The sequence below is a fragment of the Nicotiana sylvestris genome, chromosome 12 (assembly GCF_000393655.2).
Source record: "Nicotiana sylvestris chromosome 12, ASM39365v2, whole genome shotgun sequence".
Taxonomy (NCBI): Eukaryota; Viridiplantae; Streptophyta; class Magnoliopsida; order Solanales; family Solanaceae; genus Nicotiana; species Nicotiana sylvestris.
The window spans coordinates 83,956,307-84,028,395 of NC_091068.1; the positions used below are offsets into that span (position 1 = coordinate 83,956,307).

The 72,089-nt window shown below is 39.3% G+C and overlaps 2 protein-coding genes across 3 annotated transcripts; one reads left to right on the plus strand and one right to left on the minus strand.

Annotated features, from left to right (window-relative positions):
* Nucleotides 1-23,883: 23,883 nt before the first annotated feature.
* LOC104220676 (squalene synthase-like) lies at nt 23,884-28,044 on the plus strand (the record flags this gene model as incomplete). Its single annotated transcript, XM_009771583.2, has 13 exons — nt 23,884-23,974; nt 24,116-24,205; nt 24,822-24,897; nt 25,162-25,231; nt 25,730-25,873; nt 25,949-26,053; nt 26,185-26,331; nt 26,598-26,673; nt 26,780-26,868; nt 27,068-27,159; nt 27,234-27,282; nt 27,380-27,446; nt 27,845-28,044. Coding segments are annotated over 12 exons (1,086 nt in total), but the record flags the coding sequence as incomplete, so codon positions are not given.
* Nucleotides 28,045-30,198: 2,154 nt separating this feature from the next.
* LOC104220659 (transcription factor bHLH130-like) lies at nt 30,199-33,123 on the minus strand. 2 transcript variants are annotated; one of them, XM_009771555.2, is made up of 6 exons: nt 32,468-33,123; nt 31,256-31,572; nt 31,001-31,171; nt 30,754-30,819; nt 30,603-30,671; nt 30,199-30,516 (listed from the first exon to the last, which is right to left on the minus strand). In XM_009771555.2, exons 1-6 carry the CDS (start codon nt 32,829-32,831, stop codon nt 30,457-30,459), a joined length of 1,047 nt encoding a protein of 348 aa, XP_009769857.1. In that variant the 5' UTR covers nt 32,832-33,123; the 3' UTR covers nt 30,199-30,456. The 2 variants fall into 2 exon arrangements, with proteins under 2 accessions (XP_009769857.1, XP_009769873.1); XM_009771571.2 differs by having other exon boundaries at nt 31,700-32,542.
* Between the last annotated feature and the right edge of the window lie 38,966 nt (nt 33,124-72,089).

A 72,089-nucleotide genomic window follows, 5' to 3' on the forward strand; every position in this document is an offset into this window, starting at 1 on the left:
CACAATGTTTTTCATTTCTCTGATTTTGAACTCACCCCGACTTTGGAAGAAATGGCCGGATACATCGGGAATACTGAGTTTCCCTTGAGGGAAAAATACTTGGTCGCCCCAAGAGTCGTCACGGTACATCGATTCCTAGATTCATTGAAGATACCTAGAACAGTCCACAACCCGGATCTGGCAGCCGGATTTTGTACTCCATGCTTCATATATGATAGGTACGGTCATGAGGGGGGATTCAATAATCCAATCAACAAACTGTGAAGCAAAGGAGTTCGTCAGAAGTGGGACGAGCACAGACAGGTAGCGTTCATGATAATGTTCCTGGGTCTTCTGGTATTTCCGAGGAAAGATGGAAACATCGATTTGAAGATATCTGGGGTCGTCAGCACTTTACTCACGCAAAGTGACAGTACTCTCGCGCCAATGGTGGTATCTGACATCTTTCGAGCTCTCACAGCTTGTAAAGCTGGGGGAAATTTCTTCGAAGGTTGTAATTTGCTCCTACAGATATGGATGACCGAGCACCTCTGCCATCATTCCGAGATTTTGAGCCATGGTTCCCCGGAAAAGACCCGCATAGAAGAATCTTACACGAGAACCAGAGAGATCATTTGGCCCAAAGGAGTCCTGGCATGGACCTCGTTCTTGCAAGCTCTTACTGCCAGCCAAATACAATGGACGTTGGGATGGTTGCCTGTTGATGAGATCTTATATATGTCGGCGGCTAAAACTCATTTCTTACTGATGGGGCTTAAGAGCATTCAACCTTACGCACCCGGCCGAGTTTTGAGACAGTTCGGAAGATGCCAGACAGTACCTCATGAGGAAGATCTTAGCGCTCAAACAGTTGAGATAAGTCCTAACGGACAGTTCCCAGAAGCGAAGATTCGCCAAATCTGGAATGAGGGTCAATATTTGAAATCAGATACTTGCGTGCGGGATCGAGCCAAAGGAGAAACGGCGCCAGGTTACCTTGCATGGTATAGAAGGGAACTCGAGCATGAAAGGCCAGCTAAGAGACCCCACATCCGGGATTTCACCGAGTCATCGCAAAGGCATTGGGATTGGTTAGCAAAGGAAAGAGGTTATTGTGCCGAAATCAGCAGATTAAAGCAACAAGTAGAAGGCATGAAATACGAGCACAGCGTGCAAATTGCTACCGATCTGGGAGAGCGGAACAGGTTTAATTCAAGAAAATGAAATGCTCAGAGCCCAGATCAAACAGATAAGGTTGGATGCAGATAGACAACCAAGGCGTCGATCGGACGAGCAGCTGATAAAAGGGCTAAAAGGTGAAATCAGGGAATGGCGAGATGGCTTGGAGAAATCTGAAAACATCATAGCAGAGTTCAAGGCACAGTGGGATACAAGAGCAGATAAGCATCGCAGATACCTGAATCAATTGGAAGGCGACCACGAGAAGACTGTTGCTAAAATAAAGAGAGAGATGGCAGCACTTGAGATCAAAGCAGCTAGTCAGGCCAAGGATTTCCAAATTGAGAGCAGATACTGGTATGACTCAATAGCCCAGATGAAGTTGGAAGTACGGCGATTGAAGCATCAACACGTACAAGATGTTCAAGTCTTCAAGATATGCAGCGATCAGATAAAGCACCTGCTTGTAGAGAAGAAGCAAACCAGAGATAGGATCAAAGCCGTTGCCCACGCCATCACCAGACGATGTCTACGATGTGAGAACATGTCTAGTGTTACCTTCCTCTCGGCAGTAATGGTTTATGTCAAGCAGACTATGCACGAGCTAGAGCAACTTGAGAGGGATATCACGCCTAGGACCGCGGCGAGGCCGAACGATGCCCCGCGGAAACCAATTTTTAAAACCATAATGCATTCATAGGTCAAATCTGTATCTTAGCATCTTATGCCTGTTTTTCCATCAGGGTGATTTTCAGTCTATTTTGAGTCTAGGTTTATTTTCAAAGTTTGCTCTTTCTTTTGCAAAATGTAGCTTGTAATAAAACGTTTCAACAATAAAGAGGTTGTTTCTTTTACGCTCATTCGTGTTTTTCGAACTACGCAATGATCTGATTCACGCAGGCATCGTGATACGTAGGCAATCCTCATCGGATCCGGTCGCATTTCTTTTACTGCGAAACAAATAAAATAAATAAAAGAAAAAAAAAAAGAAAAAAAAAACTAACAAAAAACGCCGGAATGACGCATGCTCTCGTAGCAAACATATAGTAATCCACTTAACTGTATAGATGCATCATGCCCAACGTGAGATTAACTATCTGTTATTTGCTACAAATTAACCGTGCGTTTGTCATTGAGCATTTCCCAGGGTTTTTGAAAAGACGGTTGGTTTGGTGAAAGTCTGGCCTCGCACTCATATTTCACGAGGTCAAGGAAAAGTGTTCAACCACCTGTTGTTAGGGCCAGAAGCAGTACTCACACTTACTTCACCAGGTCGAAAGGAAGTGTGGAAATGTCTTCAGAAATTCCATTGCAAACGATCCCTGTTTCTGAGGAGAGCTCAATCTCAGCCGTCCTCACACCTGAATCCACAGCTGCAGAGGAAAATAGAATCCTACGGCTCCGCATGTTGGAAATTCTGGACGACTGGAACAATGGGAAAGAGCCGCCAAGTGTCGTCCCCGGATTCCCTGAATTATTCTCCAGGTCAAGTGGGACTTATAATGTCCCCATAAATTATCCTGCTACCCCATTCGGGTACCCAGCCACCTCAGCCTTCTCCGCTGGATCACCTTCTGAACCTCATCCCCGAATGTCGGCCACTGATGCAAGCATGAACATCTTTACTGCATCGCCTTGCCCGGTTACGGCACAACCTACCACATACAAGCCAAGCCTTGACTCATCATCTTTTACATTCCAAGCCCCATCGTTCTCAATGGAACCAACTAGGTTCGCTACCAATACTAATCCTCTACCGCCTCAGTGTGAGCTTGCACCCGGGCAGGATCAGAACCCCAGATTTGCAGAACAAAATGAGATTGCCAAAAGGATGAGAAGCCTTGAACAAAGTCTGAAGAATATGCAAGGATTGAGTGGGCAAAAGAGCATCTCTTACGCCGACCAGTGCATGTTTCCTCACGTGCACCTGTCAACGGGTTTCAAGACCCCCAAGTTTGAGAAATACGATGGGCACGGTGACCCCATTGCACATCTTAAGAAATACTGCAACCAATTGCGGGAGCCGGCGGAAAAGAAGAACTGCTAATGGCATACTTCGGGGAAAGTCTAGTAGGGATAGCTTCAGAATGGTATATGGATCAGGAAATGTCCCGATGGCATATATGGGATGATCTCGCCAGAGATTTTGTAAAACAATTCCAGTACAACATCGACATTGCGCCAGACCGAAACTCCCTGTCGAATTTGAAGAAGAAGCCTTCAGAAAGCTTTAGAGAGTATGCTATTAAGTGGCGTGAACAGGCGTCGAGAGTGAAGCCTCCCATGGATGAAGTGGAAATGGTCACTACCTTTCTCCAGGCTCAAGAGTCAGACTATTTCCAAAACATGATGTCGGCTATGGGTAAGCCATTCGCGGAAGCGATCAAGATTGGAGAGATGGTGGAAAATGGGTTGAAAACGGGAAGGATTTTGAGTCAAGCAGCCATAAGGGCAACCTCTCAGGCCGTCCAAAGCGGATCTGGAGGAACGACAAGGGGGAAGAAGAAGGAAGAAGCGACTATGGAAGCCTTTGAAACAAGGGAGTATCGTCATCCCAGGCCCCATTTTCCGGAAAGAGCCCCACAACACTATTACCCCCACTCAAATTTGGCATATGCTCATCAGCCTTATATGGTCATGAATGCCCAACCTTATAACCATCCACCACAACAAGCCAACCGAGGCCCAGCTCCACCTCCCAGAAATCAGCCTCCTTACCGCAACCACTATAACCCACAACCCCCGCAGAATAATTACCGCCCCCAGGAGCCACCCCGACGGCGGACTTTCACGCCCATCGGTGAACAATACTCTACTTTGTTCCCTAAGCTAGTCCAGTTGGGTTTCTTGCAACCAATTCCCCAAACGAGGCAAAACCCAACATCGCCTTCTTACAAAGCCGGAGTCAGATGCGCCTATCATTCAGGAGCCGAGGGACATGATACAAACGACTGCTGGTCATTGAAAAGAGTGGTCGAAAATTTGATAGAGCAGGGGAAAATAGTGCTAAGGGACGAAGAGATCCCAAATGTGACTAACAATCCATTGCCCGCTCACAATAATGGGCCGCTGATCGGCATGATTTGTGAAGACAAAGAGTTCGACCCTGCTTTGAAAGCCATAATTGCCATTGTCGACACGGGGAAGAGGCCTGAAATAGACCAGAAATCAGAAAAGGGGGAGGAGGCCAAGGCTGCAGAGAGCAAGCCTGAAAAGAAGGTGGAGAAGAAAGTGGTACCAGCAAAGGGTGGAGTTCTTTACATACCGCGAGGTCAAGCCAAGAAGACGCAGAACTTCGGGATCAAAAAGACAAAACCTATGTACGTGCCAAAAGGGGCCTATGTGGTCCGGGGGACGATTCAACCACCTCGGCTGAATGAGCCAGTGGTTATCGGACGCGTGCCACAAAAGCCAATGACCAACCCGTCCACAGTGCCGTGGAATTATCAAAAGACTTTGGTGATGTACAAAGGTAAAGAGGTCATGGGAGAACTCCCAGAAAATACTTTCGTTGGAAGGTATTCAAATACCCAAGAACTGAGCAACGCCACACAAAGGCGCTTCCCGCCAAAGAAGCCCGTAAGTGTTGAGGAAGCGGAATTGTTCTTCCAACAAATGGAAATGCCGGATTACGAAGTGATAGATCAGCTGCGCAAGTACCCTGAGCAAGTATCCATGCTGTCATTATTGATGAGGTCAACCGAGCATCAAAAGATCCTGCTGAAAACCCTGAATGAAGCATATGTACCAGTTGAAACCTCGGTGGAGCAACTAGAGCGGATGACAGAAAGATTCTTCGCCGTCAACCAAATCTCTTTCAGCAAGAATGATTTACCCCCGGAAGGAGCAGCACACAACAAGGCTTTGCATCTAACAGTTAAATGCGAAGACTATTATGTCAAGCGGGTAATGTTGGATGGAGGCTCAGGCGTTGACATTTGCCCGCTCTCCACGCTACAAAGAATGGAAATTGGGACCGGAAGAATCCGACCCAACAATGTCTGCGTAAGAGCTTTCGACGGCATCAAGAGAGATACCATGGGAGAAATAGACCTGTTGTTGGTCATAGGACCAGTCGAATTTCGAGTAACCTTCCAGGTGATCGACATGGACACATCCTACAATTTCCTCCTTGGCAGACCTTGGATCCATGCGGCAGGAGCCGTGCCTTCCACTCTTCACCAGATGGTGAAGTTCGAGTACGAAGACCGAGAGATCGTGGTCCATGGGGAAGATGAGCATGCCATTTATCGGGACCCATCCATCCCGTACCTTGAACCAAGAGAAGGAAGCGAACATACGGTCTATCAAGCTTTCGAGGTTGTACTGACAGAGCAGCACGAAGAAGGAATACCCTGCCCCCAGCCTTTCTTGTCTAACGCCTCGTTTATGGTGGCCAAAGAAATGATCCGGCACGGATTTAGGCCAGGGAAGGGACTTGGACGAACCCTTCAGGGAATAACAGAACCCGTTACTTTGCCAGTCATCAAGAAACCTTTTGGACTAGGTTTTAAACCTACTCCAGCAGACGAAGAATGGGCAAAGAAAAGGAAAAATGAGGGTTGGAAATTACCTCAACCACTGCCGGATTTATATGCAACTTTCATCAGGCCGAAGTATGTTGAAGAAGATGATGAGGTCTTCACAGCTGAGGAAATCGAGGAGATATGTGGGGCAATGAGGGAAATGCTCTACGAGATCCACATGGTTCAGCCAGGTGAAGGAACGAGCACTGCTGAGATGCTGTACATGGGGCCGAGCGCCCAACTCCAAAACTGGGAGGCTACGCCATTCCCGACTAGACGGAAGTCCGGGTAGACCTGTCCTGCCACCTTTCCTGTGTCACAAGTTATCTCCAGGACATAACTTGAACGTTTTCTTCTTTTCAATTGTTGCTTTGAATTCCTAGTTGTAAACATTGTTGTCTTCCAACTTTCCAAAGAAAATATATTAAAAAAAAATCATCATTGCTTTCCTATTCTTTCTTTTGTTCTGATTTTTATCATTTTTCCTTTTATTTTCCTTTTCAGTCCTAATAATGCGGCTTTAAATATGACATGCTTGCGGACTTCACGCCCGGATCACAATGAGTTATTTAACTGCGAATTAATGAACCCAGAACCAGAATATGATGCGGAAGAGGCTTTTAGGGAGATAAACCGAGAGTTGGAATATTTCGAGAATAAACCTAAGCCAAATCTGAATGACACTGAACCGGTAAACTTAGGAACCCCGGAAGAAGTCCGGGAGACCAAGATAAGCATTCACACGGACAAGAAAACGCGAGAGGCGATAATTCAACTTCTTTCTTGAATTCAAAGACGTGTTTGCTTGGTCATATGATGACATGCCGGGACTAGGTGTTGATCTAGTGGTTCACAAATTGCCGATTCATCCTGATTGTCCTCCAGTTCAACAAAAGCAACGAAAGTTCAAAACTGAGGTCAGTGACAAGATTAAGGAGGAGATCACCAAACAGTTGAAAACGGGAGTGATTCGGGTAGTCCAATATACGACATGGTTGGCGAATGTGGTTCCAGTACCGAAGAAGGACGGGAAAACTCGAGTATGTGTAGACTACCGAGATTTGAACAGAGCAAGTCCTAAAGATAATTTCCCGCTGCCCAACATCCACATCCTCGTTGATAATTGCGCCAAACACGAGATACAGTCTTTCGTAGATTGTTACGCTGGGTATCATCAGGTATTGATGGATGAAGAGGACGCCGAGAAAACTGCCTTCACCACGCCTTGGGGCACCTACTGTTACCGGGTCATGCCATTTGGTTTGAAGAATGCTGGGGCTACTTACATGAGGGCCATGACTGCCATTTTCCATGACATGATGCATCAGGAAATAGAGGTGTACGTGGACGACGTGATAGTCAAGTCCAGGACGCAAGACAATCACATCCAAGACTTGAGGAAGTTCTTCGAGAGATTAAGGAAGTATGACTTGAAGCTAAACCCAGCCAAATGCGCTTTCGGAGTTCCGTCGGGCAAACTTTTGGGCTTCATCGTAAGCAGGAGAGGAATCGAGCTAGATCCAACTAAGATAAAATCCATCAGAGATTTACCTCCCCCAAGAACAAAGAAGGACGTGATGAGTTTGTTGGGCAGGTTGAATTACATCAGTCGGTTCATTGCCCAGCTGACGAGCACGTGCAAGCCCATCTTCAAGCTGTTAAGGAAAGACGCGGCGATCAAATGGACAGTCGAATGTCAAGAAGCCTTTGATAAAGTCAAAGAGTACCTTTCGAATCCCCCGGTCTTGGTCCCTCCAGAACCGGGAAGGCCACTTTTCTTGTATCTAACAGTCTTGGAGAACTCTTTCGGCTGTGTCCTCGGGCAACACGACGTAACCGGAAAGAAGGAGCAAGAAATCTACTACTTGAGCAAGAAATTCACCAGCTACGAGGCCAAATACACTCTGCTGGAAAGGACATGCTGCGCTCTCACATGGGTTGCTCAAAAGCTAAGACATTATCTCCAAGCCCACACTACATTCCTCATAAGCAGGTTGGATCCTTTGAAGTATATATTTCAGAAACCAATGCCTACTGGGAGACTGGCTAAATGGCAAATCTTGCTTACGGAATTCGACATAGTTTATGTCACCCGCACGGCGATGAAAGCCCAGGCGTTAGCAGATCATTTGGCCGAAAATCCGGTTGATGAGGAATACCAGCCATTGGATACCTACTTTCCAGATGAAGAGGTAAACACCGTAGAAGTGATCTCGGAGGAAGCTCATGTTTGGAAGATGTTCTTTGACGGAGCCGTGAACGCCAAGGGTATAGGGATTGGGGCAATTTTGATCTCGCCTTCCGGTCAGCATTATCCTGCCACAGCTAGACTGCGTTTCTTTTGCACAAACAATACAGCTGAGTATGAAGCCTGCATTATGGGCATGCATATGGCAATCGATCAGGATGTCGAAAACTTACTGATTATGGGAGATTCTGAACCTGATCATCCGGCAAGTTCAAGGCGAGTGGGAAACTCGGGATGTCAAACTTATCCCATACCGACAACATGTGGAGGACCTCAGCAAGCGCTTTACCTCAATAGAGTTCAGGTATATTCCGAGGTGTCACAATGAACTGGCAGATGCACTTGCTACTTTGGCTTCAATGTTACCCTACCCGGGCAACGCCCACGTCGATCCTTTGGAAATCCAAATCAAGGAAAGACACGGTTACTGCAGTGTAATCGAGGCAGGATCAAATACGCAGCCTTGGTACCATGACATCAAGAAATTCCTGAAGACACAAGAATACCCCGAGCACGCTACAGGAGATCAAAAAAGGACCATTAGGCGACATGCAAGTGGTTTCTTTCTGAGCGGCGAATTGTTGTATAAGAGGACCCCGGACCTCAATCTCCTAAGATGTGTCGATATCGAGGAAGCGAGAAAGATCATGCACGAAGTACACGCAGGTGTGTGCGGACCTCACATGAACGGGTATGTCTTAGCGAAGAAAATCCTTAGAGCAGGTTATTACTGGATGACCATGGAAAAGGATTGCTTCAGCTTCGTTCGGAAATGTCATCAGTGTCAGGTGCACGGTGATTTGATTCATGCACCTCCCACGGAACTGCATCCCATGTCTGCGCCTTGGCCATTTGTCGCCTAGGGCATGGACGTCATTGGACCAATTAAACCAAAGGCCTCGAATGGACACAGGTTTATACTGGTTGCCATCGATTACTTCACAAAATGGGTAGAGGCTGTCACTCTCAAGTCGGTCACCAAGAAAGCTGTAGTGGATTTTGTACACTCAAATCTTATCTGTCGCTTCGGTATTCCTGCGACTATCATTACAGATAATGCAGCAAACTTGAACAGTCACTTGATGGGAGATGTGTGCGAGCAATTCAAGATAACACACAGGAATTCCACTCCTTATCGGCCAAAAGCCAATGGTGCTGTGGAAGCTGCAAATAAAAACATCAAGAAGATTTTGAGGAAGACAATACAAAGTTCCCGACAGTGGCATGAGCAGTTACCTTTTGCATTATTGGGGTACCGCACTACGGTACGCACATCGGTGGGAGCGACTCCTTATCTTTTGGTTTATGGGACCGAGGCCGTAATACCGGCAGAGGTAGAGATTCCTTCACTTCGAATCATTGTCGAAGCAGAAATCGAGGACAGCGAGTGGGTTAAGACTCGGTTAGAGCAATTGACGTTGATTGATGAAAAGCGGATGGCTGCAGTTTGTCACGGACAGTTATACCAACGAAGGATGGCCCGTGCTTACAACAAGAAAGTCCGACCCCGGAATTTCGAAGTAGGTCAGCTGGTACTGAGGCGTATTCTGCCGCATCATGAAGAAGCAAAAGGAAAGTTTGCCCCAAATTGGAAAGGCCCATACATCGTAAGGAAAATATTGCCAAGAGGAGCATTGTATTTAGGTGATATCGAAGGAAATGACCCCGACACAGCAGTAAATGCAGATGCAGTTAAGAGGTATTACGTCTAAATCATACTCCAGTGGTCCTGACACGTTGAAAATGGCGAAGGCGTTTGTTCCCCACTACTTCCCAAACACTACCCAATCCTCTCCACCAACTTTTGAGCCGCTTACAAAACAAAAAAAAAAACAAAAAAAAAGAAAAAAAAAATTTGATTGAGGCCTGAACTACGTTTGACTTGATTCCGAAAGGATACGTAGGCAGCCTCTCCCTGAGGTTCAGTCACACCAACAATAAAATCCCATTCACCCTGAAATTGAAAACCGGGGCACGTCGAGCAGTTGAGAAGTTAGTATCACTACCTCTCTTTACCAAGCACAAGCCTTCAAATCAATTACCAAATATGGTGGGGAATCAATAAGCGTCACAAACGAAGACCATCACACTCTGAATTGAGAGAGATAAAATGAGAGAGTCTCGGCGGTGAAAACCTTCGGGCACCACGAGGCGACGGGAGAAGAGAAACCAAAATGAGAGAGCTTGTTTAGTAAAAACTCGCAAAGAGTGCTATCAAGCGATGACAGGAAGAGAAATGAGAGAGGTCAGCCAGCGAAAACCCGCAAAGGGCGCTGTTGACCGAAAAAGAATGACGTCATCCCAAGAAAGTTTCGGCAGAGTGCCACCAGTTTGGAATCACAGATCCGTTCTGGTTCAGGAAAACGCAAGCTCTTAGAAGGTCAGACATCCAGTCCAAAAAGCATGTCATTTAAAGCCAGCGTTATCTTCCTCAGATAAGTCTTTCTTATCCCGAAAAGGGTATCCCTTTTCTGATTTGTTTTCCCCTTTCTTTGTTTCTTTTCGAATCCCTTTTGCATTTTAACCCCGAGTTCAGGACACACCGGAAAGGACAGGTGGCAGGTTTGTTTGCACGGAATCCCGTCTCATGAAGGAAAGCACCTCATCTCGTTGATATGATTACCCAAGCATGATGAATCATGACGTTTGATGGTGTTCCGGAGTAAAGAAGAAAGAGAGAAATCTTGAAATCTTCCCCAGCAAGTCCACCTTCGGACAAATCCCCACAGAGTCTCCCCCTGTACAAAACCCCACAGAGTTTCTCTTTTTGTACAATCTCCCACAAAGTCTCCCCAGTAAAAAAAAAAAAAATCCCCGTTGGAATTTCATCAGCACATCCCTAGCGAGTCCTTTTGTAAATATTCCCCAACAAGCTTACCCCAACAAACCCTGGGAAACCCGTTTTGAAACAAAAACCCAGCATACCCCATTGTACAGAATCCGCAAAAAGAATCCACTTTGTAAATATTCCCCCCACATAGCTTCCTTTTGTACAAGTTCCCACAGAACACCTCCAATAAAATCCCTGTTGAGAACCTTCAATCAAAACGGGACAAAAAGAAAAAAAGAGGCCTTACGAGGCAAATCATCACAGAATCCGGAAATACAAGCCTGAGCAGTCTAAAGGTTTCGCCATTCGAATCAAATCAATGGCGGGACTTCGCAACAGAAATAGAGACGCAACAAAGCAATTGGGAACGATCAAGGTCACCGAACCAACCGTCGTTTCCGAACTAACAATTGTTCTTTGTCTGAAAAGTTGAATGATCCAAGACAACCATGCAAGAAGCGGGTGTCGCCCAAAGAAGAAGGTACACGGGTACAAGAAACATTTTGGCAATAAAGAATTCACTCAAAAGGTAAGTTCCCGCAAAACTCCCTTTTATCTTCTATTAAAACAAGAAAACTCAAAAATAGATCATGTAGTATTCTCGAACTTTATCCCCAGCCGATCAGCATTAGGGTTTTAAACCCTAAACTGAACTTTTTCCTTTCAGCCAGCATTAGAAATTTAAACTCTAAACTGAGCTTTTTCATGCAATCAGCATTAGGGTTTTAAACCCTAAACTGAATTCTCTTTTTGGTCAGCATTAGGGTTTTAAACCCTAAACTGAACTTTTTCCTTTTAGCCAGCATTAGAGTTTTAAACTCTAAACTGAGCTTTTTCATGCAATCAGCATTAGGGTTTTAAACCCTAAACTGAATTTTCCTTTTAGTCAGCATTAGGGTTTTAAACCCTAAACTGAACTTTTTCCTTTCAGCCAGCATTAGAGTTTTAAACTCTAAACTGAGCTTTTTCATGCAATCAGCATTAGGGTTTTAAACCCTAAACTGAATTTTCCTTTTAGTCAGCATTAGGGTTTTAAACCCTAAACTGAACTTTTTCCTTTCAGCCAGCATTAGAGTTTTAAACTCTAAACTGAGCTTTTTCATGCAATCAGCATTAGGGTTTTAAACCCTAAACTGAATTTTCCTTTTAGTCAGCATTAGGGTTTTAAACCCTAAACTGAACCTTTTCCTTTCAGCCAGCATTAGAGTTTTAAACTCTAAACTGAGCTTTTTCATGCAATCAGCATTAGGGTTTTAAACCCTAAACTGAATTTTCCTTTTAGTCAGCATTAGGGTTTTAAACCCTAAACTGAACCTTTTCCTTTCAGCCAGCATTAGAGTTTTAAACTCTAAACTGAGCTTTTTCATGCAATCAGCATTAGGGTTTTAAACCCTAAACTGAATTTTCCTTTTAGTCAGCATTAGGGTTTTAAACCCTAAACTGAACTTTTCCCTTTCAGCCAGCATTAGAGTTTTAAACTCTAAACTGAGCTTTTCCATGCAATCAGCATTAGGGTTTTAAACCCTAAACTGAATTTTCCTTTTAGTCAGCATTAGGGTTTTAAACCCTAAACTGAACTTTTCCCTTTCAGCCAGCATTAGAGTTTTAAACTCTAAACTGAGCTTTTCCATGCAATCAGCATTAGGGTTTTAAACCCTAAACTGAATTTTCCTTTAGTCAGCATTAGGGTTTTAAACCCTAAACTGAACTTTTCCCTTTCAGCCAGCATTAGAGTTTTAAACTCTAAACTGAGCTTTTCCATGCAATCAGCATTAGGGTTTTAAACCCTAAACTGAATTTTCCTTTAGTCAGCATTAGGGTTTTAAACCCTAAACTGAACTTTTCCCTTTCAGCCAGCATTAGAGTTTTAAACTCTAAACTGAGCTTTTCCATGCAATCAGCATTAGGGTTTTAAACCCTAAACTGAACGTTTTCCTTTCAGCCAGCATTAGAGTTTTAAACTCTAAACTGAGCTTTTCCATGCAATCAGCATTAGGGTTTTAAACCCTAAACTGAATTCTCCTTTTAGTCAGCATTAGGGTTTTAAACCCTAAACTGAACTTTTTCCTTTTAGCCAGCATTAGAGTTTTAAACTCTAAACTGAGCTTTTTCATGCAATCAGCATTAGGGTTTTAAACCCTAAACTGAATTCTCCTTTTAGTCAGCATTAGGGTTTTAAACCTTAAACTGAACTTCTCCTTTCAGCCAGCATTAGGGTTTTAAACCCTAAACTGATCTTTTCACGCAATCAGCGTTAGGGTTTTAAACCCTAAACTGAATTTTCCCTTTAGTCAGCATTAGGGTTTTAAACCCTAAACTGAATTCTTCCTTTGTTCGGCATTAAGGTTTTAAACCCTGAACTGAACCTTTCCCAACTAGTCGGTATTAGGGCTCCAACCCTGAACTGAGCATGCATATCCTCTTTCATTAATTTTACGAACTTCCTGGTGAATAATTAACGAAATTTTCCTAGTGAAACTGGGGCAGAAAATTTCGTTCGTTTGTTTTCTCCCGCAGGTCTGACCTCGAGCCACATGGATTGAAATGACCCACGAGATGAATCCCAGTTCGGAATCAAAAAAGAAAAAAGAAAAAAAGAGAGGATGTCTCGAGATATCGGAGTAAATGCAAGAAGGATTGACTCCAACGTTTAATTAAGGGCCTGAACCTTGCCAATCGCGTCTCACTCAGTATCCCAGAGGTTAAACAAGTCGCCGCAACTCGCAAGCATCAAGATTCAGATCGGAGTCTACAAGCAGAATCAGCTAAGACCCAAGATCAAGTCGTAAAAGAATCATAGATAGGAATCTTGTAACTAGCAGTTGACGTGCATATAAGTAGTTAGTTCAGTTTCCAATTTTCGTTTGGTTGTAATAAGGCGGTCAGTGACGTAGCAGTGACAACAGCAGCAGCAGTAGCAGCAAGCATTGCAGTCCCATGGTAGTCCCAGCTACCAAAACTTCTCGAACTACATTGACCTGATTCCTGTTTAGCCCAGGATATGTAGGAAATCTTTGAAGCAAGATTCGGTCAGATCTTTCAAAAAAACATGCTTCATACGGAGTGGTCCATAGGCAAAAATCGCTCATACACGCTCACTTTATCTTTGCACGAAAACTCTTCGTGTTTCCGAACAAAGAGGGGCAGCTGTGAGCACGTGATTTTTGTTTCGCACGACAATCGCTCCAAAAAAGAAATAAAAAATAATAATTGGCCCTGCTGTACAATTTTTGGATTTCTGTGCGGCACCTTGTTGATTTATTTGTTGACTTCGGCCCATTTTTATTTATTTACTTTATTAAAACAAAATTCAAAAAAATATATGTGTCCTGCATAATTCGAACCGTAATCCGGTCGTTAAATAGAAAATCATGAACAGGCATCTTCGTCCGTGATTTTATTTTGTTTAACTTTACCTGTTTTGAAATATTTTAGTGTGTGTGCAAATAATTGTATTGAGTGTGTATTTAATTTTAATTTGATTTTTTGGCTTAGTTTTGTTTTAAAATAAAAAGGAAATAAAAAAAAATAAAGAAAGGACCCCTTCCCTTCCGGACTTAAAATTGGCCCAAACAAACAGCCCAAAACCCAGGCCTGCCCGGTCCAAGTCCAGCTGATGCCTAGAGAGTCCAAACGACGTCGTTTCAATCCAGTGTGATCTGGGCCGTTGATCTCAGATTGATCAACGGCCAAGATCACTTTCCCATACCCACGAACAGAACCCGACCCGTTTACACCCAGACCAAACCCAAACCCTCAACACTTGAAACGACATCGTCCCACTTAACCATCAGATCCAGACCGTAGATCTAAATTGATCTAACGGTCGAGATCCGTCCACCCACTAACTATATAAGCCCATAATCCTACCCTGCCCCCCTATCCGAACCCCAGCCTTCGTCTTCAACCTCATCCCCTTCAAACCCTAGAGCCGCCCCTGTATCCCCCACCATGAAAACCGGCGGCATGAACGCCAGTGACCTTCCCCTTAACACCCTAGAACCCCCTTGCCATCCTGAACTTGGATCTGTTAACCATGTAGTTCGAATCATCCCCTAGGTCCTCGAATCTTCAATTGAAGATTCGAGTCAAAACTCGGTTTACACCAACCAACCCCAGCTTCACACCAGACACTCCCCAGACCCTCCTCGTGACCAAACCATACTTGGTTTGGTCCGAATCTGACCAGGGAAACATGAATCCCGGATCTGAGTTTTGGAACTTTGTAGCTCTTCATCACTGGCCCATGTCCGTCCGAGCCTAAGAGATTAAGGTCTAATGGACCTTAATCGAAGTGTTTCTCATCTGAGAAACACTTCGATTAAAGTCCATTCAGCCTTAAGAGAGGTCCGTCCAAATCCGGGTTCAAACTTTTAACTTTTCAAGTTTAAGGTGAGTCTGCTTTCTTTCCTTTATTTGTTTTAGTCCGTGTGATTTGTTTTAAGAGTCTATTCATATTTGTTTTAAAATTTTATCGACTTCTGTTTGTCCACTTTGCCTGAACTTCTGTTTGTCTGAATGAGTCTTTCCATTTGTTCTGATAATGTGTATGTAAATGTTGTGCAAGTAGCTGATTTTCAAATGTTGACTGACTAGTTGACTCCTCGAGTGTATTTCTGCTTAGTCAGTATAATTCGAACCATGTATCGATACTGTTCAAATGTCTGATTTTTGGCTACGATTGTGTATGTTAATGCTAATATAGTCGAGTCGACATGTGTCGTCAATTAGTTTCAACTATCTGAACAAAGTAAATCGATTTGCTTCTGATGAACATTTGCCTGGATCAATTAAGAATCAGTTTTGTTTACTTATAGCTGTTGAATTGGATCAGTAGTGCTTAAATTCTGAATCAGAGGGCATGTGCACTTGTGCACAGCATGTGCATTGGTGCACCTCATGTGTTTTGTGCACAGCCTGTTTTCCTGCATAAAAGGGCTTTTAATTTTAAAATGGTTTGACAGCATATGTTGTCAGACATATTCTACTGCCCATACTTGCTTTTAGTTAATAAAATAGAAAAGTTAAATCTGCCAGGGAAGGATGGGGTTTTTAATACCTAATTAGCTAAAGTGGAACTGAAAATGGAAGGCACATGGGAAGGTACTGTGATATTCTAAAACAGGCTGTTAAAAGGGGTGGTGTTGAGGCTTATAAAAGGAGAAGCACATTGAAGGGAATCAGAGGAGATAGAGAGGATTAGAGGGGAAAAAGAAAAAAAAAAGATAGACTGTGAGGAATTCTTTGAAAGAGAGAGCTGGAATACACACTGATAGAGACACACAGACAGAGCACACAGAGATAGGGAGAGATACTAAGAGGGAACATCTGAGAGTTCAAATTTTTTGGAAACAGAAAACTGGAAAAGAATTTTTTGTCTGATAACTCAGACAGACAAAACCAGAAGTTGCTTCCTTTCCTTTTGTTTCTGACTTCACTAAATCTGGACCTGTTCTGTGCAACACTGATTTCTCACAACTGAGTCTGCTTGTTTGTTGTTTGTTCTACTCGAAAGTTTGGTTTAGTTGGGGTTGATCTCACTCCAATTGTTTTGTGAGTTGTGGTTGCTACTCTTCTGTTTCTTGGTGTTGTTGCTATACTGCCCTGCTGCTACTGTTAGTGCTGTTACTGCTGCTGCATTTGTTCATTGTTACTCTACTGATTGCCCTCTTCTTCAATTGCAAATATTCCCAGGTACACAACCTTTGAACCATGTATTGTTGAAAGTTTGAAGTTGAAGCAGAAATAAAGAAATGAACATCAGTTTATGTTATAGCATTGGTGTAAAAAGATAGTTCGAATGTTAGTTGGGCCTGTATTTTTACTGCAAACTGCAAATATTCTGTATAAACTAGCATACATTCTGTTTAAGATGAACGTTAGATAGCATGGCTCAACAGTAATGACAGTATGACATAGACAGCATGTTTGATTTAGTATACATTCAGTTCAGTATAACACTTGTTTGGTTTAGTTATGACTCTATAACATAGAGTCATGGTAAGCACTTGTATGTATTTTGCCTAGACCACTGAATTGACAAATCTGTGGTACTAGGTCCGGGATAAATGTATCCCAAACAAACTCTCATGCGGTCGCATTAAGAGTTTGGCTATGAAGGCCAGCTTTCCTGTCAGATTATGTGCTCCAATATAAGTTCGATGTCGGGTCTCGGTATAGATTCCTTGTTTCGAAATAATGTGATGAATGTCGAGGGAAGCTAGTAGTCGTTTTGAGGTCAATTAGTCGTAATTTTCCTAATAAAACAGCCAATTTCGTTTATCAACTTCAAATAGGTTAGAGTTAAAAAACAGAACTTGGAGGTCGTTAAATATAACTCAGTATATGTTGTTAGTTTGCTTGCAATCTCACTTAGAAAATTGATAAGCGCGTTCACTCGATGAAGACAAAGCATGAGGTGACTCTCACCTCATAAATATTCAATCGGGTAATCAAACAAACTTAGATTCGGCAAGCATAATAAAGATTCAGTCTGTATTTGTTCAAATAAGTAAGTTCGGTATCATCTTTCTTTTAAAGATAAACGCAGTAGAAATGTAGCCACTGTAGGGTACCCTTCTAAAATAATGAGACGAGCCTCGCCGAATAAAAATGCAAATTGCGGGGCCCTCAACAATTGATCATGATAAATACTTAGAATTTGGGACGGACTGTTTAGTGAACTCCACTGCCTTCCCCAAAGATAATAACGCGTTTAGGCGCGACTTTAAGTAAATTATATTCTTAAAATCGGGTGCACATTGATGTGACCCGAATCCAAGTCTCAACGGAGCCAAAATGTATTAACAACTACGGGTGCATTGATTGTGACGTGGTTCGAGATGCATTTTCACGACGTTGCAATTCTATAAAATAAATGATAATAATAAAAGCGGTTTAAACTTAATAAAAGCACATAAGTCACAACCTGTATTTAAATCAGATACTTAGCCATTATAACAATTTAAGCGACCGTGCTAGAACCACGGGATTCGAGGGTGCCTAACACCTTCCCTCGGGTCAACAGAATTCCTTACTTAGAATTTCTGGTTCGCAGACTTCATTTGGAAAAGTCGAAAATTTCCTCGATTTGGGATTCAAGATAAACCGGTGACTTGGGACACCAAAAACCAAACCTTTCCCAAGTGGCGACTCTGAATTAAATAAATAATCCCACTTCGAATATTGTCACTTAAATTGGAAAAACTCCACCCGCACATTTAACCCTCCGGGGCCGGGCGCGCAAAAAGGAGGTGTGACATACGGTATTACCTAGTACACTTATACTTAATGCATAATATAGCGTAAGTATATATATTGTGTATATATAAGCTGTATTCGATACGGTATTACCTCATACACTTATAGTTAGTGCATAGTATAGCGTAAGTACATATTATATATATATATATATATATATATATAAGCTCTATTCGATACGGTATTACCTAGTACACTTATACTTAGTGCATAATATAGCGTAAGTATATTATATATATATATATATATATATAAGCTGTATTCGATACGGTATTACCTAGTACACTTATACTTAGTGCATAATATAGCGTAAGTATATATATTGTATATATATAAGCTGTATTCGATACGGTATTACCTCATACACTTATACTTAGTGCATAGTATAGCGTAAGTACATATATTATATATATATAAGCTGTATTCGATACGGTATTACCTCATACACTTATACTTAGTGCATAGTATAGCGTAAGTACATATATTATATATATAAGCTGTATTCGATATGGTATTACCTCATACACTTATACTTAGTGCATATTATAGCGTAAGTACATATTATATATATATATATATATATATAAGCTGTATTCGATACGGTATTACCTAATACACTTATAGTTAGTGCATAGTATAGCGTAAGTACATATTATATATATATATATATATATATATAAGACTGTATTCGATACGATATTACCTCATACACTTATACTTAGTGCATAGTATAGCGTAAGTGTATATATTATATATATATAAGTTGTATTCGATACGGTATTACCTAATACACTTATAGTTAGTGCATAGTATAGCGTAAGTATATATATTATATATATAAGCTATATTCGATACGGTATTACCTCATACACTTATACTTAGTGCATAGTATAGCGTAAGGACATATATTGTATATATAGACACACACGCCCGCTTCGTAGTACTATTCATCCCTTGTATTACAAAATTATTAACAACTTACATTTATATTGTTTACATAGTAAACACAAAAGTGATTTTTAAATTTGACCATATAGAGACCAACTTTGGTCGCTAACTTTAAATGAATTTAATTTAGCGACCAAAGTTGGTCACTAAATGTACATGAATTTAAATTAGAGACCAAATTTGGTCACTAAAATTTAATCAGATTTATTTATATTTTATATAATATTTAAATTAATAATAAAAATTGTTAAACGTTAGAACTGGGTCCCACATTGGCGACCAACTTTGGTCGCTAAATTTTGAATTATATTTATTTATATTTTATAAAATTTTTACATAAATATATAATTTATTAAAATATTATAACTGGGTCCCACTTTAGCGACCAAAGTTGGTCGCTATCTTCTTATCCTTCAGTTAGCGACCAACTTTGGTCGCAAGTTTTAAATTATATATATTTATATTTTATAAGTTTTATAAAATAATAATAAAATTATTAAAAAAAATTGTGTGGGTCCCACTTTTGCGACCAACATTGGTCGCTAAACTCAGTGTATCTTTGACCAAGCAAGTCTGACCAGTCCAGTCAACAGTTTGACTAAATTTGCGTCCAAATAGCGACCAACTATGGTCGCTAAATTATTTCAAATATTTTTTTATTATTTTCGATAGTTTGGCGACCAACTTTGGTCGCTTTTCTTAACAGACCAAATTTGGTCGCCAATATTTGGTCGCTTTTTGGCCGAATTCTAGTAGTGCGAGCCTAGCATTCGACACATTGTGGATGATATTATATAGAGAGAGAGGGAGAAAGAGAGAAAATATCATTATAGAGCAACAGTAAAATTCAACATTAACTCGCCAGAATGTATATTTTATTATTTTATATTCAATTTAATTTTATACGTGGTGTTTGAAAAGAAAGAAAAACTTTTAACACATACTAATAAATAATACTGTTAGAGCTCGTGTCTCTATATATAAGATCTAGCATGTGATTGTTTAAAAACATATTAATAGAAAGAAAAGAATGATGTATAAAATGGAACAAATGCATGAAATGTGTTTTTCACTTGATACTCAACTCCCAAAGAACAATCTGACTACGAGAAAAGCAAGTTGGAAAGAACCTCTGGCTCAACTCATAAAGTCTCAGTTTTTCTCATACTTATATATACTGTCATTGACACTTGTCATTATCACACTTCTTTTTCTGAAACAGTACTAATGTTGTCCAATATTTGGCTGAAGAAAAAGGTAGAAGAATGGCGGAGATTGTGAGGCATCCGGATGAAGTATAGCCATTGATGAAGCTCATGGTAGCTGCAAAACTCATCGAGAAGCGGACACCATTGCAGCCACACTGGGCCTTCTGCTATACTACTCTCCGCAACGTCTCTGCTCTCCTCATTCAACAGCTCCCTACCGACCTTCGAACGTCGTAAGTGAAATGCCTTTTTTCCTTTTTTTAATGTAAAAGAAACTTTAGTCAGTTACCTTAGCAGTGTCTACAAGTAATTATTTAAAAAATAAGGTAAATTACCTAGCCTTTCCAACATACTACTACAACAGCAGCAGCAGCCCAGTATAATCCCACAGGTAGCTTTTCCAACATATTAACATAAATATATACTATGATCATTTTTATCCGAATTAAATATGGGTCGGATCGGATAATTTATCTGTGTTTGCATGACCCATTTTGACCCGACCCGCCCATTTGTCACCCCTAGATGGTCACTTAATTTTTATTTTATTATATTAAAGTTATTACACTATTTTTTGTAATAAAAATGTTATTCAACTTTATGTAAGTATCACAAAAAGTCACTTGAAAAAAAAAGAGACATTTTCTATGAAACTTAAAAAAAGTTTGAGTGACATTTCTGCTTAAATTAGTACTAGTATAATTTAGTGACTTTAATTTCATGATAATAAGGTAAAGGTAGTTATTTTTATTATAAAAATAGACCTATAAGTCACATGTTCGAGCCATGAAATCAAACATTATATTGATGCGTGCATTAGGGCTAAATTACCAACTTCAAGAGGAGGACTCCTACATCACACCCCTTTGGGGCGGCCTTTCTCCGGGTGGAGCCTGGATTTCAAGCTTATGGAATTGGAATCCTAATCCTTTTAAGTTAATGGGTTCCAAGTTAATAATTGTTACTACATATTTAATGAAAATTTTAAGACAAATACATGATTGAACCAAAGCTACTAGGTTCGGTCAAACCCGTAGCCGATAATGTGGCTCCGCTTCTGCCCGGACCCTGTGTGAACGCGGAATGCTTCGTAAACTGGTTTGCCCTTCTTTTAATATAACTTTTTGGAATGTTTTCGTTCTTATGCAATATTTGAAACTTATTTATCAAAATTATCCTAATTTTGTATATTACCCGCCATAAACAAGGATTGCTTACAATTTATATACAATCCGTTATTAGTGCTTTAAATTAGAAGATTCAGTTACATCCTTTTGCTTTTTCCTCTCTTTTCCTCTTTCCCTATTCTCTGCCGCCTCTCGTCATATGTAATCCATTATTAGTGCCTTAAATTATGGGATGTAATTACACTCTTTTCTTTTTTTCTTAGGAACTTGTTCTGTAGTGCTTCATCGGATCGATTGCACGTAATAGTAATTTGTATCGGTGAAGTGGAGATTAAAATCAATAAATGGAGTATAGTTGATTCGTTTGACAATTCGGATAATTTTTTGGTGCTTGATCCACTTAATTGGCCTAATCAAAAATATTCTTCTTCCTTAAATGACAAAATTTATGATATTCCAAATGTCAAGATGTATTACAATCTTATATTATAGGCATGACATCAAATTTGATACTACAACAATACATAAACTAAAACTAAATTTTATACAACTAATTATATTGTATACAATTTATTTATAATTTATCTACAACTTTCATACATTATTTTTACCCAGTTAAAAATAACTACAACATCATAACTTAAATATAATTTTTATACAAATATGTCTTTTGTATGTATTTTGCATGCGGTACATTCTTTTTCTTCTCTGAAATTCCAATCAAACTTTCTCTCTTGATATAATTTTGATATATATCAATAATTTTATGTAAAAAGAAAGTATTATAATTTAAATACAAATTTCATACAATGATTCATATATTATGTAACTATTTTTCAACTTTCATACAACATTCAAATTAAAAAAATTAACTACTACAGAACAAAACTTAAATAAAATTTACATGTAATTATAATGCAACTTTAATGCATCTTCGAGTTTCAATCTAAAAATTCATCCAAAATCAATTATAATCTTCACCAAAAACTCTCAAAATTGATATATAAACTCGAAAGAATATTCCCGATCGTTTGTAACAACACCCAATCAAAATAAATAATAATTTTACAAAAATCAAATTCAAATCAAAGTTTCGAAGCTTTTGAAGGCTCAATGGTTGGCGGGGCAATGAACAACGACGGGTAAATTATATATCAACTTGTAATTAAGTTAAAACCTAAGCGAAAGTAAATAAGTTTCTAACGTAGTACACAGGTAAAAATCTCTATTTGGTTTAGTGCAATAAAGTAAAAGTGAATGGATTGATCATGCATAAAAATTAGGGGGAAGTGCACGGTTAGCCACTAATAACACATGTATTTACTTTTAAGCCACCGTTTAAAATGTTTTTAGTCTTTAGCCACTGCTTTAATAAACTTTAACTGCCCGGACGAAAATACCCTTCTGCTCATGTCCTTAACTTTTGTACTTAACTTCAGGACTACATGTCCTTAACTTTTGAACTTGGAACTAACTCTAAGTTCAGGACTTTAGGACCACATGTCCTTAACTTTTGAACTTGTAACTCTAAGTTCAGGACTTCAGGGCTACATGTCCTTAACTTTTGAACTTGGAACTCAAACTTCAGGACCAAGCGTCCTTAAATTTTGAACTTGGAACTCAAACTTCAGGACCAAGCGTCCTTAACTTTTGAACTTGTAAGTCAAAGTTAAGAACCTATTATCCTTAACTTTTGAACTTGTAACTGTAAGTTAAGGACTATTTGTCCTTAACTTTTGAACGTGTAACTGTAAGTTAAGGACTGTTTGTCCTTAACTTTTGAACTTGGAAATCAAAGTTAAAGACCTATTGTCCTTAACTTTTGGACTTGTAACTGTAAGTTAAGGTCTGTCTGTCCTTAACTTTTGAACTTGTAACTATAAGTTAAGGACTGCTTGTCCTTAACTTTAGAACTTGTAACTGTAAGTTAAGGACTGTCTGTCCTTAACTTTTGAACTAGTGTCCTTAACTATTGAACTTAACTTTTGAACTTGAACTAGTGTCATTATTTGCCTAATTGCTTTTGATATCATTGATACTAATGAATGTTGCATGAAGATCTCGTCTAAAGTTTCTTCTCCTCTCTCTCCCTCTTTATTTTTTACTGTTTCTTTTACTTGGTGCCATGGACTTTTAATTACATAGGCACTGGAGTTGGAAAATCGAAAAATGTGGAAGATAACGATGATGAAGAGCTTCAAGCATCATTAGAGAAATGGAAGTCTAAGACATATGCTTTGATTGTCCCTCTAAGAGTTGTTTCTCTTAGTAACTCATTTCCTCCGGTGTGGCTCAAGGTCTACTAACTCTGCTCCATATCTCACTTTCTTACTTTAAGAATACGATCAATTCAGACCTTATATGGTGTAAAAGTTGTCTTAATAAGTTGCAAGTAGATATTTGTATACGCAGGATCAGAGAGAAAAGAGATAGAAGAAAGAGTAACACAGTCTTTTCATATTAATTTTAATAGACTAGTGGCTACTATTGCTAAGCATTAAAAATATTGGATAAAAAGTAAATACCACCTTAAACAGTGGCTGCCCATGCCATTTCTACTAAAAATTACCCCTGTTATTTTCTCTTTGGAAGGTTGAGTCTTGTAAACTTCCGTCCAACTCTGCAGGTTTGCGTTTACTATTTGGTTCGTCGAGCACTTGACACTGTTGGTGAGTTCAATTCCATAATCTCTCATCAGTTTAATTTCATGAATATACTGTAGGAATTCTAATCCATTATTCTATTGGTTGATTTCTATAAGCATTGGAATGTTGCTTTCACTAATTTTTTTGTTTCCTTCTAATTGACAGAGGATGATACCAGCTTAGCTATTGAGGTTAGAGTACCGATCTTGAGAAACTTTTACTGCCATTTCTATGATCGTGAATGGCATTTTTCATGTGAGTGTTAATTGCTCTAACTTGTGTTCTTCACTCAACTTTATTCTTGCTTTTGTAATTAAAGAGGCTCCATTTAGACAAGCTTTGACAAACAGGCGTTTTGGTTCTTGGTTTTCTTCTTCATAAAATCTTTTACACTATTAATTATAAGGTTTCCAATTAATTCTTATCAAAACAATAATTTGTTATTGCTTTATGAGGGATTTGATTGCTTAAATACTTTAATTTTTACCCTGGGGCGGATCGGAGCTAAAGTGTCGGCTACGGGTTTAATCAAACCCAGTAATTTTAGTTCAAACCTTGTATTTATCTTATAAAATTCATTTGTGATATATATGTTAATTTAGAACTCAGTTACTTAAAAGGATTAGGATCTCGAGCTCATAAGCTTCAAGTTCTAGTTACGACTCTACGGCAAAGCGTAAATTCAATGCATAATACTATCAGTTGTTTTCCAAAAGAAATAATTAGCATTATACTTTTATTTTAGAGGATATTATCTCACTTTAATTTCGTTTCAAGATATAGTTTTTCCCACTTCATTATTTTTTCTTATTTTATGATATTTATGTGAAGTTTACTAGACTAGTTGCCTTATACCCGTTGTTATTTATAGGTGGTACAAACGCCTTCAAGGTTCTCATGGACCAATTCCATCATGTTTCCACTGCTTTCCTGGAGTTTGATAAAAAGTTAGTTTTTGCAAAGATTTTTTGCTTTTCTAGTATTAATATATTGTTGCATATTAAGAATTGATCCGGCAGATTTATACGAATTAAAAAGGTGTGCTTCGTAGATATATTTGCTCAATGTCCTGTGGTGATACTGAACAGTCCAATTACATACTTACTGATACGTGAACTCCAGAATCATATATAGTTTGAAGTTAAAATCAGAACAATGCTTTTATGATTGGATGCGAGTATTTGTGAATGAACGTTCTACGTATTTTGCAGTTATCAGGAGGTGATTAAGGATATCACCAAGAGGATGGGTGAAGGAATGGCAAAATTTCTATGCAAGGAGGTGATTCAGGATATATATTAACACATTAATTATGATGATGAACATGTCTAATGTGCATTTGTCTTCTCAGTGCTGTACCAGCAAATTTGACTTTGACATCTGCAGCTTTACTCTCAATAGTTTCAGTCAATGAATTTGTTATTAGTATTTCTGCTAGTAATAATTCATATACCTGCATATCGTCTACATGTTTTGAGGAACAATATAAAGAAAACCATGAATTGCACATTTTGTCATTTTGGAGTCATCTTCTATGTATCTGGAGAAAAAAGAAACAATACTAAATAGTATCGAGAGATGAGAAATACTTGATATTTGGTTATCTTCATTTTAGTCTTGTTCTTTTGATTGGTAATTTCAATGGCTAGTCATCATTCTAATTTAGAATTTATAAAGCATATATGCCTTATGAAAGCGCCACTTTTATGATGTCTAAGGGTGTCCCTGCATACTTTAACCCTCGTGCATTTCACTTACAAGCCATCTGGTCTCATGCAGGTAGAAACACTAGATGATTACAATGAATATTGTCATTATGCAGCTGGACTTTGTGGATTAGGCTTGTCAAATCTTTTTTATGCTTCTCGAAGAGAAGATTTAGCACCAGAATCCCTCTCCATTTCTATGGGTTTATTTCTTCAGGTATTGTATATATTGACCCTAACATGCATGTTTAGCAGTCCTCAAAAAACTTTGATATTTGGAAATATATTTCAGAAAATAAGCATCATTAGAGATTATCTAGAGGACATAAATGAAGTACCCAAGTGTCGTATGTTCTGGCCCCGTCAAATTTGGAGTAAATATGTTAACAAACTTGAGGTTAGTTCTGTTTGAAATGAGGTTTGTCGTCTTTTCCTTAAAGATGTTGTAGAATTCATTTGATTTCATCATAACAAGTGCTATTCCTTGTTTGAAGTTCATATGTTGGTTCACTTCCTTATGTGCCTCAGGACTTTAAGTATGAGGAAAACTCAGTCAAGGCAGGGCAATGTCTGAATGAAATGGTCACTAATGCTTTATCACATGCAGAAGATTGTCTGACTTACATGTCTAATTTACGAGATCCTGTTATCTTTCACTTCTGTGCAATTCCCCAGGTATAAACTTTCCTTGAACAGTTCATATTGGTGTGTGTATGAGAATGGAATGCGTTATGGAAAGTGTAACAAACTCACTATAAGCTTACACTTTAGTAAATCATTCAATTTGCACTGTAATTGTCTTGTTGCCATGAAACATATGCATCCCATATATGGTGTATTACAATAACTTTCATACTTACAGAAATATTACTTTTGTTCATGTTAAGTAATCCTTCTTGAAGCATTCATTGCCTTCACGATGTGCTTTCTTATACTACCAGATCATAAATATGGGGAACTTGACGATGTACTACAACAACATTGAAGTTTTCAAAGGTGTTGTAGAAATGAGACGAGGTAAAGATACACATCTTCTCGATATTTAATTTTAATTGGACAAAGTATTATACATGATTCTCAGTACAACATTAAGTCTTTTTTTTTTTTGGTTTCTTCTTTCTAGGCCTCTGTGCTAAGGTTATTGGTCAGACAAGAACAATGACTGATGTCTATAGAGCTTTCTTTGACTTTTGTCGTATATTGGAATCCAAGGTATATATTGCTCACCATTCTCAGGACAAGTTTAACTCTGCATGCAGTTGTGACTTACTCATTCTAGAGTTGCCCCGTGAAAAGCTAGTTTGTAAAATTCTAAATTTGTCAAATCTGATCTATGAAGCCAATGATGTTCAAAGCTTGACTATGGTTCTTCTTTATGTTAAAAAATTGATTCTTTAATCGGTTTTTTCAGGTTGACCATAATGATCCAAATGCAACGATTACTTTGAAGAGGCTTGAAGCAATCTCGAAAACCTGCAGAGACTCTGGAACCTTGAATCAAAGGTTTGTTATGTTTCCTTGTTTATCTTTTCTGGAATTTTTTGTCAAAATCAATTGATGACTTTATCTACCACCAGGAAATCTTGCATATTCAGCCGTCAGCGTAATTACTATATTCAAGTTCTGGTGAGTTTTTATGCTGATATTTAGTTCATGCGTTACATTACACTTATAGCTTTTCTACAATAAATAATTTTTTCCTCATTTCTCGATTTGTTTGCAGATTACTTTCCTTTTCATCATACTGGCTATTCCTTATACATCAACAAAAATACCTTAAGAGACCATAGGTAAGCATTCAGATGACTCTACTCTTACGCGAGTAAAATGCAAAGAATGTGAAAATGTAAGAATCATTAGAGAATCTTGATTAGATTAGTAACAATACCCTAACAGGAAAAGAAGAAACAAAGTTGTTGGACTCACATTTGTCATATCAAAATCATATGTAGACAGAATTTTTTGTTGCTAAATCATAAACAAAGAAAAACAAACTTGTGTTCTATATTCAGCATTCCAAGTGTTGTATCAAAGAACAATCATACTTAGTTTTCACTGATTTGCTCGCGAACATATTAGATTATCATTCAATCTTTAATACAAGCAAAGAAACATGGTGGTTAATACTGCTAGCTTTTCATATTGTGGAAATATTACCCGATTCATTTTTCTTCATTTTGTATTATAGGTTTGATGTAGAAGAAAAGAGAAGTCTAGTCAAACAAGTGGAACCAAGTTGTAAATCTTTTAAAGATGATTGCTCATATATTCAATCTCCTGAATTCTCAATGTAGGTAATGGCTGTTGAATCCTTATTAGTCTTGTTCCTAGTAGATGTATTCACTCGTCTATATTATCCCTTGAACATCACAAAAATAATATATATAAGTGAGAGAAATGTATCCCATTTTCTGGAAATTGAAGGAAATGAAGGATCCTTTCCTTTACATCATTGCTACAGTATTGTCTACGAGAATGAGTTGAAACAACAACTACACCGAATACCCAAGAAATTGGGATCGGCTATTTTAATTCTCACTATCCATGTTGCTACATTTAAGCCTGTTTCAGTCCCACGGAACTATGGTGATGATGAGCTGATGTATGTATGAGCGTTATTGGTCAGTTGTTTCCATCTAATGCCCATTTAATACTTTCTTGCATTGGTTGTTTAGATTCATTCTTGACAAATTTCTGTAATATATCCTTGTGATTTTCACCATAAGAACGGGTTATAAAAATACTTAGTAGGGTGCGGTTTGTGTTTAGTTTTACGTGTGGGTGGGAGACGGGGGAGAGAATATTAAAAATGTCATCCATGTCCCCTTCCCAAACCCCTAAGAAAAAGGAGAAAAAAATGTAAATGACTTCACTCTTTGAATGTGGATGTATTATCCACATGAACAACCCAGAATACTGACTTAGTTTAATCCTACTTCGAGGGAATAATGATAAGCAAAAAAATCCTTTACTCGAAAGTCATTGCTGATTTGATCTTTTTTTCTTGGGCATGGGCGAGACAAAGTCTTCTTACTCTCAAGGAAAATAAATCCTGACTTCAAAAGGGAGTTTCTTTTGATAAATAAATGAAAATTTTACCTTATCAATTTTTTACAATGTCATTTTTCTATGTACTTTCACATAGGAAGATCCAATAGAAGGCCTAGTTCTACTCTGCTATAGTTTGCTGCTCTGGCAAATCCGCTTTTCTTTTTTGCCCACAGAATTCTGTATCCTCTCCCAGTACAATTTCTTGTTTATGCTTTTTAATTAAAACCATATATATGGATCCCAACTTGAATATGAAAAGGAGCTAGAGCTAATATCAATTTGTTCTGTACAAGACACGTGGTCGTCGTTCCAATAGAGACAAAAATACTAGGTAATTTCTTTCCATCTATCTAAGCTTTGATGGATAAAGTTACCTGATAATTGTTTATAGTAGAAAGTAGCAAGTATCCTGTAAAATTAATCGGGATGCACGCAAGCTGACCCAGACAGCTCAATTATTTAAAAAAAATACATAGTTAGTCGTTAATTAAGTATTTCCATGTCTTATTCCTAAGTTTCATCAGGTCATATTAATTCTCTTAGGCAACCAGCACTACATGGTCTGAATGAGGTTCACTTGAATTTCCTGTGTCGAAAACCATATTGTACAAATAGGGTATAAAGGAAGCTTAGTGCGGTGGCTCAAGATTACTCGAGGCCACAAGTTCGAATTTTTGCTTTTTTTTCCTCTCAAGTGCTGTAATTGTTAGAATACATTCACGTGTCAGTCATTCATTACAGCACCTCACACACTAGTCAGTGCTGTGGGGCTGTCATGGGGCCAATGCTGTCCTGTATATTTGCACTTTTGTCGTCACATTTCCACCTCAGTACTGTCACTGATATGGGTATAAGCATTCCCAAGGCAATCCCAACTAACCAATTCAATGCAATGAAATAATATCAGCCCCTTTTTTCTAATTGGACAAGAAAAAGGCATAGCAGTAAGCAGAGATGCTTCTTGAAATTTTGTGTTCCTTCAAATAATAGAATAGGAATCAGATAAGGTTCCTCTAGTCTAGAGAAAAAGGTCATCCAGGCAGTTAAAGATTTAAGTCATATATAGGCTTTAATATATAGATACGTTTGACTTCCACCAATAACAACCTCACCCATCCACATCTTGGTTGGTCTATAAATGGAAAGGAGGGATCTAACAGCTCATATATGAGATCAAGTGGGAAAAAAGAAGCATTGACTTTTATGCTAATCCACACTTCTTTATTAAGCAAAAGAAAAGGAGTATGTGCTATGTATAGAGTGACATTTAAAAAAAAATTGCACTAGACCAATAACAACATATTACTTTCAATATTGATACGATAACATGAAAACTAGAGTAATAACTCGTTGTTACGTGTTAAATTGCTAATAATATAAAAGTTCTTTATATTGTCAGTATGCATTACTTAAACTCCAAGAGAAAAGGGAATGCATATACCAAGGAATACATAATCTTATTCTTGCATGTCCTATGCAACCAATGTACACTTTTCCACTAATTATGTTGTTTGAACTTTGAAACATTGTTAGTTTATAGCATCTACCATCTGCAAAAACGACAACCAAAGATCCTTGTGGTCTGGCACTTATCCGGACTTCGCGCATAGCCGGAGCTTAGCGCACCGGGCTGTCCTTTTATGTGTTATTTCTTGTTCTTTTTCTAAACTTCCTAACCTATACCCTTTTGAAAAGAAACTCCATTTATGTATACTCCTCTTGTACTCTTCTCCATTGTGCATAAGCAAATCAGACCCTTTGGTTCTGCATTGCTGAGCATTTGCAGTTCGCCCGATGATCAGTGAGTGTCTGAAAATCATGACATAAATGTGTGAGAAGTTTCAAGGGATAGAATTGATTAAAGCAAATTTTGGATTTATGCTTCCAAATTGTACCTTGTACTGTTTTTGGAGGTCTTTAATGTACTCAACAGCCAAATCTAACATGTCTGCTGTGTTTGTTTGCTGCCAACATGAATTATACCTTAATAAGACTCCACCAAAAGAACAAAAGAAAAAGTGCTGAAAATAGGTATGGAAAATCTACCTTGTCCATGTTGGGGACAAGCTCCTGTAGCTTCCTCATTCTTTCACTTATTCGGGTTCTTCTCACCTGAAATACCATCATATATTTTTATCTCGCGAGTTCCACCAAAGTACTTCTTGATTCAAAATTGAACTTTAAACATAGACTGACTTGTTGGGAAATTCAAGAGATTGTGACAATAATGAACATAAGAATTAGATAGGGCATAAACATATATGTACAACTATGTATGTTGTTTATGTCCTACCCTTTCTGCAATGCTCCTAGGATGAGTAGCACAGCCACGTTTGGCGCGGATCTTACAGGGAATAGTGTCTTGGAAATGCAATAACTTCTCAATAGCTGCAATTTCAGCTGGTGTCTTTGGTAAACTTAGGTGGTGTGACAAAATTGGAGGCCTATTTCCAACTTCTTCAATCTGGTTACAATCAAGATTGCCAATTCAAATTCCACATAACATAACAAATGATTTCAAATTATACCCCACATTATATTTTCATACCTGATCAGCATTAGCAAATAGCTTCCCTTCATTATCTAGTTGAGGGGAATCATTCCAAGAGGTAAAAGGGAATCCCATATTGTAGAATTGAGCTTCTGAGTTGCCATCTCTACGCTTGTCATCATCAGGGACAGTTGTTATGCTGCTCTCGTTATCGACCTCTGAGATTCGAGACAACATTCCTAATGATGAAGGTGTCCCTGATGGGAAACTACTAAAATGACCTTTCAACCTACTTGAAGATGGACTTGAATCTCCACTGGCAACATTTGCCATTCTGTAACCTCCACCACCACCGCCTTTCAACGTGCCATAGCCTGTAATTTACCATTAAACATTAAGTAGCTAACAACTGAAACTTCTTATTAGTGAACACTATAAGAGTGTCAACTGTGAAGAATGCAGAAGCCAACACAATTAGGGAAAGAAGGTGGCGAAAAGCACCTGAAACTCCCATTTCTACTAGAAGTGGATGTAGGGCAGGCTCTGTGGATTCAACTGAACATACTGTTTTTAGCTCGATCTATGTATATATAAAAAAAGGCAGCCCAGTGCACTAAGCTCCCGCTATGCGGGGGTCCGGGGAAGGGCCGGACCGCAAAGGTCTATGTACGCAGTCTTACCCTACATTTTGCAATAGGCTGTTTCCACGGCTCGAACCCGTGATCTCTTGGTCACACAGCTCGATCTATGTATTTATATATATATGTGTGTGTGTGCAAAAAAAAATTAAAATGTGTACATATAATATGATCACACTCATTGAACCCACGACTCCACATCCTGGTTTCGCCTTGATTTAAACTTACCCACGACTCTACATCCTGCCATCATCTACTCCAATTTGGAACAGAAACTAAATCAGGGCAAACCAGAGACATCAACATAAATATAATCTTCTGACATAGTATCATCTGCTTAATCTTTTAGCAACTGCTAGAAACTCTAAATCCATCAATACTTTGTTAAAAACATTAACTGAAAATATATATAACAGTACAACAACTGCGCCTCAATCCCAAACAAGTTGGGGTTGGCTGGCTATACGAATCCTCACTTGTTCATTTGTATATAAACTTAGAACTATTATTGAATGCACCCCTTTACCTACTTTAAGAAAATAAAATATTGCCCACAAATTTAGAGTACTTTCCTAAAGAAGGAAGATGAAGAATGAATGCATGAACAACAAGAATATGAAACAGTAGATACCAATTTGAGAATTAAGGTGGGAGAATAAGCCAGCTGGAGAACTATTTTGCCTCATAAGATTTGATGCCAACTTGTTTTGCCTCTCATGATTATTTCCCAATGAGCCCATCACCCTGTACCCACCACCATCCGTTGACCCCACATTAGCACTAGTATTTTGCCTTGGATATTGAGGTGGCAACTGTGAATTCTGAGACACCAATTGATTATTTAAACCAGCAAGATTGAACCCTTTATTCTCACTGCCAAAATTTTCAATCTTTATTACTCCATCAGTGAGATTCTCAAACAAAGAACTTGGAGCTGAACGAAACCTTAACAAACCAGAATTCATGTTCTGGTTTTTATCAAACTCTGAATCCATTAATAGCTCTCTGTTTTTTTTTGTTTTTTTTTTTGTTTTTGCAAATAACACTTCTTTATATATGGAATTTGAAGAATATATAAAACTAGAATCAGAAGATAAACACTAGGGAGTTAGTACCATACATTTCTTCTACAGAAAAGTCATAATCTTTGTCTGAAATATCAGCTTGTTTGTTAAGCAGTATGGAGATAGAAATCTTCAACAACAAGCAAGAAAGAATAGTCTGTTAAGATTTTTTCTTTTTTACTTTTCAGAGAAGAAGCTTTTAGATCTCTTAGCTGGTGTTTTTTCATGAAAGAAGAGTAGCAAATTATAGAAAAAGGTGATGGATATTTTCTTTTTAGTTTTTTTTTTTTTTTTTGTGGTAAAATATGTGGAAACTCTGAGGTCAATATAGATAGGATAATTAGAAAATGCAAGAAATAGAATGACCTTTTAACTATTCCAATGTATTGTCCCGACAAATTTAAATTTATGTCAAGTAAACTTATTAAAAGGTAAATTAAAACGCTTTCTTTTAAGAATCTTTTTTATTCTCGGTCACAAACAAAAAATCTCTTATTAAAAGTGAAGGAATTTTTATCATCACACTATATATCTCGGTGATAAATAAAATAACCCTCACCATTTGAACTCTTTTAGAGTGTATATATACACGAATTTAAGCTCTTTTAAACATGGATTTCAATTGCCACCGAGGGGGACAGATGTTCGAGCCTCTCTTTATTTGTTTCTATTTTTACTTTTGTTTGAAATAACTCTGCAATTAGAATTAATTCTGTTATACCGTGTACGTATCTACTAGCTAGTTTCCTTTGCTTTCTTGCACAGCTGCACTGTCATTACTCCTACATGTTATGGACCCTTATTGGAGCATCTAAAGATTCTTGACTGTTTGAAAATGTAAAAAATGTTAGATTGTGACAATTCAATAATATTACTGCAAGCATTTTCTCTTCTTTTTTTCGGAATAATATTATTATGCTACGTATATATTACTTGACATTTCAAGATAACAACATAAAGCCAAAGGTATTTCGAATTTATTTGATTTTTGAGTAGCTTTGGAAAATGAATTAGTGTGACCAAAGTATTGTTGCAGCTAGCTAGTTATTTTTTTGTGTTTAAACTTTGAAATGCTAAATTCAGATCGAAAAGATTGACTTCTAGAAAGACATATCAGAGCCGTAAATTTCAGACTAGATAAATGAATTTCTCATAGCATAAATAATATAGTATGAATTTTCTGGTTATTCTAATTGCATTGCTAAAAAACTCATTATGAAGTATGGATTAATCCCATAATAATGAGTAGAGATACGGCTTCCAAGATGCTTAAAGATTTGGTTCATAGTTGCTTATAAAGCTGAGATATCTTTCGGATTTTAATTTTGAAACTTGAAAAATCATCCGAAAATATGTTAGGAAAGCAATTGCATGGGTGCTTTAAATTCTGGATTATATTTAAAGATGTTTTTGCATGCCTACTCCGACAATACGATGAGATCACTTTTAGAGGAAATGATCTCATATGCTCAGTTACGAATTAAATTTTAAAATGATCAAACAAAATATTTTATTTTTAATTTATCGATCTTCTATAAAAACTAACAAAATGAGAAATGAAGGAGATAAACTTGAATATTCTCATTAAAGTGGCTTTGCATTTGAAAATTGGAATAGGATCCGTCCCATGAAGAAAAAAGAAAAATAAATATGGATGCTTTTGTACTAATGAATTACTATTATTTTATATATTTTGAACTTTAGGCTGGGTTTAACCCCCAAAAAAGAGAAAAAGAAACTTTATGCTGGTTGGAAGAACAGCGTTAAATGTCACATAAATTTAATTTATCTGACTTTTGTTGAAAAAATATTTTGAAGCAGGTCGCTTTCTATAGGCGACCTAGAGTAAAAAATATTTAAAGCAGAAAGCTTTTATTATGATATATATATATTATATATTTGAAGTTTTTGGGATAAACTAGTAGATAATGAAAGGCGAGAAAAAAAAATTAAAAACCACAACGAAGGCAAGGACATTTTTCTTGGATCAATCTATAATTAAACTAATTAACGTTGTAAATTGTAAATTAAGGGCCATAAACCGATCCCCGTTTTTATATTCCATATTTTCTAAATTTGCAGAACAGCCACTTGATAATTTTCCAAAAGTCAAATCACTAGTTTTCTTCCTCTTTCTTTCTCCTTTTGATCTCAAAGAATTTTCTCTTATTCTCAACGAATATACCAATTTCTTTTAAAGGTCGTGTGAAGGGTGAGCTGGTCCCATTTATTACTTAGGAGTTAGGAGTACTAGTTTAGCCAAAGTGATGTAATCCTATTATACTAAACTTGTCCTTTAATTAAAGCCATAGTGATTTAACCAAGGGATATATTTAGGAGTATCAAGGAGTACTTTTTTGATGCAATGCATGCAGCTTTCAAAAGAAGTTTTTTTTCCTCCTTTTTTTTTTTCATTTTTCTCTTGCAACACAAAATAGTGTATTAAACGTGTACTAGAAGTTGATGCCTTCGAGCTTGTTGTTTAGAACAAACAAAAATATATTGCTAGTTTTGTGACATTTTTATCAGGTAAGAAGGGGGAAAAATCGACAAATCATTAATCATATCTTGCTTGTCGTTAAAGGCTGAGAATTAGGGTTCGATAAATTGATACAACTCCAGAAAGATTTTAAATCCGTATGAGAACAGAAAACAAGCCTTCATAACAAGAAATGAGTGGCCATGTGGTACCACCCCGGTTATTAAGCAATTAAGTTTTTCTTTATCTGTTAGGGACAGTCGCATAGATTGAGACGTGAATGTAAAGCTAAGTATTTGAAAAGTTGGTCTTTTCGGAATAGAATACTTCTTTGACAGAGGTTGAAGCAAAAAAGGAGGAGGATCCTCTTTTTGTCAACAAGTCAACTCATTTACATCTAACGGGCGGATGTAATATGTATATGTTATGAGTTCATCAGAGCTTAGTATTTTTGTGTTAAAGTTTATTTTAAATAAATATAAATAATGCTCAAACTCATAAAAGGCAAACTCATCTGGATCCATCACTAACATCTCATGGAGTTAAGTACTTTTAACTTTTGTCACTACTAGGGTTTTCGATTGGGAAGTTCCATCGAAAATGATAAAAGATTATATTATACATTATAAATAATAAATTTGTTAGGTTAGGTCACAACTTACCATTAAAGGAAGTCATGTGTGATTTTGGCATAAAAGACACAAAACATATTCTTCTTTATCCCCATTTAGTAAATGGAAACCACTTCGTTTTTGGTGCTGTACAGACGCTGCCATGTGATTACTAAGCTTAATACTAGTTTATAGTTCAAATCAATATATTAATTAATCAGAAATCAAGATAATTAGTTCAAAGATTCTCTGTTTCAATATAAAATATAATTTGTAGATATTGAATATGCGTCTTTTGCACTCCCCAGTTCAAAAAAAACATTGGCTTAACTATAGATGTCTGACCTAATAAAGCAAAATAAAAAGAGAACCCAAAGAAAATGTCACAAATAATTTCCAAACAATTATATGTATTAACACGACAATATTGAAGACTACAAAAACAAAACAACCTCTGTATTCAAAGTTTGTAACTAGACTATAAAAAGGCTACACAAATAGAACTGTTGATATTAAATTTTGTTTTTTTCTAGTTCAAATATTTTTCTTTTTGCATAAAGAATGGCATAGAATTAAATAACATGAATATGAAGAAAAACTACTTCCTTTTGCTTTTTTTATTTTCAAACTAGGTTACTGAAACTTTACTATTGTGATGACCCAGAAGGTCATCTCGTGGTTTAGAACCCAATTCGGGGTTCCGAGACCTTCAAAACCTTATCTTACTTCTCTTCGATTTACGTGCGCAATCCGGGCATGTTTCCGAAAAGCCTTTATGTGAAAATTTGAGGAAATAATAATTTTGCCTTTAAAAGTGATTTTGTTGACTTCGATCAACATTTTGAGTAAACGGACCTGGACTCGTATTTTGACGGTCCCGGAGGGTCCGTAGTAAAATATGGGACTTGGGCGTATGCCCGGATGTCATGACCCAAACCGGAGGGCCATGACTAGCACCCGGTCATACTTGCCGAGCACCAACGTACATTTTATCTAACCTTCTTTATTGTCTTTTAGGGCCGACGAGATCAATATAAATGGTAGACATCAATCATGGACAACCAACAATGAAAGATGATGGCATGAACATAGATAACATGGGATGACTAGACAATCAAGAGACCACATACAAGGTACGAGCTACCATGCTACCATGAAAGACTATACAATAAAAATCAGCCGACAAGGCATACCAAACTATACTTAAGTCAACACCTGTCTATGAGCCTCTAAAGGAACATAAGTGTTGCAACATAGCCGGAACAGGGCGCCGACATACCCAAAATGTCTATAACAAAAATACATACCAAGACCATGGCAAGTCCGGAGAAGGGATCTCGCCAATAACCGCTGAACTGGGCAGCCTACTGTGGTAGGGGAGCTGCGGCTACCCATCTATCAGGACCTACAGCACGACATGCAGCGTCCACAAATAAAAAAGACGTCAGTACGAATAAAGTGCTGAGTATGCATGGCAGGAAAGCATAAGTATGAACAGTAATGTGAGTAAGGATAGAGAAAACAACCTGTAACATCTAGGTACATCTGCGGGCTACTGACATGAAATGCATGATACAGACATATATATACATAAACTTTTAAAACATACGCCTCTGTGGGCATCATCATCATATCGTACCCGGCCATAATAGGCTCGGTAAAAATGTATCCGGTCATCATAAAGCTCGGTAGAATTGTACCCGGCCACGTGGAGCTTGGTAAAACCCAACTGATCAGTGGTTGCACAATAGTTGTCGTACCCGGGCGGCTATAGCGCGGCTCGGTATAGTAAAATAGATACATATATATAATGCATGCTCGACTCATGGAATCATGTTCTAAACCTTTTGGAGTGACGTAAGGACGGTATCCTCCGTACACGTTTTAGGACTAACTCTTCATCATGAATCTTGTATGAATTAGGAAGTACCAACAACATTGATAACATAAGAATAAGAGAAGCAACATCAACAACAATCATTCCATAAGAAGGGAAACAATGCAAGCATTGCTAGCTTTTAAGAGTGGAGTATCTTTGGAAGCTCGTTCATTACATTATGTACAATCGGAGTCGTGCAAAAGAAGGAAAGTGATAGACTCACATACCTTGTATATTCTTCCCAAGCTCAATCTATGCAATTTCACGACTCCTTAGTCTACAATAAGAGAAATGACACTATCATTATCGTTTAGGCGTCGTAACTATTATATATCGAACACAACCTATTTTACGAGGAAACGGGCAGCACCTCCCCTATTTATATGACTTCCCACAAGTCAAAACAATCACCAAACAGCCAAACAACATCAATAATAATCATATTGAGCCTCCCAAAATAGTCCACCAACCAACACTACTACCAAGCCTTTTGATATAAATTTCACAAGTTCTAGCTTCAACGACTTAGCCGCAACTTGGATAATCTTAAATACATGTAGAGTAAGAGTTTTATTACCTTTAAATAGAAAGAACAACTCCAATTTGACCTTAATTATCCACGAAATATCCCTCCAATGCTGCCACAAGAACAAAGAAGCGAAACTAGCAATCAATTAGGGTTTTTCGGCACTAGAATCACTTTAGAAGACTTGAAATCACCTAGGGTTGATATTAAAAACTTGAGGGAGTATTTACAGAACATAAACCCCTTAAAACAACCTCTCACATGAGCTGGAACAACACAAAAAATGAGCAACAACAATAAGAACAAGAAACTTACTAGCACCACGGGAATCCCGACACTTGATTTGTGTTGTTTGCCCTTTGTTTGGATCTTGGATCATGAGAGAAAATTAAGAGGATGTTTTTAGGGTTCTAAGGTCTGAATATACTGAAAATGACTTAAAACAGGTTGGAGGCATCATATATATATATATATATATATATATATATATATATATATATCTCCAAATGTCTTAAACCGCCTAAGTGGGCCCCATAGAGAGGTGCTTGGCGCAGTCTCGTAAAAACGCAAATATTTCTTTATTCAGAGATCGTATAGATGAATAGTTTAATGCATTGGAAACTAGACTCGTAGATCTTAAATTTGGTGGGTAGATCACCCCTTAATTCCAAGTAAATTGGGAGAAAAGCTTAGTAATATTTGACCTAATGTTTAAGTAAAATTATGAACCTAAGTTGCGACAACTTTTGTCGACTTTTGTTTCATAACTCGTTTGACTTCAAGACTTATGATATGGATATTATATGATTAAAATACCTTAAAACACGACCTCTTGAGTATATTAAGCATCTCTAGGTTTACTCGAAAATACGGTTTACAACATTCTTGATTCGTTTAACTTGTAATACTTGTTAACCACCCTTATACACCCTTGTATCATACAAGACCAATAGGATTAACTTCTTATCATCTTAAAGATAATCTCTTCATAGATTTACGTCGACTACCTTATGGCATGAACTAACGTACGTGAACATGGATTGTAACACCCTCTCCCCTTAGGAACATTCTTCCTCGAATGTAAGGGTTTATAGGGAGTCTAAATCATTGTGGCTTCGAACGGAAATCTCCGGCCGAGTTTCCCCTATAATATGGACACTAGCCAAACTCACAAGAAGTCAAACCCAACTTATTGCCTCACAAGGCTACACAAAGCATTATAGATATGTACATTATCACTATTTGTATTAAGGAAGAGTATTCTCAAGTTATTGCTTACCTCATACAGCCCTTTCACCTTCTAATGTATCCTACATTCCACCGGCATCCTTGTTATCTTCATTCTGGAATAGGGAAGGGTATTTAGACTTTATCTCCTCTTCTTCTTCCCATTTCATTTCTTCCATATTATTGTTCCTCCATAATACTTTGACGGAAGCTACATCTTTTGTTCTTAGCTTGCGGACTTGTCGATCTAATATATCCATTGGCACTTCTTCATATGTTAGATCCTCTGTAACTTGTACATCTTTGATAGGGATGACTCGAGAAAGGTCTCTAATACATTTCCTCAACATAGATACATAGAATACCGGGTGGACAATTAGAATTCGGATGCCAATTCTAACTCATAAGCAACTTGTCCAATTCGTCGAAGAATTTTATACGGCTCGGTATACCTGGGATTCAGCTTACCTTTCTTCCCAAAATGCATAACACCCTTCGTTGGTGAGATCCTCAAGAAAGCCCAATCACAAACCTAAAACTCCAGATCACGATGTCAGACATTGGAATAAGACTTTTGCCTGCTTTGTGCCATCCCCAATCGCTCCTGTATCACTTTCACCTTCTCAATGGCTTGGTGAATCAAATCTGGCTCATATAATTCTGTTTCACCGACTTCGAACCATCCAACTGGTGATCTACATCTCCTCTCATATAGTGCCTCGTATGGGGCCATTTTAATACTGGAATGGTAGCTATTATTATAGGCAAATTCTATGAGTGGAAGATGGTCATCCCAATTCCCCTTGAAATATAGAACACATGCTCGTAGCATATCTTCAAGTGTCTGAATGGTACGTTCAGCATGTCTGTTAGTCTACGGATGAAATGCAGTGCTGATATTCACTTGTGTGCCTAAACCCTTCTGAAAAGACCTCCAAAAGTTAGCCCTAAATTGAGCTCCTCGGTCTGGTATAATAAATACCGGCACACCATGAAACCTAACAATCTCATTGATATACAACTTCGCATAATCTTCAGCCATGTAAGTTGTCTTAACTCGCAAAAATGGGCACATTTTGTAAGTCGATCAATTATCACCAAGATGGAGTTAAACTTATGATAAGAGCGATGTAATCCAATAATGAAGTCCATATTAATCACATCCCATTTCCAGGTCGGAATCTCTATATTCTGAAGCAATCCACCGGGTTTCTTATGTTCGATCTTTACATGTTGACAATTAGGACACTGGGCTATAAATTTTACAATAGACTTCTTCATATTATCCCACCGATACTGCTCCTTGACATCTTGATACATCTTTTTCGAGCCGGGATGGATGGAATATCGGGATTGATGAATCTCATTCATAATCTTCTCTCGCAACCCTGCCACATTAGGCACATATAATCGGCCCTGGTATCTCAGTGCCCCATCTTCTCCGATCTCAAAAGCCATAATTTTACACTGTTGAATGCTCTCTCTCAATTGTACTAAGATAGGATCTTCATATTGCCGTGCTTTTACCTCAGCTACCAAAGATGATTCTGATGTATTCTAAACAGTAACACCTCCGTCATCAGAGTCTAACAATCTGATTCTCATATTTGCTAGCTAATGAAGCTCTTTAGTCAAAACCTGTCTACCTACCTCAATGTGTACTAAGCTTCACATTGACTTACGACTGAGAGCGTCTGCCATAACATTGGCTTTACCAGGATGATACAATATCTCGACACCATAATCTTTTAGTAATTCAAGCCACCTACGCTGCCTCAAATTCAACTCCTTCTACTTGAAGATGTATTGTAAACTCTTGTGATCTGTGTAGATGTCAACATGGACACCGTATAAGTAGTGCCGCCATATCTTTAAAGCATATATTACTGCATCCAATTCCAAATCATGGGTCGGGTAATTCTTTTCATGCTTCTTCAAATGTCTTGATGCATAAGAAATCACTTTCCCACATTGCATCAATATGCACCCCAAACCTCTACCTGAGGCATCAAAATATACCACATAACCTTATGTTCCTTCAGGGAGAGTGAGCACTGGTGCGAATGTCAATCGATTCTTCAGCTCCTAAAAACTACGTTCACAAGCGTCAGACCACTAGAACTTGGTAGCTTTCTGTGTTAACTTAGTCAATGGTGCTGATATAGAGGAAAACCCTTCTACAAACCGCCTATAATATCCTGCTAGCCCCAGGAAGCTGCGAACTTCTGATGGTGTTGTAGGTCTCGGCCAATTCTTTACTGCATTTATCTTCTGAATGTCGATACTAATACCCTCGTCAGATATCACATGGCCAAGGAATGCTATTGAGTTCAGCTAGAATTCACATTTGGAGAGCTTAACATATAACTTACGATCCTAAAGCTTCTGTAATACTATCCGCAAGTGGCCCGCATGTTCTGCCTCCGAACGAGAACACACCAGAATGTCATCAATGAATACAATCACGATCACATCAAGATAGATCCTAAATACAGTATTCATGAGATCCATAAAAGCTGTTGGGGCATTTGTTAGCCCGAACAACATTACGAAGAACTCAAAGTGCCCATATCTTGTCCGGAAGGCCGTCTTTGGAATATCCTTCTCCTTAACCCTCACCTGATGATACCCTGAACGTAAGTCAATCTTGGATAAATACTTGGCACCCTGGAGTTGGTCAAATAGGTCGTCAATCCTTGGAAGTGGATACTTGTTCTTTATAGTCAACTTATTCAACTGTCGATAATCAATACACATCCTTAACGACCCATCTTTCTTCCGCACGAACAAAATTGGCGCCCCCTAAGGTGAAGTGCTAGGCCTAATGAAGCCCTTATCCAGCAAGTTCTTCAACTGTGCCCTCAACTCTCGCAAATCTATCGGGGCCATTCTGTATGGAGGGATAGAGATCGGTTGAGTGTCGGGCAACATATCAATGCTAAACTCAATCTCCCTTTCAGGAGGAAGGATTGGGAGTTCATCTGGGAAAACATCTGGAAATTCATTGACCATGGGGATTGATTGTAGAGTAGGAAACTTCTCCTCCGCATTCCTAACGCGAACGAGATGATAAATGTAACCTTTTGAGATCATTTTCCTTGCCTTAAGATAGGAAATAAACCTACATTTTGGTGAAGCAATGTTTCCCTTCCATTCAATGACGGGTTCACTAGGAAACTGAAACCTAACCATCTTCGTACGACAGTCAACATTCGCATAGCATGAGGCCAACCAGTCCATTCCCATTATCACATCAAAATCAACCATTTCTAACTCAAATAAATTTGCTGAGGTTTGACGACTATAAATCATCATAGTGCAACCTCTATATACCCTTATAGAAATCACAGAATCTCTTATCGGAGTAGATACCACAAGGGGTTTACTAATCAATTCAGGTTCAATGCCAAACTTATTAGCCACAAAGGGTGTAACATATGATAATGTAGATCCCGGATCAATTAGCGCATATATATCGTAAGAAAACACAGACGATATACCTGTAACAACATCTGGAGATGACTCGAGATACTATCGACCTACTAGAGCATAGGTTCAATTTTGAGCACCACTCAAAATCGGCATTACACCTCTACCTCTACCACGACCCGTCGACTGCTGAAAACCCTATACTGGAGGTCGAACTGATAAGGAAGAACCAGATATAGATCTAGTCGGCTAAGGTATACCACCACCTCCTCTATTAGGACAATCCTGCATCATGTGGCCAGGCTATCCACAAGAATAGCATGATCAGAACCTCGACGGCATAGTCCAAAGTGGGTATTGCCGCACTTATCACAACGTGGTGTTAGGGGTCTCATCTGACTAGTATCCCTATGATATTGCAAGCCTGATGCCCGCGAACTCTGATCTGGAACAGAATAGATAAATCGATCATATCGAGGCCTCTGAAACTGTGGAGGAGCACTAGCTACCGGTGGCGCCGAACTTCTCAATGACTGGGGCTTGACACTGCCTCTAAATTCATCAGAATACCCTGCAAATCTTGCCCTCTTATGCTGGCCCCTATCCTACTCCCTATCTGCCCTCTGCTGGCACTTACGATCCTCTAGGTTCTAGGCATAAGCCTGAATACGGGAAATATCCATGCCTTCCACCAAGGAGGCTATCGTGCACTCATTTATCAGATATAGTCCCAACCCGTTCACGAATAGATGCACCCTATCGCTCATCTCGACCACCATATGGGGAGCATACCTTGCTAAAGAATCAAACTGTATACTATACTCTCGCACACTCATATTACCCTATCGAAGGTTCAAGAACTTATTAGCTCTAGCTCGTCGTATCTCAACTGGCAAGTAGTGACGAAGAAAGGCCTCAGAAAATTCCTTCCATGCAGTTGGAGGAGCGTTCGGACCCCTGGATCTCTCCCAACTATCATACCAGAAAATCGCTAAATTCCGTAACCGATAAGAAGCCAACTCTACTGCCTCTGTATCACTAACATGCATAACCCACAGTGTACGATAAACCTAATCAATAAAAGTCTACGGGTCCTCCTTGGGGTCTGATCCGGTAAACACTGGAGGGTCTAGATTAATAAAATCACAAACTCTCGTACTAACTGGTTTATCAACAACACCGGTATTCTGCCTCTGAGCCTGAGCAGCTACCAAGCTAGTCAACAATCGCACTGCACTCCGTATATCCTGGTCTGTAGTGCCAGACGGCGGAATTGGTGGTGTTAGGTGCCTCCTAATATCCTCTGAAGGCGACAGAGTAGATGAGGTATGAGACGGCATCTCACTCTGAGCCTCATTTTGGCTTGCTCTGGCTTGAGGCACCTGACTGGTACCCTCTCCCGTAGCTGTATCAAGTCGTCTACTAATCACTTGATTTCTAGTCGAAGGCATCACTGAAAGAAAACAAGGTGAATATTAGAGATGAATACTTATGACTCAATTCTGCGCACGATCTAGATTCAGGAAGAAGACAACAACCCTAGATGTCATGTAGCCTCCTGATTATAAATGTGGCGCGCTACACATATATAATCAAGACTCTACTAGACACGGCTCATAGACAACCCTTAAGACAGACTTGCTCTCATACCAAGTTTGTCATGACCCAAACCGGAGGGCCATGACTAGCACCCGGCCATACCTGCCGAGCACCAAGGTACATTTTATCTAACCTTCTTTATTATCTTTTAGGGCCACGAGATCAATATAAATGGTAGACATGAATTATGGACAAGCAACAATGAAAGATGATGGTATGAACATACATAACATGGGATGACTAGACAATCAAGAGACTACATATAAGGTACGAGCTACCATGCTACCATGAAAAACTATACAACAAAAATCATCCAACAAGGCTTACCAAACTATACATGAGTCGACGCCTATCTATGAGCCTCTAAAGGAGCATAAGTGTTGCAACATAGCCGGAACAGGGTCCCAACATACCCATAATGTCTATAACAAAAATGCATACCAAGACCACGGCAAATCCGGAGAAGGGATCTCGCCAATAACCGCTGAACTGGGCAGCCTACTATGGTGGGGGAGCTGCATCTACCCGCCTATCAGGACCTGCAGTATGACATGCAGCGTCCACAAATAAAAAGGACGTTAGTAAAAATAAAGTACTGAGTATGCACTGTAGGAAAGCATAAGTATGAACAGTAATGTGAATAAGGATAAAGAATATACAACCTGCAACATCTAAGTACCTTTGTGGGCTACTGACATGAAATGCATGATACAGACATATATATACATAAACTTTTAAAACATACGCCTCTGTGGGCATCATCATCACATATCGTACTCGGCCATAATAGGCTTGGTAAAAATGTACCAAGCTATCATAAGGCTCGGTAGAATCGTACCCGGCCACGTGGAGCTCGGTAAAACCCAACTGATCAGTGGTTGCACAATACGTGTTGTACCCAGCCTACTATAGCGCAGCTCGGTAGAGTAAAATAGATATATATATATATAATACATGCTCGACTCATGGAATCACATTCTAAACCTTTCGGAGTGACGTAAGGTTGGTATCCTCCGTACACGTTTTAGGACTAACCCTTCATCATGAATCTTGTAAGAATCAGGAAGTACCAACAATATTGATAACATAAGAATAAGAGAAGCAACATCAACATCAATCGTTCCATAAGAAGGGAAACAATGTAAGTATTGCTAGCTTCTAAGAGTGGAGTATCTTTGGAAGCTCGTTCATTACATTATGTATAATCGGAGTCGTGCAAAAGAAAGAAAGGTATAGCCTCACATACCTTGTATATTCTTCCCAAGCTCAATCTATGCAATTTCACGACTCCTTAGTCTACAATAAAAGAAATGACACTATCGTTATCGTTTAGGCGTCGTAACTATTATGTATCGAACACAACCTATTTTACGAAAAACCGGATAGCACCTCCCCTATTTATATGACTTCCCACAAGTCAAAACAATCACTAAACAGCCAAACAACATCAATAATAATCATATTGAGCTTCCCAAAATAGTCCACCAACCAACAACACTACTACCAAGCCTTTCGATATAAATTTCACAAGTTCTAGCTTCAACGACTTAGACGCAACTTAGATAATCTTAAATACATGTAGAGTAAGAGTTTCCTTACCTTTAAACAGAAAGAAAAACTCTAATTTAACCTTAATTCTCCAAGAAATATCCCTCCAATGCTGCCACAAGAACAAAGAAGCGAAACTAGAAATCAATTAGGGTTTTTCGTCACTAGAATCACATTAGAAGACTTGAAATAACCAAGGGTTGATATTAAAAACTTGAGGGATTATTTACAGAACATAAACCCCTTAAAAAACCTCACACACGTGCTGGAACAACATAAAAATGAGCAACAACAAGAAGAACAAGAAACTTACTAGCGCCACGGGATTCCCGACACTTGATTTGTGTTGTTTGCCCTTTGTTTGGGTCTTGGATCATGAGAGAAACTTGAGAGGACGTTTTTAGGGTTCTAAGGTTTGAATATACTGAAAAAATGACTTAAAACGGGTTGGAGGCATCATATATATATCCAAATGTCTTAAACCGCCTAAGTGGGCCCCATCCAAATGTCTACTCCGAGATCGTATTGATGAACAGTTTAATGCGTTGGAAACTAGACTCATAGATATTCAATTTTGTGGGTAGTTCACCCCGTAATTCCAAGTAAATTAGGAGAAAAGCTTAGTAACATTTGACCTAATGTTTAAGTAAAATTTTGAACCTAAGTTGCGACAACTTTTGTCGACTTTTGTTTCATAACTCGTTTGACTTCAAGACTTATGATACGTATATTATATGATTCAAATACCTTAAAATATGACCTCTTGAGTATATTAAGCATCTCTAGGTTTACTCAAAAATATGGTTTACAACATCCTTGATTCGTTTAACTTCTAATACTTGTTAACCACCCTTATACACCCTTGTATCATACAAGACCAATATGATTAACTTCTTATCATCTTAAAAATAATATCTTCATGGATTTACGTCGACTACCTTATGGCATGAACTAATGTATGTGAATATGGGTTGTAACACCAGAATCGAATTCCGAGGTCGCTAGCCTGAGAAATGAATTTTTGATGAAAATTGTTAAACTGAAATTTTTATGGTTTTGAAAAAATGGTTAATAGTTTATCTCGTTGGTACCGGGTCCGTATTTTGATTCCAAAGCCCGGTACATGTCTATTATGATATTTCCACCCTATATGTGAAATTTGGTGAGAAACAGGATTGATTTGATACGATTCGGACCTTTGGTTGAGAAAATAGAAGTTTTGAAGCATTCTTGAAAATTTCATGCCATTTGATGCTAAATTCGTAGTTCTAGGTGTTATTTTGGTGATTCGATCACCCGAGAAATTTCATATGATGTGTTAAGACTTATGTGCACATTTAGTTTGGAGCCCCGAGGGTTTAGGTGAATTTCGGATAGGCTACGGGATGTCTAGACTTCAAAAAACACCTAGTGTTGGATAGTTGCAGAGGTTGCAGGTCTCAGCTCTCAAGAGTGCGGCCTCGGAGTGAAATTCGCAGACCACGGGTTGGAGAACGCGTCCACGGTGTGGGCTTCGCGTACACGGTAGGGTACGGCTCAGTTTCGCGGCCGCATCCATAATTTTGCGCGAACCGCGTAGGTAGGATTCGGGGTGCTATATAAACGGGACTTTCATCCATTTTTCACTTTTTCAAAACCCTAAAACATAAGAAGCAATTTTTCAATTACCTTTTCTTCCCCAAATCATAATTAAGTGATTCTTAACTCATTTCTTTCACTCTTTTACTTCTTTTCACAAGATTTCGTCTTAGAATCTAGGATTTTCATGGTGGAATTGGGGATTTTTGGGTAGAACTTAGGAATTTTGAAATTTGGGGATTTAGACCTCAAATTGAGGTTGGATTCCAAAATTAATTGTATATTTGGGCTTGTGGGTAAATGGGTGAATGGGTTTTGGTCCGAAGCTCGAGTTCTGACCAAGCGGGTCGGGGGTCAGTTTTTGACTTTTTGGGGAAAATGTTAGGAAACCTATAATTGTGTATTGTAATTGATTTATTTAGCAATAACTGATGTTATTAAGTTAATTATGACTAGATACAAGTGGTTCGGAGGTGGAATCTAGAGGAAAAGCGGTGATTGAGGCTTGATTTTGGCTTTGGAATCGAGGTAAGTGTTGTGGCTAACCTTAGCTTGAGGGATTAGTTATTGTTGCCTTATTTGCTATGTGTTTGATTGTTGAGTACGACATATAGGTGAGGTGACGAGTATCTATACGTTGTTATTGGGTCGTACCATGCGAGTGAGTCTTATACTTATGACCATTGTATTCTTTATTCGTACGGTTCATGCTTAAATTGGTTATTATTCATGTTAAACAAATCTTATCATGTTTTTTTCCTGAAATTGATATTGGTTGAGTATTGACTCAAGTTAAGATTTATGTTGTGAAGTTAAACGTTGAAATGAAGTTGGTTATTAACAATTCCCTTGCCGGGTTGATATTGTTCTATTGTTTAGGTGAGGAAGAGTGTAAAACATGAAGGGTGATGCCGTGCAATGTATTGTGAGTGAGTGATAATGCACAAAGGGTGATGTCGTGCCGTGTTATGTGAGTGATAATGCATGAAGGGAGATGTCGTGCCATATTATGAGAGAGTTAATGAACGAAGGGTGATGACGTGCTATTTCTACTATTTTCTTATGGTGAGAATGAGAGTAAAAGCACGAAGGGTGATTACATGTACTTGTTGCTGTGTTTTTAATGCATTCTTTTACTGTACTATTGTCAGGATTTGATATTCCCCTCAGCATGTTTTCCCTATTCCCGTATTATCTATTACATTTCCATTTGTTGTTATCTTCTTAAATATGATTTAACTGCACAGGTTAATGTTATTGTCGTGTCCTAGGCTCATCACTACTTTGCTGCTGAGGTTAGACTCGGCACTTACCAGTACATGGGATCGGTTGTACGGATACTGCACTCTGCACTTTCTGTGCAGATTTTGGTACCGGACCTTGTTGATCAGAGTTGGGTTGCTGCCTTCAGTCCATCAGGAGACCCAAGGTAGATCTACTGGCATTCGCAGACCCTAGAGTCCCCTTCCATATATCCTATCTTCCCTGTTTTCTTGTATTCCAAGAATAGATGTATTTCTTTTAAACCAATATTTGTAGTAACTCTTAGAAATTTGTGGATTGTGTCACCAGATTTTGGGTAGTCGTGTATTAGAGTTTAGATTGTTATAAATTCCGCACTTATTAATTTGTTTTGGTTTAAATTATTGTTATTTACTGTTTGAATAGTGATTAGAGTTTTAGATCTTTATCTGTTGGCTTGCCTATCATTCTAAGTGTTAGGCGACATCACGATCCCGATGGTGGAAAATCGGGGTCGTGACAAGTTGGTATCATAGCACTAGGTTGTCTAGGTCTCAATATTCACGGACAAGCTAGGTAGAGTCTGTAGGATCGGTACGGAGACGTTTGTGCTTATCCCACAGAGGCTACAGAGTTTAGTAACAACCTCACTTCTATTCCTCTTTGTCGTGCGATTTTATTTCTTAATGCTAATTGAACTTTCTACTCTGGTTCTTTTGTAGATTGCGAGAATACATACCGCTTCATTAGTTAACCGGTAGCCCGAGCCCCTAGCAACACCTCCTACAAGGGGCAAAGCTCCTACGAGGGGCAGAGGACGAGGACGAGGTCGTGCCAGAGGCCAAGGTAGGGGCAAGGCTCAGCCTAGAGCTCGAGCAGCAGCACCAGAGGCAGAGCCTCGGGTAGAGTTTGATGAGGAGGCTCCATCCCAGGTCGTTCCAGCAGGACCAGCTCAGGTCCTGGAGGGGTCATAGCCACCCCAGTGTTTCAGGATGCGTTGGTCCGTCTAGTGGGCCTTATGGAGAGCGTAGCTCAGACTGGCACATTTCTTGTGGCACCAGCCGTCTCTCAGGCTGGGGGAGGAGACAGACTCCCACTACCCATACTCTGGAGTAGTTGGCTCCTTAGTTTCAGACTCCGACAGCTTAGCCAGTTGGAGTAGTTCAGCCAGTTATTGTCGCACATGCCGCTAGTGGATCAGTCATGTCTTTTGAAGCTTTGTTGAGGTTAGACAAGTTCACCAAGCTTTTCTTGGTTCATTATAGTAGGGCGGCTTTTGAGGACCTGTAGGATTATCTTGACCGCTGCCATGAGGTATTGCGGAACATAAGAATAGTGGAGACCAATGGGGTCGACTTTGCTATATTCTAGATGTCGGGTCTGCCAAGAGATGGTGGAATGATTTTGTGTTGACTAGACCAGCTGGGCCGCCTGCCTTGACTTGGGACCAGTTCTCTCAGCTATTTCTCGAGAAGTTCCTTCCTGTTACTTAGAGAGAGGACTATCACAAGCGGTTCAAGCATCTTCAGTAGGGTTCTATTATCGTCACTCAATATGAGACTAGGTTTATTGATTTGGCTTGCCATGCTCTTTTTGTACTTCCTACCGAGAGAGGGAGAGAGGGCGAGGAGGTTTATTGAGGGACTCTCTCAGCCTATCAGATTGCAGATTGTTAAGGAGACAGGGAGCAAGATTTCTTTCCAGGATGTGGCCAATGTGGCCAGGTGAGTTGAGATGGTTTTAGATTAGGGGAGTGGTCAGGGGTCTGACAAGAGGCCTCGTCATTCTGGTAGGTTCAATGGTGCCTCGTCTGGAGGCAGGGATTCTTTTGGTAGAGGCCATCCTCCCAGGTCGTTTCATTCAGCACTTCAGGCTTCTCACAGTGCTTCAGGTGGTTGTGTCTCTCACATGCAGTATTCTGATCAGCTACCCTACAGTGTACCACCAGCTCCTATCAGTGCACCTCCACTCCAGAGTTTTTAGGGTGGTTACCCAGGCCGTCAGGGTCAGTTTTAGGGTTAGCAGTCTCATCAATCGAGGTCTTGTTATACTTGTGGCGATCCGAGGCACATCGCTAGGTATTGTCCTTGAGCATCGAGCAGTTCTCAACATTAGGGTTCTTGTGCCACCGTTCCGGCACCGGGTGTTCCACCACCCGCTTAGTCAGGTAGAGGTAGGGTTCAGATATCTAGAGGTAGAGGTCGAGGTATTAGAGGTGGAGATCGGGCTGCTAGAGGTGGAGGCCAACCAGCAAGAGGCCATCCTAGGAATGCAGTTCAGAGAGGTGGGCCCCAGCCCGATGTTATGTTTTCCTAGCCAAGCCTTAGGCGGAGGCATCCGATGTCGTCATCACAAGTACGGTTTCAGTTTGTAGTAGGGACGCCTCAGTATTATTTGACCCGGGATCTACTTATTTGTATGTATTATCTTACTTTGCTTCATATTTGGTTGTGCCTCATAATTTCTTGAGTGCTCCAGTGTATGTGTCTATACCGGTGGGTGATTCTATTGTTGTAGATCGTGTCTATCGCTCGTGTGTGGTTATTATTGGAGGTCTTGAGATCAGCTTAGATCTCTTACTTCTCGATATGGTTGACTTTGATGTTATTTTGGAGATAGATTGGTTGTCACCTTATCATGCTATCTTGGACTATCATGCCAAGACCGTGATCTTAGCCTTGTGGGAGTTGCCTCGATTGGAATGGAGAGGGACTCCTGGTCATTCTACCAACAGGGTTATTTCCTATATAAAGGCTCGGCGTATGGTCGAGAAAGGGTGTTTGGCTTATATTCGTGATTTTAGTACAGAGATTCCTTCCATGGATTCCATACCAGTTGTTCGTGAGTTTCCAGAAGTATTTCCTACAGACCTGCCGGGGATGCCGCTCGACAGGGATATTGACTTTTGCATTGATTTGGCTCCGGGCACTCAGCCCATTTCTATTCTGCCATACCATATGGCCCTGCCAGAGTTGAAAGAATTGAAGGAGCAATTGCAAGATTTGCTTGATAAGGGCCTCATCAGGCCTAGTGTCTCTCCTTAGGGTGCGCTAGTGTTGTTTGTAAAGAAAAAGGATGGATTGATGAGGATATGTATAGATTATCGACAGTTGAACAAAGTCACCATTAAGAACAAGTATCCATTGTCACACCTCCTTTTTACCTACCCCCAAAGGGTATAAGGGAGTTTTTCCAATTAAAGGACAATCGAAATGGGATTATTTTTATTTAAAGATTCAGAGTCACCACTTGGGAGATTTATGGTATCCCAAGTCACCGGTTCAAATCCCGAATCGAGGAAAGATTGACTCTGTATTATAGTCCATGAACCAGAAATTTGGGTAAGGAATTCTGTTAATCCGGGAGAGGTGTTAGGCATTCCCGAGTTCCGTGGTTCTAGCACTGTCGCTCAACTGCTATATTTGGCTTAATTATCTGATTTTACAAACATTTTAAACCTATGTGCAAATTTTAACTTTTAACCGCTTTTATTCACTTAGGAATATTGTAACGCTGTCAAAATACATCTTGAACCACGTCACATAAATGCACCCGCAATATTCAACATATTTCGACATTGTTGAGATTTGGATTTGGGTCACATAAATGCGCACCCGAGTTTAGGAAGGTAACATTATTAAAACAACGGGCCTAAAGCAACTACGAGTTTTTAACTTTGCGAGGGCCATGTGAATTTGCTAAATGGCACGCCTCGAGTTCTAAGTATTTTAAAAGAAAAGATTAAATAAGGGTCGTGCATTTGAGATTTTATTTGGCGCGGCGTACCTCGATTCAATTTTAAAAGGATATTCAAACTAAAGCTCGAAGGGCCATAGACTATGTCTTATCTAGTATAGCTTGCCTCCCAATTATTTAAAGGAATTCGATTCTTTACTACTAAATGTAACCAAAGGTTTTATTCAGGTTAACGAGAAACTTACACGATTGAGAATTAATTATTAGAAAAGGGGGTATTTAGCTCAGCATAAACTAGTAACCCAACGAAAAGAGGTGGCCCAAGTCTCATTAGGAAGGGCCTGTCCTATTTTTGGCCCAATAGTGGGCCCCAAGCTCCTGAAGATACATGTTGTGCTAGGGAGAGGCTCGGTATCGAGTCTCCAAAGCACATATGAGCGCCTGAAGTGCCACAAATTCAGAAAGCCATCGCTGAGACCAATACATAACACGACTCGAGTTTGAGTCTTTGACAACGCACGTTCTTTGGAGCATCAGGGACTAATTAAAACCAAACGAAACCTTTTTTGAACCATTCTTGTTGATTGTACCTTTGGATGCTAATTAAAGAAAACATGAAAAAACTTACAACTACGGAGAACCATGAAAGCTAAGAAATTATGTACCTTCCTTAACTGCCCCACATTTGAACATGCTAATCAACTTTCTACCATTTCAGCTTTTACACACACATATTTTACTCCACGATGCGCATACTAATCACAATCCACTCATATTCAACGTACACATATCAATAACTTTCCCTCTATAACCATTTCTATTGTTTTGAATCCTCATTCTAAATGACTTTAACACACAAAATGAAACCAGCGAAGTAACAGGGATGTTTAACTTAACATATCTTAATGCCAACAGTGCTCAAAAAGAAAACTCTCAGAAAGTATGCATTCCCCAAATTTTTGTCAGTAGCATATCACCAACAGTCCCAAGGTTTAACTACAACATACAAATTTAGCTAATCGTACTAAAAGTGGCTAAACTACAATGAATTAACTGATCCAGCATATAAACACCACAAAGAAAACGGAAACTAAACAAAACAGATTTAGCTGCCATGTTCCAAAACTTTCACTTTCATCTTCATTATGACACATACATCTAGTAGAATTTCTAGAGAATGTACCTGACAAGAGCAAAGAGAACAAGAAGAAGGAGGAATCAGCAGCAGTAGACCAGTGTTAGTTGCAGCGTTAGCCCAGAAATAATCAAAAGGAGAACCAGCTTTGAGGCAGGTTAAAATCAACAAAAATCCCAAATAATGTTCAGCAACCAAAAGACAACCAAAATCGAACCAAAAGCTCTTGAAAACCAACCAAAATCAAATCATTTTCATGCTCAGACGAACCAACAACTTTCAGTACTCAGAAATCAAGTAAATTGAGAGAGTTTCAATGGAATAGTGGCTATTCGAACCACTCAGCCTTCTATTGTTATCTAGAAATTGAAGGAATCAAAAATACTCAAAGTCTATGAAACAGTAATTTTTTGCAGTTTTTGAATTTTTTTGGATTTCCAGCTCTTGATCTCTGCCTTGCAAGGCAAGAATGAAATGCCTTTATAGGCAAGCAAATAGGGCAAACTTAAGAGTTTAGTTTTGCACTTCTAGTCCCCCCTTAATTTCATTTTTGCCAATTAATCCCTCATTTTCTGACTTGATACCCAAGCTAAAGTCTAAAATTCCATAGAAGACCCCTACTAGAAGCTTCTAAACCAGTTACCCAAGAGATTTCCTAGCTAGATTACTTATATTACCCTTTGGGGATCCTGAAATTACCCCTCAGCCTCAGTTGGGTCATGGGTTAACCGGCCCAATGGTTACACAAACATAGGCCCAAAATATCCATTCGAGCTCTGGGAATGGATTCTGAAATGATTCAAAGCCCAAATGTCATGATGAACCCAACCCAAATCAAATTAAGGCAAATGGCAAAGAAAAAAATGAATAATTTTCTCACAATTTAAAACCCGAGCTAAAATACTAATTAATGTGAAATTGAACTAAATTAAACCCTCAGTCTAGTTAGATTAAACTAAATGATTAACTAACGAGGACAAACACAAAATTCATCAAGCAAGACCAAACGACATCAAGGGTAAAACCTGGAAAAGATCAAACTATATAAAAAAAACCAGGTTTTATCTTGGCCAGAATTTTACTCGTCTTTCAATTAAATTATTCGGAGAAAAGAAGAATAAAAGAAGAAGAATAGGAGAACGAACCAAAGAAAATAAAGAAACTCACCGACTCTGCTTGCACTCATGACCGCCTCTCCGATTAGAGCCACAATATAATACCAATCGCCTGTTCTTTATCAAGAACAGGCGACTAATGTTATTTTGTAGAAAAATCGGCAGCCTGACACTTGAATACTAGAGCCGGTAACCATGCCAGCCATAGAATCCAGGATTGGAACACCTTGAACTTTTGGGGCTCTAAACCCTATCCCTAGATTCAAGATTCGATGGAGTCGGGAAGGATTCGAAGGGTATGGGTTAAGGATTTGGAGAGAGGAGGTCATGGGGGGCTTTAGGGTGTTAATTTGGGGTTGTTTGGTAGTGGTGCCGCCACCTTGAGGCGGTGGAAATGGAGGCGGCATCGTTAGGGTTTGCAGGTTAGAGTCTCTGTGAAAGAGACGATGAAGGGGTAAGGGTGCGTTTGGACACTTTTATACGTGGGAGACCCGGCTTCCCAACCGTTGGATGAGGAAGACCTCGACGGTCCTGATCTCCCTTAAACGAAACGAGGTCGTTTGGATGGTGAGGGGAGAAGGTGGACTGAGTCAGGGTGGTTTTGGGCCGGGTATTGGGGCAATTTGGACGGGTTTCAGGGGTGCAGGGGTTTGGGCTTGGAGATGATTCAATTAATTTGGCCCAAGTTCCTTTTCTTCATTTTCATTAATTCCTTTTAGTGCCTTTACCTTTTCTTTCTCTTTTTCTTTTTATTTTTTCTCAAGTTAAACAAAATCTAAAATAATTCCTAGGACCTAATTAACCTAAAAATAATAATTAAACCTAATGATAATTATCACAATTAGTAAATTAAAGAAGAACTAACTCAAAAATCACAAATTAAAATTAAAAGGTGCAAAATGACTACTTTTGTGATTTTCCCTTTTTATAAAATATCCTAATTACTCAATTAATCCTAAAATGCTAAATTAAATCCTAAAAGCAAATGCATATAGATTTTTGTATTTTTTATTAATTAAAATGCCCAGACAAAAATGCAAACAATTAACAGAAAATGTCACAAAAATCCACAAAATTGCAAACACTGAAAGAAATTATTTCGTTTTGAATTTCTGGGAGTAATTCATGTAAGGTAAAAATCACGTGCTCACAGCTGCCCCTCTTTGCTCGGAAACACGCAGAGTTTTTGGGCAAAGATAAAGTGAGCGGATACGAGCGATTTTTGCCCGTTTGAATACTCCGTGGGAAGCATTTTTGAAAGATTTGACCACACCCTGCTTCCGAGGTTGCCTACATATCCTTGGCTAAAAAGGAATTAGGTCAGTGTAGTTCAAGAATGTTTGGTAGCTGGGACTACCATAAAGCTGTGATTTCACTGTTGTTGTTGCTGCTGTTGTTACTGCTTACTGAAGCCCCTTATTACACCATGTCAAAATAAAAAGAAACTAGACTAGACTATGATCTATGAGTTACAAGAGATCCTATCTATATCTTCAAACTTGCTTTTGTGGTATTTTTTGCCTTATTGACTTGTATTCTCCCTGTGAGATCCCTTTGTTGCCGCCTTGAATTGTAATCTGAGATGTTTTCCCTTTCTCCAGGTGGACGCCTGACTACTGAACTTGAATGTATTCCCTGATCTCCAGGCGGGCTCCTGATTGCTGCATTTGATATGTATTCCCATGCTCTCCAGGCGGGCTCCTGATTGCTGAACTTGAAATGTATTCCCATGCTCTCCAGGTGGGCTCCTGATGACTGAACTTGAACGTATTCCCATGCTTTCCAGGCGGGCTCCTGATTGCTAAACTTGAAATGTATTCCCATGCTCTCCAGGCGGGCTCCTGATTGCTAAACTTGAATGTATTCTCATGCTCTCCAGGCGGGCTCCTGATTGCTAAACCTGAAATGTATTCCCATGCCCTCCAGGGCGGCTCCTGATTGCTGACTTGAAATGTATTCCCTGCTCTCCAGGCGGGCTCCTGACTGTTGACTTGAAATGTATTCCCTTGTTATCCAGGCGGGCTCCTGACTTCAACAAAATAGACAAAACAAAGAAAATTTTCTGCCCCAGTTTGGTATTTGGGCACATATGTAAGTGTAAAACGAATCATATTACCAAATATTAATAAGAACTTGAAAGCTAAAACTTGAATTGTACTCCATTGTTCTCTAGGCGGGCTCCTGACTGCTGACTTGAAATGTATTCCCTGCTTTCCATGCTGGCTCCTGATTGCTGACTTGAAATGTATTCCCTGCTCTCCAGGCGGGCTCCTGACTGCTAACTTGAAATGTATTCCCTGCTCTTCAGGCGGACTCCTGATTGCTGACTTGAAATGTATTCCCTGCTCTCCAGGCGGGTTCCTGACTGCTGACTTGAAATGTATTCTCTTGTTCTCCAGGCGGGCTCCTGACTTCAACAAAATAGACAAAAATAAAGAAAATTTTCTGCCCCAGTTTGGTATCTGGGCACATATGTAAGTGTTAAACTGAATCATGTTACCAAACATTATCAAGAATTTGAAAGCTAGATCTCGTTATCCAGGAGGATCCTGACAACTCCTATTTAAATGACAATTTTAAAGCTAAATTATATCTTCTGAAGGTATGTCTTATGCTAAGTCTTGTTATCCAAACAAATTTTAAAACTACATCCTATTATCCAGGAGGGTCCTGAAAACTCCTAATTGAATCCTATCTTAAACATGCAAACTTTGAAGCCAACTTATATTCCTTTGGGGTACATTTATGCTAGATTATGCTACTCATGATTGTTTTAAATTTTAAACTAGGTCCCATTTTCCAGGAGGTCCTGAAAACTCCTAACTGAATCCTATCTAAAACATGCAAACTTTGAAACCAACTTACCTTCATCTATGATATTCATGATTGTTTTGAAGTTTAACTAAGCCACATTTTCCAGGAAGGTCCTGAGAGTTTACGGTCAAACCCGATTAATGCTTGCTCTTCCCTTACAAAGAATTCCTCCGAAACAAACGAATTTTTTTGCCCCTGTTTCAATCAAAGGAAAATCTTGTCAGTTTAAAGTGGTGGTTAGTTGATGGCATTCTTGCTGAAGGTCTCTCTGCTGCCATGTTTTGTTTTGACCTGCTTTCCCGAACTGGCCCTGAACCGCTTGACTTTATGTCTGACTTTCAAACCCTATGACCTTTGAAGACCCGAGTGTTCTATACCCATACTGTTATTTTACACCTTTGGTCCCTTTATCTGAACCTTTTCATCTCCCATGACATTACCAAATCATTCCACCGATGAAACTTTCGGTGATTCCTTGTATCCCACTTTACATCATGTTGTCTTTGGTATGTTCTGGCCAAACTATGCTTCGCAATTTTGGAAGTTGGTAATGAGCTTTGAAATCCTTTCTCATTTGCTTTGAACAAGACTGACATTGAAACATCTTAGAAAAAATAAACTCCAAAAGAAATGAAATGCAATGACTTTGAGAGTTAAGGATAAGAAGAATCCAAAACTGGGTGACTGCTAAAAAGGGAAAAAGAAAAGAGACTTATCTGAGCGGAACAGCTGGTACCAATGATCATGGCATGCGTTTTGGATTAATCGTCCCAGTCTGTCTAACCAATCAACTTTCAGTTGCCATAATTTGTTGCCCCGAAACTCCACAACCTGATTTCTTCACCCCAAACCTTGACCTTTTTCATCCTGCGATGCCCTGAAAGGTTTTTACCAAAAAACCTCTCTCATTTGTTCATCTCTCAACTCACTTTCACCTCAAGGTGCCCGTGAAGGTTTTCACCAATAATACTCTCTCATTTATTATTTCTCTCAGCTCCCGTCACCTTACGGTGCCCGTGAGGGTTTTCACCAATAAGACTCTCTCATTCATTATTTTTCTACTTGGACCAGAGTGTTGCCCTTGATATGAATCACCCTTACCTGCTCGACTTGGCATTTCTCGAAGACTGATCAGAAGGTCTTTCTTTGGACCGTAATGTAGGCTATTGGATAGGGTTAGAAATAAAGGGTATCAAAGGCTCAAAACAATTCAAATAGGTTAAAAATTACAACTTTCGGAATCAGATTTCTCACAACAACCATAACTTCTGCCCCAGTTTCTTGCTCGGGGACTTTTGGATTTTGTTTTGATGAGACCGAATCGTAAGGCTGCATACGTATCCTTAAAAGGAATCAGGTCGAATGTAGTTCATGTCATAGGAATTACTTTGTTGTTGTGATTTTTCTTTCCTTTTCTTCCTCTTTCTCCTCTTTTCTTTTCTTTCTTCTTTTTCTCTTTTTGTTGTTTTGTTGTTATTGTTGTTGTTTTTCCTTTTTCTTCTTTTCCTTTTCTATTTTTCCTTTACTTATTTTCATGCTTGCGTTTCTGATCTTTGTTACTGATTCCGAAAGAGGGGTATGAAAGAAAATAAATAAGGCTCAAAGGGGTAACAAAGGGTAAAGTGTTTAGATAGCAGAACAAAATGCCTTCGTCATTCCAATCTTCAAAATATGCCAATTACAAACAAATGCAATTTAACCAGAGAGATCATACATAATATCTTTTGACCGCATCAGAATTGATGGCCATTTCTACACATTTTCCTTCTACATCTGTTAAATACAAAGCACCATTGGACAACACTCTCGTCACGATGAACGACCCCCTGCCAGTTTGGGCGAACTTGCCTCTCGCTTCAGCCTGATGAGGAAGGATAAGTTTCAATACTAACTGACCCACTTCAAACCTCCGTGGACGCACCTTCTTATTATATGCTCTTGACATTCTCTGTTGATACAACTGGTCATGACACACTGCTTCTAATCTTTTCTCATCAATTAAACTCAACTGTTCCAAGCGAGTTTTGACCCATTCATCATCATCAATTTTGGCCTCAGCGACAATCCGAAGGGATGGGATTTCAATTTCCGCATGTATCACTGCCTCAGTGCCATATACCAACAAATAAGGAGTTGCCCCTACTGAAGTACGAACAATAGTGTGATAACCCAGCAATGCAAAAGGCAGCTTCTCATGCCATTGCCTGGAACCTTCTACCATTTTCCGAAGTATCTTCTTTATATTCTTGTTGGTCACCTCAACTGCTCTGTTTGCCTTGGGACTGTAAGGGGTGGAATTGCGATGCATAATCTTGAATTGCTGACATACCTCTTTCATCAGATGACTATTGAGATTATCCCCATTATCTGTAATGATCACCTTTGGTATCCCAAACCGACAAATGATATTTTAGTGCACAAAATCAACCACCGCTTTCTTGGTTATGGACTTGAATGTTTTAGCCTCTACCCACTTGGTGAAATAATCAATGGCCACTAGAATGAACCTGTGCCCATTTGATGTTGATAGCTCAATTGTCCCAATGACATCTATGCCCCACGCAACAAAAGGCCATGGTGCAGACATTGTGTGTAATTCATATGGTGGAGAATGAATCAAATCTCCATGCACTTGGCACTGATGACATTTACGCATGAAACTGAGACAATCTCGCTCCATAGTGAGCCAATAATAACCTGCTCGGAGAATTTTCTTTGCCAACACGTACCCACTCATGTGTGGTCCACAAACTCCAGAATGTACTTCGGTCATAATAGTTATGGCCTGCCTAGCATCTATGCATCTCAGTAGTCCAAGATCTGGAGTCCTTTTGTACAAAACCCCTCCGCTGAAGAAAAAGCCGCTTGTCAACTGCCTAATTGTTCTCTTTTGATCACCTGTGGCTTGTACTGGATACACCCCCATCCTGATATATTCCTTGATATCATGAAACCAAGGCTCACCATCAAGTTCTTCTTCCACCACATTACAGTAAGCATGTTGATCATGGACCTAAATATGCAAAGGGTCAACATAAGCCTTATCTGGGTGATGTAACATTGACGCCAGAGTAGCCAAAGCATCGACAACCTAATTATGGATCCTTGGAATATTCCTGATCTCTACTGACTAAAACCGCTGACAAAGATCATGCAAACATTGCCTGAACACAGTATGCATTTTAAATCCCGTGTTTCCCATTCCCCTTGGATATGGTGCACTAGAAGGTCCGAGTCTCCCAAGACCAAGACTTCTTGGACACCCATGTTTGCAGCCAATCTCAAACCCAAAATGCATGCCTCATACTCAGCCATGTTGTTAGTACAGTAGAAACGAAGTTGAGCGGTAATAGGGTAGTGATACCCCGCTTTAGAAATAAGTACGGCTCCTATCCCAATGCCCTTCATGTTAGCAGCTCTGTCAAAGAAAAGTTTCCACCCTGGCTCCCCAACTGGTCCCCACTCATCAATGTTCATGACTTCTTCATCAGGGAAGTAATTCTTCAAAGGCTCATATTCCTCATCCACTGGGTTCTCAGCCAAATGATCGGCCAATGCCTGGGCTTTCATCGCAGTCCTAGTCACATAGACGATGTCAAATTCTGTGAGCAAGATCATCCATTTTACGAGCCTCCCTGTAGGCATAGTCTTTTGAAAGATATACTTTAACGGATCCAAACGAGAGATGAGGTAAGTAGTGTAAGAGGACAAATAGTGCTTCAACTTCTGTACTACCCAAGTTAGGGCGCAACATGTCCTCTCAAGGTGAGTGTACTTAACCTCGTAAGACGTGAACTTCTTGCTGAGATAATAGATGGATTACTCCTTCCTACCGGTGATATCATGCTGACCCAATACACAGCCAAAGGAATTGTCCAAGACCGTCAAATACAGAATCAAAGGTCTCCTCTGTTCTGGTGGCACCAACACAGGTGGGTTTGATAAGTACCCTTTTATCTTATCAAATGCTTCCTGACACTCATCTGTCCACTTGACCACGACATCTTTCTTCAACAACTTGAAGATAGGCTCACAAATTGTCGTAAGCTGAGCAATAAACCTGCTAATGTAATTCAATCTCCCCAATAGACTCATCACCTTAGTCTTGTTCCTTGGGGGTGGCAACTCTTGGATAGCTTTGATCTTTGACGGGTCCAATTCGATACCTCGACGGCTGACTATGAATCCCAACAGTTTTCCAGATGGCACACCAAATGCACATTTTATAGGATTGAGCTTAAGATTGTACCTGCGAAGCCTTTGGAAGAATTTTCTCAAATTTCTGACATGATTAGACTGCTTTCTGGACTTTATGATTATATCATCCACATAGACCTCAATCTCTCTGTGTATCATGTCATGGAATATGGTTGTCATTTCCCTCATGTAAGTTGCCCCAGCATTTTTCAAACCATAAGGCATGACCCTATAGCAGTATGTTCCCCACGATGTGATGAATGTCGTCTTCTCTGCATCTTCCTTATCCATTAGGATTTGATGATAGCCCGCATAGAAATCCACAAAAGACCCAATCTTGTGTTTGGCACAATTATCAATCAGAATGTGGATATTTGGCAGTGGAAAGTTGTCTTTGGGACTCGCCTTATTGAGATCATGGTAATCAACACATACCCTGGTCTTGCCATCCTTCTTTGGCACAGGTACTACATTGGCTAACCAAGTGGGATACCGATTGACCCGAATAACTTTTGCATTGAACTGCTTGGTAACCTCTTCTTTGATCTTCACACTCATATCAGTTTTAAATTTCCTCATCTTCTGCTTGACAGGAGGGAATGCCGGGTCAGTGGGAAATTTGTGAACCACCAAATCAGTGCTTAAACCTGGCATGTCGTCATATGACCATGCAAAAATATCTTTGTATTCAACCAATGCTTTAATTATCCCCTCTCTGAGTTGAGGTTCAAGATGGACACTTATCTTAGTTTCTCTGATATTGTCTGGGTCCCCTAAATTGATTGCTTCTGTATCACTCAGGTTAGGCTTGGGTTTTTCTTCAAAATGGTCTAGTTCTTTACTAATCTCTTCAAAGGCCTCATCCTCGTCGTATTCTGATTCATTATCACACTCTATTTCTTGAATTACTATTTCCGAATTAGATTTTCTTTAAAGATTCCTCATGCATGTCATGTTATTGAAACCAACATAAAAAGAGTTGTACAAGGAAGAAAAGGAAACAAATATAAAACTGTCAGGAATGAGGAAAAGGGAAATTGCACTTCATTGAAATTAAAAGATAACAAGGTTTATACATCCAAACGGACGGAACATAAAATCTGAATTACAACCCTGGAATAATCCAGATAAACTGAAATAAAATCAAAGCAAACTACCAAAACTCCTTCCTGGTGGGGAGAGGAGTTACATTTGAGGAGTGAATGCACCTAAGCAGTTAACCGTTTCTATTATGTATTTGATCGGTTGCTTGCGTCATTCCGGCTTTTCATTATTTCCATTTGCAACTTCTCTTTTCTCTTACTCTTTTCTTTTCTCTATTTTTTTATCTTTTTCTTTCTTTCCTTCCTTTGCTTGATTTCCTTTTTACTCTCTCGTTTCCCTCTCTTGTTTTGTCATTGTTTCCTTCTCACGATTTCTTTTTCTCTCTTCCTTTTCTTTTCGCACTTATTTTTCTCTCATTTTCTCTTCTTCATCTTTTTACTTATCACTTTGGGTTATGGTCGAATCCTATGGAGATTGCCTACATATCATGACCCCGCATGAATCAGACCGAGCGTAGTTCTGGAGAAATAAATAACAAAATATTTTGGGATTTTCAATTTTTATAAAAAGCAAATGTTTTGATTACAAAGACTCAAAACTGTCAGACTCCAAAAGCAACTAACAGACTCTGATGAAAAGACGCAATACAGACTCTAAAAATAAACTATCATAATCCAACAAAAGAAAATACAGACTCGAAAACAACTGACAGACTCCAGCAGAAAGAAAATACAGACTTAAAACAACTGACAGACTCTAGTGGAAAAGGAAATACAGACTTAACTGAAAATTATGAATACATTAATGCTCCTGGTGCCCGCGGGACATCATTCGGTCTCGCCGCGGGCCTATATGCAAGATCCCTTTGAAGTCTATCCAAGTCACTCATTATTTGTTTAACAAATATCATCACTGCCGCAAAGAAGGTGGTGCGAGTCATATCCTCACAGGCTTGGCACTTCACAACAATGTAATCGGCGATGGTTCTAATTCTCTCTCTTATGACACCTTTTTTTTGCAACAAACGCCCGATCTGCTGGGCCCTGGCTTCCAAAGTTTGCTCGACCACATGATTCTGCTCCTGAAGTTGTTGCAAATCTATTTCTAATTGTGCCAGTATTGTATAACAGTGTTCTCTTTCAGCCTTGAAATCTTTCGCCTGTTTGATTATTCTATTCTCCGTGGTAATGACCTTTTTTTTAACCCCGCAACATCATTGTGGTACTTTTCTTTTAATTGCTTAATCAGGCGCGCTCGTTCATCCTCGTTCTTAGCCAATTGCTTTCGAGCCCTGGCTAGTTCATTTTCTGCTTTGTTGAGATCAAAACTATATTCGCCCACTTTCTTCCTTAGGTTATCTATAAGTTTTTCATCTTTGGCACTTCGGGCGGGGTTTTTTGCCGCTACTTTCATTTTCTGAATTTGGGCTCAAAGGGCCTCGTTTTCTTTGGCTAGCTTTTTCTTTTCACCTTCGTCTGTCGCGGCTTGCAAGCTATTCTCGAATTGAAGTTCTTTGACTTGTTTCTCCAACTTTCCTATTGTGGCTCTGTACTCATTTTCCTTGGCCAACCAAGCCCACTGTTCTTGCGATGCCTCAACGAATTCCTGAATGTGAGGCTTTTTGGCTGGTCTTTTCTGTTCGGCCCTTGCAGTGTTCTTCTTTCTATACCAGGCAAGATAGGTGGGTGAGACTTCGCCTCTAGATAGGTCACGCACTCGAGTGTTCACCGTCAAATACTGGCATTCGTCCCAAATAGAACAAACTGTTTCTTCATGAAATTGGCCGTCGGAACTAACCTCGATCGCATAAACACTAAGATCTTTATCTGGGTACGTCACCTGACACCTTCCCAACTGTCTCATCACCTGGTAAGGAGCGTAGGGCTGAATACCTCGCAGACCCATTAGGAGGAAGTAAGGACCAGTGGCGGGCATATACACAATTTCTTCAATAGGAAGCCAACCCAGTGTCCATTCTATTTGTCCTGCAGTGATGGAACAAAGGCAGGATACCCAATCTCCAAACCCCTCTGGTAGCTTGAACCCTGAAATCCTTGTGTCAAACTCTTCAATGCAACTTTTCTTTGTGGATCCGTAACTCATATACTGAGGGCGATGACATAGGTGCTCGATTATCCACATCTGTAATAGCAAATTGCATCCCTCGAAGAAATCTACCCCAGCTTTACAAGCTGTGATAGCTCGGTATATCTCAGACACTATCATAGAGGCAAGAGTGCTCTTGACGTTGGTAATCAAGACCTTGATGACTCCAGCCACCCGCAAATCGATATTCCCATCTTTTCGGGGGAACACCACAAGGCCTAAAAAAGCTACCATGAAGGCGAAACGCCTATGCTCATCTCATTTTGTTCGGTTCCCTTTGCTACAAACCCCGCTTTTCGGATCGTTGAACCCTCCTACATGCTTGTACCTCTGGTATATAAAACGTAGAGTGGAAAAACCACCCTCCAACTCGGAGTACGGGACTCCCTTGCTTATCTTTAGCAAATCCATGAATTTGTGAGAGTTAACGGCTATTGGAGCGATCAAATACTTATGCCTCAGTCCTTCAGTACTTTCCATATAACCTGCTATCTCTTCCAAGGTTAGGGTGAGTTCAAAATCCGAGAAGTGAAATACGTTATGGGCCGGATCCCAAATCGTAACCAAAGTCTTTATGATATCTCCTCTAAGTCTGATCTTTAACAACCCGGTGAGACCTCCCAAATGTAGACTGACCTTATCTTGCTCCGATTTTCCTAGATCCTCCCACCACATATGCAATTCCAAAGGGATCTTGTTCCTAACTGTTATCGGCAAACATGGACTCGTGCTCATTCTGCACATTTATTAGGGTGATTAAGCGAAAATCAAGACTCATTTGACTCAAAGACAAAGTTGACACCTTTTTTTTCCAAATTAAAACTAATATCCGGTTTTGCAAATACGGCCTTTCAGCACCTCGAAGATGAAGATTTTAAGGCTGTGTTGGCTAACCGGTGAAAACCTTGAAAAATGACCACAGACAGCTATTCTTGCAAAAGCAGCCTTCCGGTGCCCTTTTAGGGACATTCGGCTATTTATGACAAGAATGGCATCACCCTAATTATTTTCAAATAAAAGTAAAATTTTTTGTTCTTTTGGTCTATTTTCGCAAAAGGGAAGTTGGACCCGATGAGGGTTGCCTACGTATCCCTCACCCCGTGAGAATCAAACTGGCGTAGTTCGGGCAATTTTCACAAAACAAAAACAAACTTTTCTTTTTTTTCAAAACAAAAGAGTTTCAGTATATTTTTGGGACATCGGTTTTTCAAAAACAAGCAATTATCTCTCTTAGCCCTCACATTGACTTTCCTTCTCTCAACCTTTTCCCTATAAGTCGGTCAACATGCAAATTCGAAGCAAATAAATGCACAAGTAGCAAGTAGGATGCATCAGGATGGTCTTTTCATTTCGAGTACACCTGTCCTAGACAGACCTAACCACTGTGTTGAGTCTCCAAAGTCAAATGCACATGATGCAGATAATCGTTCCTACTAGGGATCCGGCATGAGGCTGAGTTATTCTAGGTTTAAAACCTGGGTGTATGTTCTAGACCTGGCTTACCCAAGCGGACAACTCGAGCCGGGGGGGCTGCGTACCGATAACCAAAAGATCATCCGGCTTTGCAACTTGTCCGAACCTCGTTCTATTTGGGACATGACACTAACAGAAAGAAGTCACGACCAGCGTGCACTCCTCGAGAAAGAGAAGAGAGGGTTTCGTAGAAGTTTATATATACAGTTCAGATAATATCAAAGCGGTAAAAAGAAACATTTAGCACATTAGGCCCAAACATGCAATAAAATCAGATAATAAATAAAGCCAAATATAACAATTCATCTAAGCTCGAATTCTGAACCCTAAACCAGAGATTCTGGGTTAAATCCCCAGCAGAGTCTCCAAAGCTGTCACACCTCCTTTTACCTACCCCCAAAGGGTATAAGGGTATTTTTCCAATTAAAGGACAATCGAAACGGGATTATTTTTATTTAAATATTCAGAGTCGCCACTTGGGAGATTTATGGTGTCCCAAGTCACCGGTTCAAATCCCGAATCGAGGAAAGATTGACTCTGTATTACAATCCGCGAACCAGAAATCTGGGTAAGGAATTTTGTTAACCCGGGAGAAGGTGTTAGGCATTCCCGAATTCTATGGTTCTAGCACGGTCGCTCAACTGCTATATTCGGCTTAATTATCTGATTTTAAAAACATTTTAAACCTATGTGCAAATTTTAACTTTTAACCGCTTTTATTCACTTTTAGGAATATTGCAACGCTATCAAAATACGTCTTGAACCACGTCACATAAATGCACCCGCGGTATTCGACATATTTCGACATTGTTGAGATTTGGATTTGGGTCACATAAATGCGCACCCGAGTTTAGGAAGGTAATATTATTAAAACAATGCGCCTAAAGCAACTACGAGTTTTTAACTTTGTGAGGGCCATGTGAATTTGCTAAATGGCACGCCTCGAGTTCTAAGTATTTTAAAAGAAAGGATTAAATGAGGGCCACGCATTTGAGATTTTATTTGGCGCGGCGTACCTCGATTCCATTTTAAAAAGATATTCAAACTAAAGCTCGTAGGGCCATAGACTATGTCTTATCTAGTATAGCTCGCCTCCCAATTATTTAAAGGAATTTGATTCTTTACTACCAAATGTAACCAAAGGTTTTATTCAGGTTAACGAGAAACTTACACGATAGAGAATTAATTATTAGAAAAGGAGGTATTTAGCTCAGCATAAACCAGTAAACCAACGAAAAGAGGTGGCCCAAGTCTCATTAGGAAGGGCATGTCCTATTTTGGGCCCAATAGTGAGCCCCAAGATCCTGAAGATACGCTGTGTTGGGGAGAGGCTCGGTATCGAGTCTCCAAAGAACAAATGAGCGTTTAAAGTGCCACAAATTCAGAAAGCCATCGCTGAGACCAATACATAACATGACTCGAGTTCGAGTCTTTGACAACGCACGCACTTTGGAGCATCAGGGACTAATTAAAACCAAACGAAACCTTTTTTGAACCATTCTTGTTGATTGTACCTTCGGATGCTAATTAAAGAAAACATAAAAAAACTTACAACTACATAGAACCATGAAAGCTAAGAAATTATGCACCTTCCCTAACTGCCCCACATTTGAACATGCTAGTCAACTTTCTACCATTTCAGCTTTTACACACACTTATTTTACTCCACGATGTGCATATTAATCACAATACACTCATATTCAACATACATATACCAATAACTTTCCCTCAATAACCATTTCTCTTGTTTTGAATCCTCATTCTAAATGATTTTAACACACAAAATGAAACCAGTGAAGTAACAGGGATGTTTAACTTAACAAGTCTTAATGCCAACAATGCTCAAAAAGAAAACTCTCAGAAATAATGCATTCCCCAAATTTCTGTCAGTAGCATATCACCAACAGTCCCAAGGTTTAACTACAACATACAAATTTAGCTAATCGTACTAAGAGTGGCTAAACTACAATGAATTAACTGATCCAGCATATAAACACCACGAAGAAAACGAAAACTAAACAAAACAGATTCAGCTGCCATGTTCCAAAACTTTCACTTTCATCTACATTATGACACATACATCTAGCAGAATTTCAAGAAAATGTACCTGACAACAGCAAAGAGAATAAGAAGAAGGAGGAATCAGCAGCAGTAGACCAGTGTTAGTTGCAGCGTTAGCCCAGAAAGAATCAAAAGGGGAACCAGCTTTGAGGCAGGTTAAAATCAATAGAAATCCCAAACAATGTTCAGCAACCAAAATCGAACCAAAAGCTCTTGAAAACCAACCAAAATCAAATCATTTTCATGCTCAGACAAACCAACAACTTTCAGTACTCAGAAATCAAAGTAAATTGAGAGAGTTTCAATGGAATAGTGGCTATTCGAACCACTCAGCCTTCTATTGTTATCCAGAAATTGGAGGAATCAAAAATACTCAAAGTCTATGAAACAGTAATTTTTTGCAGTTTTTGCATTTTTCTGGATTTTCAGCTCTTGATCTCTGCCTTGCAAGGCAAGAATGAAATGCCTTTATAGGCAAGCAAATAGGGCAAACCTGAGAGTTTAGTTTTGCACTTCTAGTCCCCCCTTAATTTCATTTTTGCCAATTAATCCCTCATTTTCTGACTTGACACCCAAGCTAAAGTCTAAAATTCCATAGAAGACCCCTACTAGAAGCTTCTAAATCAATTACCCAAGAGATTTTCTAGCTATATTACCTATACTACCCTTTGGGGACCCTGAAATTACCCCTCAGCCTCAGTTGGGTCATGGGTTAACCGACCCAATGGTTACACAAACATGGGCCCAAAAAATCCATTCGAGCTCTGGGAATGGATTCTGAAATGATTCAAAGCCCAAATGTCATAATGACCCCAACCCAAATCAAATTAAGGCGAATGGCAAAGAAACAAATGAACAATTTTCTCACAATTTAAAACCCGAGCTAAAATACTAATTAACGTAAAATTGAACTAAATTAAACCCTAGGTCTAGTTAGATTAAACTAAATGATTAACTAACGAGGACAAACACAGAATTCATCAAGCAAGACCAAACGACATCAAGGGTAAAACCTGGAAAAGATCAAACTATATAAAAAAACCAGGTTTTATCTTGGCCAAAATTTTGCTCGTCTTTCAATTGAATTATTCGGAGTAAAGAAGAATAGAAGAAGAAGAATAGGAGAACAAACCAAAGAAAAGAAAGAAACTCACCGACTCTACTTGCACTCATGACTGCCTCTCCGATTAGAGCCACAATATAATACCAATCGCCTGTTCTTTATCAAGAACAGGCGACTAATGTTATTTTGTAGAAAAATTGGCAGCCTAACACTTGAATACTGGAGTCGGTAACCATGCCAGCCATAGAATCCAGGATTGGAACATTTTGAACTTTTGGGGCTCTAAACCCTATCCCTAGATTCAAGATTCGATGGAGCCGGGAAGGATTCGAAGGGTATGGGTTAAGGATTTGGAGAGAGGAGGTCATGGGGTCTTCAGGGTGTTAATTTGGGGTTGTTTGGTAGTGGTGCCGCCACCTTGAGGCGGTGTAAATGGAGGCGGCGGCGTTAGGGTTTGCAGGTTAGAGTCTCTGTGAAAGAGACGATGAAGGGGTAAGGGTGCGTTTGGACACTTTTATACGTGGGAAACCCGGCTTCCCAACCGTTGGATGAGGAAGACCTCAACGGTCCTGATCTCCCTTAAACGAAACGAGGTCGTTTGGATGGTGAGGGGAGAAGGTGGACCGAGTCAGGGTGGTTTTGGGTCGGGTATTGGGGCAATTTGGATGGGTTTCAGGGGTGCAGGGGTTTGGGCTTGGAGATGATTCAATTAATTTGGCCCAGGTTCCTTTTCTTCATTTCCATTAATTCTTTTTAGTGCCTTTTCCTTTTCTTTTTCTTTCTCTTTTTCTTTTTATTTTTTCTCAAATTAAACAAAATCTAAAATAACTCCTATGACCTAATTAACCTAAAAATAATAATTAAACCTAATTATTATTGTCACAATTAGTAAATTAAATAAGAACTAACTCAAAAATCACAAATTAAAATTAAAAGGTGCAAAATGACTACTTTTATGATTTTCCCTTTTTATAAAATAACCTAATTACTCAATTAATCCTAAAATTCTAAATTAAATCCTAAAAGCAAATGCACATATATTTTTATATTTTTTATTAATTAAAATGCCCAGACAAAAATGCAAACAATTAACAGAAAATGTCACAAAAATTCACAAAATTGCAGACACTCAAAGAAATTATTTTGTTTTGAATTTCTGGGAGTAATTCATATAGGGAAAAAATCACGTGCTCACATCCATTGCCGAGGATTGATGGTTTATTTGATCAGCTTTAGGGCGCCAAGGTGTTTTCAAAGATTGATTTGAGGTCTGGCTACCATCAATTGAGGATTAAGGCATCTGATATCCCTAAGACAACTTTTTGGACTCGGTATGGGTATTACAAGTTTCTAGTGATGTCATTTGGGTTGACAAATGCGCCTCGGCAACATTTATGGATTTGATGAACTAAGCGTTCAAGCGCTATATGGATTCCTTCATGATTATTTTTATTGATGATATCTTGATCTACTCCCGCAGCCGAGAGAAGCCTGAGCAGCATATTCGGATCATTCTTTAAACTCTAAGAGAAAGCCAAGTATATGTTAAATTTTCGAAATGTGAGTTTCTGTTGAGTTCAGTTGCATACTTGGGTCACGTTGTATCAACAGAGGGTATTCAGGTAGATCCTAAGAAGATTAAGGCAGCCAAGGACTGGCCCAGACCCACATCAGCTGTAGAGATCCACGGTTTCTTGGGATTGGCAGGTTATTATCATCGGTTCATGGAGGGGTTCTTATCTATAGCATCCCCAATGACCAGTTTGACCCAAAAGGGTTCCCAGTTCAGGTGGTCGGACGAGTGTAAGGCGAGCTTCTATAAGCTCAAGATAGTTATGAATACAGTGCCGGTGTTGGTGTTGCCCACAGGTTCTGGGCCATATACAGTATATTGTGACGCATCCCATATTGGACTTGATACAGTATTGATGTAGCAGCCATTGTTCACGCACTGAAGATTTGGAGGCACTATCTATATGGCGTGTCGTATGAGGTGTTCACGGATCATAAGAGTTTGAAGTACTTGTTCAAGCAAAAGGAGCTTAATTTGAGGCAGAGAAGGTAGTTGGAGCTATTGAAATATTATGATATCACCATCTTGTATCTCCCCGGGAAGGCCAATATGGTGGCCGATGCTTCGAGTAGAAAGTCAGCTAGTATGGGAAGCCTTGCGTATATTCCAGTCGGTGAGAGACTGCTTGAATTAGATGTTCAGGCTTTGGCCAATCAGTTTGAGCGTATCAGGGAGTGGCAGTATGATGATCCTCATTTTCTTGTCCTCAGGGACACAGTGCGGCATGGTGATGCCAAGCAGGTTATAGTTGGAGATGATAGAGTTTTGAGGATGCAGGGTTGTGTTTGTGTACC

Bases quoted from the DNA above. Each gene is read 5' to 3' on its own strand.
- LOC104220659 (XM_009771555.2), bottom strand. From the start codon at position 32,831: ATGGATTCAGAGTTTGATAAAAACCAGAACATGAATTCTGGTTTGTTA. The intron at 30,672-30,753 runs GTAGATTTTCCA...TCATGTTGGCAG, and splicing joins TTGTCCCCAACATGGACAAG to CAAACAAACACAGCAGACAT. The intron at 30,517-30,602 runs GTACAATTTGGA...CATGATTTTCAG, and splicing joins ACCTCCAAAAACAGTACAAG to ACACTCACTGATCATCGGGC.